We start from the raw sequence: 72,089 nt of genomic DNA on the forward strand, positions 1-72,089 counted from the left end.
CCTCTGTTGGTTTATGAATGTCCTTTTCATTGTATGTTAGTGGGGAGAGACTAAGAGATGGGCTCACTCGGCCATGAAGCTGACATCACTCCACCTATTTTCTGTTCTTTTGATAGTGGCCATCCTAATGGGTGTGAGCTTATTGTGATTTTAAAAACAAAAAGGAATTGTCATTTATTTTTTCACCTGTTTATCTGACCAAATCAACACTAATTTGTAACTAAGTCAACAAAACAAAACAAAATAACCCTAAATAAATACAAACTATTTTCTTTTAGAAATTTATTTTGGATCAAATAGTTGAAGACGAATTACATTGGTACTCTGTACAAAAAGACTAGAAAATAATTTAGCCCTGGCATTCCAACATATAAACTTGCATTTGCTCCTGTGTCTGCAGGACAGGAATAGCAGCTTTCTGCCCATGTCCACAAGTGGAGAAGTTTTCTTTGCAAAAAAAGACTATTCATGTGCAGTAAACCAAAGTTCCCTCTTGCAGAAGAAAAGATTTTTCTCCATCAAAAACAACATAATGCACAACTAGAAGGACCCGCAATTAAAACATACAGCTATGTAGTGGGTGGACGTCGGGAGAAAAAAAAACCACATAGTCAAATCAATACATCTTTCCAGTTCTGCAAATCTGAAGCAATCAAAACTCCATTAAATGCAGAAACCACTCTCTACTCAAAATGTAATATGCAGTGATAAAAATGTCCCACACCTGTATAGTTAAGGATTAACCATAGTTCTAAGCAAAGCAACAACTGCTATTGTTATTTTCAGTTTATAGATCATGACTCCAATTTTATGAAACCATACCATACCAAAACAAGAAACAAACAACAGTCTAGCTAAACTGTTTCAGCTGACAAGGACACTATCTCCTGTCCTTTTTACCGGCTTTCCTCTTTCCAGAGAGTAAGTGCTTGGGCTTCATATCAAATACATGTCTGTCTGCCTCGCCTTTCTTCCCCAAGCGATTCATCTTCTTCTGAGCATTCTTCATCATAGTCTTTGCTTTCTTCACCATCTATAAAGGAGAAGAAACCATAAAACACATTAGCTACCAAAACTAAATTTCCTCATGTATCTTTGTTACCTGTCTCAGTGGTCCAGGTCTATTCTGTGGAGAAGACCTGGTAAGTCTCACTCACTACTGTTTTCCCTCAGACTCTCCACAGTATCTGCAGGAATTCAACCAATATCTGTGTATAAAGATGGGGTAAAATTATATCTAGAGAAGTTTTGTACCTAGAAGGACCAGACACATTTTAGATCTGGAAGATTAGATACATCTAACTCCCCCTTAGACAGAGAAAGAAACTGAGATTCCGGCCCATGAAATTGTACTGCTCACATCTGACTGATAAGTGGCAATGCTGGTATTAAAATCCAGATTTCTAGACGGAGGTGCCATGGAGGAATGGAAAACACAGGCTTCTATAAAGAAGACTGCTGCAAGTTTACATACAGAATTTCTCCTATGTCTAAACTTTCAAAATGCTGAAACTAATACTGTTTGTGTTTTTTAAATAAAAAGAAGCTTCAGCAAAAAAGACTGTGTACATCCAAAATGTCTTTCCCAACAGACTGGCCAAAACAACTCCCTCTGGTCTGGTTACCTGCATGGGTTTGCGGCTCCCAGGCCTCTAGGTTCTGATCAGGGTCCATTTCCTATCACAACTGTAAATGGCTGGGACCTAGACTAGATCGCCTGGTGCCTTATGACGCCATGCTTCTGTCCACTCCTGAGAAAGGACACCACTCATGGATGCTGTACCTAGGGCAAAGATCCAGGGACACCCACTGTACCCTGGCCCAAGCTTACTTTTTGGGGTGCAGAATGCAGCTAATCCCCCATCTGCCGTCCCTGCCACTCCAAATGAAAGGTGTGGGTGTTTTGCCCTGAGTCTCATGTAATTAAAAGCAGAGGCTGTTGTTTTTTAATGACACATTACAGAGACTAACCTTGACGTCCCGAAGACCAGAGACATCACGTGGAGTTCGAGAGCAACTGCGACTCCGGGCTACAGAAGAGGGTGGAACAGAGTCTTCCCGGTTTCTTTTCCTAGTAACACTCCGAGATCTCCTGGCCTGGACTGCATAATGGGCCTGAAAAGCAAACTTCAGTGCCTCAGTACCCCAGCCTGGCTTCCAGACTTAGTGACAAACGTGAAATTACCCCGATGAGGGAAGAGAACAGTTAGGAGCTTTTAGAACCATTATAAAATAAGGTAAAGGTCTTTAAAATACGGTTAATTTCACATCAATTACTGGTCAAACATTCTTTTTCACTTAACACAACTACTTTATATTACAAAGCTGATTTTAACTCCATTTAACTAAGTTTACATAGAACTGCCCATTCAACAATGTTTTCCCTTACCCTAGGATCATCGGATTAGCATCAGAATTTCTGTTTTAGACATAAAGAGTCTCTCTCCTTCACCTCTCCATTTTGGGGTTATCTATATGAACACAGAGTGATAGCCATGAGAAAGTTCAGCCTTGAGGCTAAGCAAAGACATGCAGACTGCTAAGGACAGGCTCTGTGGTCAGTCCCTGGGCAAGTCAGCTCTGCTCATACTGGTCATAGGTGCGTTGTTCACCCTCGTTACTGAAATAACTATGTAAACTGATGTAAATAACAGGGAAATAATAATAATACAACTACCATGAAAGTCATGTAGGCAGTGAGCCTAGCAGTTAATAAACAACTGAAAGTCAGAAGCTATATATGTACATTAAAATAGTACTCCATGTGGGGGCTGGCCCTGTGGCCGAGTGGCTAAGTTCATGAACTCTGCTTCGGAGGCCCAGGGTTTCACTGGTTTGGATCCTGGGCACGGACCTAGCACCGTTCATCAAGCCATGCTGAGGCAGCATCCCACACAGCACCACCAGAAGGACCTACAACTAGAATGTATAACTACGTACTGGGAGACTTTGGGAAGAAGAAGAAGGAAAAAAAAAGATTGGCAACAGATGTTAGCTCAGGTGCCAATCTTCGAAAATAGTACTCCATGTGAGCAAGATACTCTCATACATTGCTGATTAAAACCCAAATTAGTCCACGCTTGTTGGAAAAAAACCTTAACACAATGTTATCCCTTTTAGTAACTGCACTTCTGGGGATCTGTTTTGAGAAAATAATCCAGAATATGAAAAAGTTCTCTATATGAAGATGTATATTATGCTCTGGCATAATTCATCAAGCAAAAACATTAGAATTCATAATAGGTATCTGAAATGCCTTCTAATCTTTGGGCTCCCAGGAAAATAGTTCTGAAGTATTTATAGCCTAAGTTCCTCTCACATTGAGAAGCTCAATAACATCTCATCTTTATTTGGTAACTGAACCGAAGCTAATGAAAGCACTGTGTAAAGACTAGTCACCAAAATCAAAGTCATAGTTTAAGTAAAAAAATTGTATAGAACAATATAAATTTATCTGTTTTGTTCTCTTTGACATTTTATTCCAATTCGTACTTTTCCCTATGCAAATTCTTCTATTTTCTTGTATACTTCTTACACATCATCCTACATTGTTTGTGGAGACACAATATGAATTTTTAAACTGCAAACAATCCAAAACGCCTAAATAAAGAAACTAAATGTTTTTACTCAATTAAAAAGGTGAGAAAATGAAAAATGCTTATACTACAATGAAAAGTAGATGCAAAAATGTACATGTCAACCTAGCTTATTTTTGTGTGCTGTAACCACAAGTGATCTTTTTTCTTTCTAAGAAGTTTTCAGTATATTCCAAATTTTCCATTAACCTGGAATGGAAGATAATGTAAATAGATATATAATAAAACACTGACATGAAGCAAAAAAACAAAAGAAAAAGAAAACGCACTGGGGCTGCCTCTTGTAACTGAGGTGAACTGAAGCAGAACATTGGAGTAACACCCAGGGGAACCTCCCCCAACCCCAGGGATGAATTTTAATTAAGGACGATGGAGCATGCAAGGTCTATCTACAACAAGAACTAAGTTTGGAAATACCATCCTGCACCAAGAGCACAGTCCCTTGAGCCAAATGCCCCTGAACCAGTCCCTGAGGGAAATGGACAAAACAGTGTGCATCCTTCAGTCCTTAACTAGCCACTACTAATCAAGATTCATGCTAATGAAGCTCCTCAATGGAAATACTAAAATTCTATTTTCCTTTTTAGTCAACTCTGTAATCCTATTGGTTTCTAGGACCCTAGTTTTTAAGAGAAAGCTGCATCCAACTTTGTAAGCATCTGAGACCATCTCTGCACACTCACATTGTCTTTATCATCCATGTCAACACCAAGGCTGCGCATCTCATTCTCCAAGACTTTCCGCTGAACCTAAAATGGTGTTAAAAAGGATATTTGTTTTAAGCAAAATTAGTTTGATGAAATGGGCTCATGTTCATGTTTTTGGACAACTCATTAAATCCCATGAAAATCCGTGAACATCCGGAACGTCATCATTATTCTTCCTCTCTCATTACACTTTGCCCTCCCTCTTTCTTCAGGGAGCTGCCCTTCCATTTTTGCCATGTCCTGTGGTTTGGGGCACCCACAGGACCTAGCCTTACCTGCCACCCTGACAAGAGCGTGCAGCAGGAGAGAAAGACACCTAATGAAAACAGAGCTGGGAAGTGGAAAGAATCTTGACATCATTTGATCCATTCGTGCCTAAAGTGCAATTCTCCCCACCCTAACCAGTCATAGGAGTCAATAAGTTGCCTTTGGATTTAAGTTAGATTGGGTGAGGTTTCTGTAAATTGCAAAAGATGAGTCCTGACTAATAAAGAAATTATAAAACAAGAACATGTGAATTGATGGCTTTACTTCTACATATCATGAATTAGGAAATTAATTTGTACAACTGCAAAGTACTTGAATCTAATAGTGCTGAACTTCAAAGTCACCAAGAAAGGGTATAATAATCAAGCAAGCTCAAAAATTAATATATACCAAGAAAACAAAGTACGAACAGGGGCTGGCACAGTGGTTAAGTTCGCATGTTCTGCTTTGGTGGCCCAGGGTTTGCTGATTCTGATCCCAGAGGCAGACCTATGCACCGCTTGGCAAGCCATACTGTGGCAGGCATACCGCATGTAAAGTAGAGGAAGATGGGCACAGATGTTAGCTCAGGGCCAATCTTCCTCAGCAAAAAGAGGAGGACTGGCAGTGGATGTTAGCTCAGGGTTAATCTTCCTCAAAAACAAAAAGTATGAACAATCTTAGGGACACACATGAGTTGAAATGCTGTATTTAGCAATGACTATACAAGAATCCAATCAGCAAAGAAACAGGCCATGCCTCTTTGAAGAGACATAAAACTTGCCTTCTTTGCAGTTCGAGGCATTCTGGGTCCCTGTGTATTCTTCTCTTTGGATTGCAAAATTTTCAACTTCTTTTTTTCTCTAATTTGTCTTGCCAGCTGTCGGATTTCCAACATTTCTTCATCTTCACTTTCAGATTCACTGTCGTACTCTCCAGCAGCTGTCCTTAGCTCTTCCTCTTTTTCCAACTCTTCCAATTTCTTTAAAAAGAGTTGTAATTAAACAAAAGCAATAATGAAAAACTGATACACCAGCATAGCAACGCTTATATGGGAACAAGGTTTCCACTAAGCCTTTCAGGATGCAGTGAATGCCAGGGTTGTCTCAGGTGGGCCTCGTCTTACATGCCAGGGCTTACCTCCCAGCTAACAGATTCTGTGAAGAAAATGAAGACGGCAGGAACGCTAAGCTGACAGCATATTGTTAACTCTTCTGTGTCATTTCTTTTTCTCATTTAAAAACAATTACTCCAAATACCAAGATTAAAACCATGCGGACGTCACCTCCCTCATTCTCCACCACTCCCAGCAGGTATACAAAGAACCTCATTTCTTGAAAAACTTACAACATCATTGTGAACTGGCGTTACACGACAACAGCCCATTTATCCATCCTGCCATCCCAAGATACCACCTCACTGCCTTTACAATTACAAAAACAAAAAAACTATGTGTATGTATATCACCACCTAACAAATAAACCTTTACAGAAATCTGACAGTCCAATGTGCCCATATCAATAATTATGTAACAAGTGCAGAGTAGGGGAGGCCGGGAAGAGGACAGGCCAGGCCAATCACAGGCTACGCTGAACCGAGACTAAGGAAACTGGACACTACACAACAAGAGAGAAAGCAAGAGGCGTACCCAAGAATTTAATGGAGAATAACATTTGAAGGAGATTTCTCACACATGGGAGTGTGGACAACAAAATGAAAAGCAAGAAGACCAATGAAAGCAAAGGCAGTGAGGTGAAGTAAGACGCCAGAACAAGGACTATTTCAGAAGCGGAGCAAACAGGAAGAGAAGACTGAAAGAGGCGTACATTAAGTTTACTCCTTGGATACCCAGATAAATCATGATGCTATCAACCAGGTTAGCTTCTGGAGCAGAAATGAGTCCGGAATGTAGGGTATGAAGAGCTTGCACAGATGTCGACAACCAGACTGAAATGTAAATTCAGGACAGCATTTGGGAATTGAGGATCGGAAAGTACTGAAACGTACACTGCAAATATTTTACAAAGTATCTTTTTAAAAAGCTTGAGTGAGGAGAGAAAGAACAGCAACTAAAAGAGGACACAGGGTTTAAGAAAGTTTTTGCTTTTCAGAAAAGATGAGACAAACTTGTGGACACTCACATGCTAAGAAACAGCAAATGGAGAGAGGAGTGAACAGGAGGAAGACATCGGTGATGGAGAAAACTCCAGAGAAGACGAGAGTGGGCCAGGTCAGAGAGCAAGCTGAGCCTGCACCCAGGGCTAAACCTCTGTGGTGAGAAGGCCCCATGGGGGAAAGGACAGAGTGAGAGATCAGGAAATTCACACCCTACAACTCTATTTTCTTTCCAAAGGGGCGCCATCTGCTAAGACTGGCAGAAGGAAGTACCAGCAGGTTTGAGGAGTCTGGAAGGGGCCCGGATGGAAGAATGCCAGCTGGGGGGAAGAGGATTAATGGTGCTGCGCCCATGGCAGCCTAGTTGGCAGAATCCTGGAGTCTCAGGACACCTGGCAGGAGCAGGCGGTCATGATCAGGGCCGGGAGGCTTGGTGGGGGTAGAAGGAGCGAGGGGAACAGACAGAGGTGAACCCAAGGTTATGCTCATACCTTCCAGTGGTTGCATTAAAAAGGACTAACAAAATAACATAATTTAACGAGTGACACAAACCTGCATGACATCAGGATCAATATAATCAGCTATATTATGGCCTTCCCAGATCTCGGGTATCTTATCATACTTTTCAGATGAATTCATTATATCCCAGTACTCTAAAGTTAAAAAAAAAGTTATTTATAGTTATTATTATCTTCAACTACTGTGTGACCAAAATGAACTGTTAACTTATGCAAGTCATGTCACTCTATAAAGACTACAAAGCATTTATATTCGACACCACATAAGCAAAGCGACATGCTTATGAAAGAATTACTCCAAACATTTCCCAGGGCCATTTGGTATCTTAGGAGCAAGTGACCAGAGAAGGAACACAAAAATAAAAAAGAAGATACGCTCAAAGGAAAACAAAAGGCACGAATAACAGATTACTAACAATATCAAATCGTTCAGCATTTATAAGCTATGAAAGCTACAAAAAAAATCCCGGTATCCTAAAATGACAGAAAACTACCTGGAAGAAATCTCACAGAGCCCTGTCAGTATGCAACCCTTCATCTTTAAGAAATTAAACAAAACGCTGGAAGACTTTCATTCATTAAAGTCCTTTCACAGTTTTCTTAAACACTTTACAAGCAATTAGCATTTTAAAATAACAGGGGCTGGCCCAGTGGCACAGCAGTTAAGTGCGCACATTCTGCTGTGGCATTCTGGGGTTCGCCAGTTCGGATCTCGGGTGCAGACCTGGCACCGCTTGGCAAGCCATGTTGTGGCAGGCATCCCACACATAAAGTGGAGGAAGATGGGCACGGATGTTAGCTCAGGGCCAGTCTTCCTCAGCAAAAGGAGGATTGGAGGCAGATGTTAGCTCAGGGCTAATCTTCTTCAAATAAAATAAAATAAAATAACGATTACATTCTAGCCCTTACTTTGAAGATCCAAAATATAATCATCTCCCATTTCTAGTTCAATATCTCGTTCCTGCAATGAAAAAACAAAACAGTTAAAATTAGCTCTATTTGACCTTTCAGTTCCAGAAATGCTGAGCTCCCTCCTTGTCCCTGTGAATCATCTCTTCTCCAATCTAAGAGCCAATGCTTTCAACACCTGCGAGGCTCAGCTCCTTTACCTGGCAGGAAAGCTGCCTGGACCATCCAGTGGACCCTATCTGTTATGTATATACTTTACTCACTGCCATCTCCCATCCGCGAGGGTAGGGACCTTCATCAGATTTCACGGCCATGTTCTCAGAGCCTGAGAGCACGGGCACCAGGTGCTCTCAGCATGTTCATGCTCTAAGTCTCCACCCCTCCTGCATGCACTGCCTTTCTGACCCTCTCTAAAAGGAAACCTATAGCAACTTACCCTTTTCCTCTTCGGCTCCCCAATTTCCATTCTCTTTTTGCGTGCCACCACTCCTTCTGGGATGAAAGGGGGCCTCTCCTGAGAAGATATTATTAGAAATATTTATGTGAAACGCCTTGCTAAATGCGAAAGAAACACAAAAATGAAAAAGTAGGAGCAAATTCTCCATCTGCAAGGAAAATGCAAAACCGTACTCAGACTAATTAAAAATCAACAGATGATCAAGGGGAGAGAACAGGACGCAGGGCCAGTTTGGGCAAGGAAGCCAGGAGGGCTTCACAAGCCAATTCTAAAGTTAATTTACAAAAAAAATAAACATCAAGATTTTCAAGAAAAATTATGGACAAGGAAAGTGATCAGGAGAAATAAAGCAGATGAATGAGAAATTTAGACATAATCCAAGTACATATGAGAAATTCAATGGAAAACACATTATCCAATCATTAGTTGTGAGACGAATGACTAGCCAGTTGAAAACAGAGCTGGGTAACTATCTCCGCTTGCTTTCTAAGAACAAAATAAACTCAAGACTGAGTGAAGAGTTCCATTCAAAATAGGCAAAATTTTTAAAAAACTAAACATCAAAATATAGAAGAAAAAATAATTCTTAAAGAGTATTTTTGGAATGGACAGTAGGCCTTTCTATACATGACACAAAACTCAGCAGCCACAAAGAAAATATTAATATACATGCTAATAGTTTAAAAACATGTGATTCCTTTGAGGTAAAAAAATCCCCCAAATCAAAAAGAAAAAAATACTTATAGAACATACAAGAGCCTGATTTCCTTAATATAAAAATTACAAATCAATGAGTAAAAACCAAATGACCAAAAGAACCGAAAAGACCAACAAGCACCTTAAAAATGCTCAACTGCACTAATCATTAAAGAAATACATCACAGGGGCCAGCCCCGTGGTGGAGTGGTTAAGTTCACAAGCTCCACTTCAGCAGCCCAGGGTTTTGCTGGTTCAGATCCTAGGGACGGACAGGGCCCCGCACATCAAGCCATACTGAGGTGGTGTCCAACACAGCACAACCACAGGCACTCACAACTAGAATATCTAAATATCTACTGGGGGACTTTGGGGAGAAGAAGCAAAAAAAAAAAAAAGATTGGCAACAGATGTTAGCTCTGATGCCGATCTTTAGAAAAAGAAAGAAAGAAATACGTCACAGTAAAACCATCTTTAACCATTTCAATCTATTAGACTGACAGAAGCTAACACCCATTAATGATGCAGAGAAATGTGCATTCTCCAACTGTTCACAGTGGAGAATAAACTAGTAAGGCATTTTTTGAGGACAATGTGATTTTCAATGCCATACCTTAAAATTTACTCCACAGACATATTTGCAGTTAAAAACAAACACGTATGTATAAAGATGTGCTCCTGAGCTCTGTTTGTAATGGCAAGAAAACGAAAATTTTAAAAGAACCTAATACAGTTCTGTTAATTTTTTAAAAAGTTATGCTTATATGCCAAAAATATTTCTGGAAGGACAAACAAGACAGAGTTAACAGAAACTGCCTCAGGTGGAGTGAGAAGGTGGTTTTAACTTGGCATTTTAGACTTTTTTTTTTAACTTTTCAATTCTTTATGATATACATGTCATACATTTCATTCTGAGAAAGAAACTAAAGACCACTCATGAAATCCATTTGGATCTGCGACTCCTGGACAAAGGCATGTGGTGCTGTCCACTGACCATATCAGTAACACTACACTATCTTATCTCAAAGGCTCTCTGGAAAGGCAACCTTACCTTATCATCTCTTTTGTTTGGTATAGCTAAATGCAATTTGTTCAGCACCTCATTCACTTTATTTCCTTTCATTTTGGTTTCAACTCGATGAGCCAAAAGCCTGTCACAAGCCTAAGGTGAGAAAACAAGGCACCGAGTCACAAGGCATCCTGTGGCAGCCTCCTGTCACATCTTCCCAGGAGGAACCGGGAACCAGCGCCCTGTTAACCAGCAGATTATGTCCCAAAGGTTTAGAGCATGCTGTGCAATGTTCCTCAGTAGTGACATCTGGTGGCTAAGTCCTTAGGACTACCCTGAGGTCCATGTAACTACTCTGGGGCAGACCATACTTCCAGGAGAAGGCATCTTTCTCCCTTTCCAGGCCAGGCCCAATCGGAGGCAGAACCCTAAGGCAGTGCTGCCACAAAGCTTGCCCCAAATGCTCCCACCTCCCATCTGGGGCCTGTATCCCACCAGTGGTGACCCTCACGCTAGCTAAGTAGTGTCCCGAACTAGATTCACGTCCCATCTCAGGACTCTGACTGGAGTAACTGAGCCCTGAGAAAAACCAACAGTATCAGAGCTGCCCTTTCTATTTCAGGTAAAAATAGCAATGAAGGAAAGGTAATTAGAATCACAGGTGAAATCCAACAGGCAATGCCTCCTTAGGCTGTTCTTGCTTTTCACACTATTTTATTGCCTTCCGGTTTTAAACAGGTTCCACAAAAACTCCATGTTTTCATGACAGCGCCCATGGAAGTACTGGCAGGTCAAAAGACACAGCAGACAGTGACCTAAGTTATAATTACCTATAGTGTGAATCTAAGTATCTCTTCAAATCCCTATATTCACCTGGGCAGTTGGGGACCTCGGGTTAAGTGAGGGCACTTACACTCATTTCTCTCGCCTAGTTATACTACTACCAGTGCTCAAGGTCAATACCACCTAGAAAGAAAACATTTCCCCCGCCAACTGACTTTTCTGAAACAAGAGAAAGACAATAAAGAGGTCAACACCTGCTTGTAAGGAAGCACTGACCTCTGTTTTCACTTTAATAACTCCCTCCTCCGTGAGGGTGCTGGTCTCCACCACAGGAAATCCTTCAGCCTGCAAATCTATAAATATTTTCTAGGAATACAAAGGAAAAATGAGAGATGCATTATTTCTAGTTCCCCATGAACAAATCTTACTGTTCCTCAACTGGGTGTTATAAATGCTAACGAGCACAACATCTGTGGTTTGTTTTTGAACTTCTGAAGAACAGACATCTCTCCTAAACAGTTATCTGATCTTTCCATATATTCTTCTCTAATTAGGAAAATATAAATTACTGGGAGGATTAAACCAGACTATAGCAGGCAAACTAGAGGCTCTCTGGAACATTCTGTGAGACTTCACCTTCCAAAAAGAAACTTGACAAGATCAATAAACGGATTTTTTCCCAGAATGTTTTCAACGCTATTTTTAATAAAATATTTGGTCTCCCCAGGCTAAGAGAATTCCTTAGAAAACACAAAAATGTTTATGAATCTAGCTACATATAAATCACTAAGACTCTAAGAGAAGGGACTTCAATTGTGTGTCCCTCCACCAATGCCATGTTGATACCTCACTGAAGATGCGGCCAGGTTCAGAGGCAGGTGACCACGCCCATGGTAGTTAAGCTTCTCATGAACAAGATCTACTTCCTTACTACACGGTCCAACTTACCACTTAGGACTCCCTCCTCCACTGGAAAGATCAATGGTCTTGGAGAATACCAGGGTCTGAGAGCCAATCCCACCAATGACTAGCACATGACCCTGCATAAGACACTACATCTGCGTGAGCTTATGGTGACAGCATCCACCACGTGCATTATGAGGCAATAACTTATGATGCTGCTCTAATGAAGTTAGAAGCATGGATAAATAGAGGGCAGGCTGCAATACCGTTACAGCGCCCACTACCCACCTGCTTTCTAATTCCATTAAATCTCCCTGACAACGTCATTGGTAAACAGCCCAATGATGCAGCTGTTACTATCACTGATTCCTGAAAGGCGACCTCGTCCATCACAGCTGGCAGGGAGTGAAGCAGAGACTGGAGCATGTCTAACCACTGAGCCTGAGCATCTGGCACAACATCCACTCTCAGCTTTCCCAGTGTTCCTGCCTTCCCCTCTTCCCCACCCTATAATGCTTGTAGCCTGGAAACCTGAGACTGCTCGATATATATTTAGGTCCTTTCAAAGACAAGCAAATTCTCTGATGTCAGTATTTATATAATTAGTAATTTAAAAAATACCCTGCAGTGCCCCAAGGAACCGAACTCTTACCAAGTATTAAACATCTAAATAGAACAAGACAGAGACACTGACTGAGAAGAGAGCAGCACACCCCTCCCTCAAGAGGGTCTCCTTTGATGTGGTAAACGACTACACTCTAGGAGATGTGGCCAGATGAGTTCATTATTCCAGTGCAGTGGTTCTCAAACTCAAGTGTGCATCCACTACCTGGGAGTACATTCAAATCCAGGTTGCTGGGAGCCTCCCCAGTTTGTGATTTTGTAGGCCTGGGGTATACCCAAGAATTTGCATTTATGACACATTACTATGGGAAAGCAATGCTGACGCTGCTGGCTGGGGACCATGATAGGAGAACCACCGTACTAGTGCAATGCTTCTCTAAGCACGTATCCTGAAATATGCCTATTAAAGAGGGCTGCAGGGTCAAATTATTTTGAAAAACTAGGGCTAACAATATTACTTGCCTCTTGGAAAATTATAGCAGACAATGCACACTCACGGTTCTGCAAAGTGTGCCCATGTTCCTTCTCCTCCATTCACTCACTCAATTCCCAAACTTATTTCACCACAGAACAGAAGTGGCAGGTATGTAAGTAACACACATGAAACCCTTCCTACCTAAAAACTTATTCTGCAAAGTGCTGCTCCAGTGCACTGGTAGCCTGAGGCCTGGAAGAGGCAAAGCACACCTTAAAGTGCTTTCTTTTAAGGCACCAATGTAAGAGAACAATCCCTTCCCAAGGAAGCACATCTTCCAAAGGTTAAATGCACCGACCTGTTGAATGCATGGATGTTTCCATAGCCTCTACAACAGAGTAGGAATCGGGAAATTTCGGTTTTAGTTCGCCACTAACTAGGTTTTTATAACATTATGTCAACTAAACCAGAGGATGTTATCTCAACTGTAAAATAAGAAAACAGGACTAGCACTGCTAACACTCCTCCTAAATTTTTGTTGCCTGAGATGAGATTCAGAATTGGTTAAGTAAGAAATATTCAAAATGTTAAGATGATTTACCTGATCGTCTTCAGGAAGTTCAGCTATCCTCTTTACATCACATTTGTTTGCCACAACTATAAGAGGCTAGAACAAGGGAAAAAAATAAATTATTACCTCTACACTGCAGGTTATAAATGAAAATACTGGTTATCACACTTACCTTGTTGATAAAGAGGGGTCTGATATTCTGGAAGAGCTCCAGCTGCTCCTTCAGCCCATGCCCACACTGCTCAGACAAATCCATCACATACAGAACTGCGGCACGCAGGTGGGCCAGGGCCGTGATGGCCTGCATTTCAATGGTGTTCCGATCCTCCAGAGGGTGGTCCAAAATCCCCGGAGTATCTACAACCTAATTGTTAGATTCATTACTCCAAAGCGTCCACATTCACAAACTTCTCGTCCAGCACATCCTAGAGGTCACTCACATACCCAAACAAGTCCTGAGAAAACTGGTAAATAAAATGTAGGTCTCCCAACCAACTCTACTAAAATAAAGCAGTGAGGAAAAAGTATATAATCTTTCAATATTTAAAGGAATGGTGGAGGGACCCTGAGAGCTCACTAAAGAACTAGCCAATGACCTTGAGAGAATGACTCCTCTTTTCATTAGTGACATCATAAAATAGAACTGGAATAACTGGCAAACACTCCCATGGTTTAGGAATTACTTCATCATCTATAAAATTCAAGTCAACTGTGGAAACAGATTGCTTCCCACTTTCAAATAGCTGGCAGATGCCATTTCTAATGACAGAGTCAGAACAATGACAAGGAGATTTTCATTTCATCAGAAGCACCATTGTTACACTGTTAACATAACACAGAAAGGCGTACTGGTAGCTGGATACTTCCCCTGAATTCTATCAGAGAAACAAGGACTGCCCTCATGCAACCTTAAAGCTCAAATGAGTTTTCTCCATGGGGATGTTCCTGGCAACCCTGAGAATCTATCCTACCTCCTCAGTCTTCTCATGAAAATCAAACTCCATTAACAAAACCACCAAGACATCTGTTTAAAGAACTCTCACCTGCCAACGCAGATACTTATAATCCATGTGCCCGACAAACAGAGACTTGGTTGTGAATGCATAAGGTTGGACATCCACATCTGCTCTTGTCACCTAAAACAAAACAAAACTCCCACAATCACAGAAGTTCTACAGCTTGTTTGCTCTTAAATAATGTAAATGTGGCACCTACATGGTATCAAGACTAATTTTTTTGGCAGGAAAAATAAAAGAGAGAGCCCTCACATGATTAAACTGCTGTGGACAGGAGCTACCACACTTTGACAGATGGACAGGCTCCATTTCCTCATACCACTGGGCCAGTGAAGGAAGGGTCTAAATCAGGGATTATGAGGCAAGGCCCAGTATTTAGAAGACATCCATCAGCTTCTCCTCTCATCCTCCCCAGACCCAGCAATGCCCAACAGAACTTTCTGTGACAATGGAAACATTCTACATCTGGACTGTCCAATACAGGGCCTGCTAGCCACGTGTCCTCATGAACTCTTGAAACATGCTCAGTGCAACTGAGGAACTGAATTTTTTTACTGTTTAATTTTAATTACTTAAGTGGCTGACACCCCACAGCACAGGCTTACAAGTGTTTGAGACATTAGCTAGGTCATTGCAGAACTTTGGCTTATCACCACGTCATGGCAATTTTTGGACTAAATAAAAACCTACAGATCTGCTTAAAAGTCAAAGTGGTTTTGGCAGCAAGTATCCACAACACACGTAACAATTGTTTTTTGGTATCTTTTGTTTTGTTGCTGGCTGCAAACTAACATTTTAAACAGTGTTTCTACTCTCTTCAGGTCCCTCAAGTTCAGCTAAATTGTTCTGAAGCACCAAGTTACTTACATAATACCTCTGAGCCCCAATTAATAAACTTAGCCAGTAAAGAAGACGCAGTCATTTACTGTTACCTGGACGAAATAGCTTATATGAAAGTTGATACAGCAACCAAAGTGACATTCACCCAAAAAATACCTTCAAAGACTAGGAAGTCCAATTCAGCAAGTGCAAGCTGCTATAGTCAACAGTATCTCCCATGACACTACCATTACCAAAATATGCGGAGACAACATATCCTGTGAGAAGCTCTCCATGTGTCAATAAAAATGTACTTAAATGTCTCAAATCCCTTACAAATCTGTAGGACACTTACAACAATCAAAAATAAAATGGTTTCTGTAAGAGCAATATAAATCTAGGTTCAGACAGAGCCAATTTTCCCTTCATGGAAACGGCGTTTTAAGCCTAGGGCAGTTGTCCTCCACCCAAGATCAGGACATGGCAGTGCTTTGGCCTCAGGTCCTCGGTCACTATGTTATCATCAGAGACAGACCAACCTTATTGATGAAGCTGGACTTGCCAACATTCGGGTACCCACACAGAAGCAAGGTCCTTGTATTCGGGTCAATAGTTGGCAGACGGGACAAATGCTGACGCACTATGAGAAGTTTAAATTAAATGTGTTTGATTATTCATAAGAAAAATTAAGAAACTCAAAAGTTTAAGATCTGCTTGACTTATACTCCAGGCCCATGGTTGTGTTAACCTCACTCCAACATTTATAACATAAGTGACAGAGAAAATACAAATGAAAGAAAAAAGTAGTAGTTGCAGATGCAGCATGGTACCAAACAGTATTTCCCAAATCTGGCTGTACCAAGAATCCTATTCCTAGGCCCTACCAACTTGGTATCCCATCCAACAGGTCAAAGGTGGGGCCAAAAACTTGTCTAAGAAGTGCCCAAATGATTCTTACTAAGTGAGATGATGTTTGGAAAAGCATTTTTGAAGGGGGCATGCGCATCATCACTTCCTGGCTAGGCAGTGGGCTATTTCCACGTAATGACCAATCCTCAGGTGCCTCGTCTGCAAGGCACACAGCTCCAGTGACACTACTGGGCTACCCTGAGGATCACACAGATCAGTTGAAGCACTGTCAAAGAAGTCAAGTACTACAATCTTGTCACAAATTATTTGTCAGATGCACAGTGAGAGGGAACAAAACCAACTGAATTAAAAAAAATTGTAATGTAGGGCCTGCCCGGTGGCTCAGCAGTTAAGTGCGCACGTTCTGCTTTGGCAGCCCAGGGTTCGCCGGTTTGGATCCTGGGTGCAGACACGGCACCACTTGGCAAGCCATGTTGTGGTAGGCGTCCCACATATAAAGTAGAGGAAGATGGGCACGGATTTTAGCTCAGGGCCAGTCTTCCTCAGCAGAAAGAGGAGGATTGGCAGCAGTTAGCTCAGGGCTAATCTTCCTCAAAAGAAAAAAAAATTGTAGTGTAAAAATACAAGCATGTAAAAAGGCAAATATCTGTTTCAATAAAAATCCTACTACATTAATTCAGAAATTGTCCTATTAAGCAAAACTATCAGGTGGCAAAACTGGAGTAGCAGTTTAACGCAAACACATATTACACAGAAAAGCATTTAAGAAAAAACTAGTGTCAATAATAGGTAAAGCTATGAGTCAGTTTTATATTTTTTTGGTATTGTCCTGTGATTGATAATGTATATGCCTTACTTACTAAATATGATAAAAAAATTTCCTAATAGTGCTATTAATTTATAAGCATTATAAGTGCTAGCTGCTTTTTTAATAACTAGCCTGGTAGAATTTCTTATAGGATAGTCTGGGAAAAATAATTTGACCCTGTCATCTCTAAAATAAGACATAAACAAGTATTTCAAAAATAAGTTTTCAACAAAGATCAGGTAGCTTAATCAAATACACTAAAAACCATTTTTGCTTATGCATAACGAGTACCTTGTTCCAAATATTCCAAACTCTGCTTCTGTCTCTTGATAATAGTACACATTCGCCCAAGGGCAGCACGCTTCAGCTGCTTGCAGCGGTAGAGAGAATCACCATATTTCATAAGCCGCACATAATCTTTAGCAACACTTAAAGAAATAAATAGAAATATCTAAGAATTTTTTCACTTTTGACAATAATTTAAAAGATACTACCTTAAGAAGATACCTTACTTGTCCACTAAATTTTTGGCAATGTTTACTTGTCCAAGAGCCAATTTGTAATGATCTTTGTCATAGAGAATGTTCATCAAATCAGCATAAAATGGATGGATATCCTATAACAAGAAAAACAACAGTCATTTTGATACAATAGTTTCTCATCCCTCCAAGTAAATAATACTTGAAGAGTTATTTTCTAGGGAAGTATGTCACACCTTTTCCTCTTCCCTCACACCCCTAGCATCTTCTCCCCAGTCCTCTCTCCTGGCTAATGACTGACTGTAGTTTTCTGAAAAAAAAGCAGCAGAAAGCAGGGAAGCAGGCGCAGCAGTTACTTCTGCCCACACATGCACCTGACCCATGCCCAAGAAAGCTTCCTTGATCCCCACTACTGTCCTTGGACCTGGCCAAAGCCAGATCTCCATTTCTACATTAGACCCATCCCCTTACTTCTCAAGAACTGAGCTCCAGAAATTCTCCCTTCTCTACCTGGCCATTCCCATCAGCTTGCAAACATACTGTTATTTCCCAGAAAAATTCTCTAAAAGTTTTAAAACTCCCTTGAACCCACAATCCTTCCATTTCTCGGCTTCTTTTTTTGGTAAATGACACGAAGAGAAATACTGTCTTTTCTTTCCTCCTACTCTTCATAAACCCAATCGAGTCAGGACTGTCTCTAATCCATCAAAACAGCTCATCAGATCACCAGTCACCTTCCAATCCTCGTTTATTTACTAGACCTCTTTGCAGCATTAGGCAGCTGGCCACTCATCCTTCTTGATACATTTTATTCAACGGCCTCGGGACCCACTGTGGCCACTCCTCAAACTCCCTTGCTGACTTGTGCTCCCACCCCAATGTTCAACTCGAGTTTCTGGAGCACATTTCTTTCCACACTCATTTCCTACGTGGTCTCATGGAGCTCCGAATATGTCTACATTTTCACAGGTCCCATTTTTACATCTCCAGGCCAGACTGCTCATGAGCCTCAGACTGCTCGGCACTTCTACCTTGACAACTTACCCACATCTCATGATCAACATGTACAAACTGCTCTCCCTGTCCTCAAATCTGCTCCCCTTCCGTGTCTCGGTGAATAGCAATAGCACTGCCCAAGGTGCTAAAGCCCACACCTGTCTTATGAGCAAATCCATTAGCTCCTCTTTCAAAGGATACCCTGAAGCCAGCCACTTTACTCCTTCACCACCACTAGTCATCTAAGTTGCTGCGTTCACCTCTGAACGGTCTCTTCCCACACGGGCCAGTCATCCTCTAAAGCTAAGTCAAAGCACAGCATGTCCCATGCTCAACTCCGACTGCTCCCTCAGGAACAGAATTTAAGTCCTACACAAGTCGCCTTGCTCCAGCCACTACTTCTTTGATCCATCTTCTAGTGCCCTCCCTCTCACACATCCTGCCCGGTCTTCCTGCTCTTCAGAGACATCAGATTGTAGACCTCATGGCCTTTGCACTTGCTGTTCCTGTGCCTACAGTACACTTTTCCCACATAGCTGCACGGCTCATGATCTCACTTCCTTCAAGTCTCTGCTACAAACTCCCTGCTCAGGCACTCCCTACTTTCCTTTCTCATCTGACACACTCTGTATTTTCATGTTTACTAGACAAGGATAGCGACCTTTCTTTAAAATTACCGTTGTATTCCTAGCACCTAGAAGAGTACTTGAGACATGAAAACCATTTGATGAATGGTAACATACTCTAACTCTCTCCTCTAAAATTGTCCTCAGACTACTCACTCTAACTAAAAACCAGGAACAGAATGTTTATAAATTTAAACCTCTAATGTAATAATAAAAAAGATACCAAGGATGAAAAAGGTAAAATTTCTTACAAAGAACCACAAAAACCTGGTACTAAGTAGATCAAGGTATTTTCTGTTTGCTCAAATCAGGTGCTTCCTAACACCAAATCAGTTTAGAATAATCTCATTCTTACATCTTTTTTCATCCCCAGGTACTTTCTATAACACCTGCCCTATCGCCAAAAATTATTCACTCATTCAACAAGCACCTATCAAGCACCTAAGTCCTAGAGATGCATATAAGTGCCTGTCTGCTAGCAGAATTTACTTTTTATTTTAAACACTTCGGTATTTTTTTAAACAGCCATCATTACCTTTTTCAATGCAAAAGAAATTCTGGTCACATAAACCAACCTCTTCTCTCTGCCTTAACCTACCTTCAGAGACTATTTCTGGGCAGTGGCAAATTTAGGCTCTTACACTGGCCTCCTGACCCCACATCTTTCATCACCTCAAATAACCCTGCAACCGTGTGACCCCCACAGGGACTTCCTAAGCAGTGTCTGCTCTTGCTCTCTATAGCTAAAGAAATAGGCCAACTGCACTATGCAGCAGAGTGAAGAATTCAACTTATTTGGCTTAACATGTAAGTCACAGCTCCCCACTCGACTTCCTCTTGGCAATGAAGAAAGCAGTCAGTGCTGAACTGATCATCATCAGCTGATGAAGCAGCAAGATCACAACAGTGGCGGACCTCAGGCCACTGACCCAGTGTGAGCCCACAAGAACAGGAGCCTTGGACAAGAGGGAGGAGAGGAAGCCGAGACAAGCCAGTGAGCCACCAGAACCCTAGACTTCCAGATTCAGTCCTCAGCTTTTAAACAGCTTGTGTTGACCCCTGCAAGCCCAGAGGTTACAAACAAAGCTTGAGGAGACAGCTTTGGGCCCCTTAGATGGGGTTTGGTTGGGGGAAAGGAAGAACACTAAGGAATCAAAAAACCTGTGTTCTGTTCCCAGCTTTGCCACTAACTCACTGAGGAAACTTCGACAAGTCAATTATTTTGTGTCCTTCATTATCTGTCAGATGAGCAGGCCAAACTGATTAAACACTGATTTTTCTGAAGCCTCATATTTATATAACCATGTTATCCCTTGGAGTCACTTACATCCAATTTGGGGAAATCGGTTAGAATCTGTGAGAGTCTGTCATGGTAATTCTGTTGAGTAAATTTGACTTTCCTCATGTAAAAATGTCTAATGCGATGAATTTTGTAATGTTTATGAATAACTGTCGGAGTCTTTCGTTGAGTCTTCGACAATGTCAGGTCAATAAAGTCCTGCAATTAAATAAAATAAGACACAGTTACACCAGAAACGTCTACTTTTCATACACTCATCTGAAACCCTCTTAAAACTAGTATCTAACAATAACACACATTTTAAACTACAAACACTCTTCTAACTAAATCTTTAGCCTTCTATATACGACTTTGTTCATCTTTTATAGTCTTTGCCTTTAACAAACACTTAGCAAACAGCTGCTGAATTAAATTTTATCCCAAACTTCCTTGATGTTATCTTATTTTTTTTTGATGAAGATTAGCCCTGAGCTAACATCTGCTGCCAGTCCTCCTCTTTTTGCTGAGGAAGACTGGCCCTGAGCTAACATCCATGCCCATCCTCCTCTATTTCATACGTGGGATGCCTACCACAGCATGGTTTGCCAAGCGGTGCCATGTCCGCACCCGGGATCTGAACTGGCAAACCCCAGGCCGCTGAAGCGGAATGTGCGCCCTTAACCACTGCGCCACCAGGCGGCCCTAGGTTATCTTATTTTCTAAATACCTAAGAACCTTTGAACTTAAGCAGTCAGATAACTCAAGCAAAAATCAGAAAACATTTTAAAGAAAAAGAAACAATCCTTCAGTTTTGATTTGCATATCCTTGACTTTGAAAGCATACAAGATAATCGATAAAACTAAAACCCACGGTTTATAATCTCCTAAAATACATACGGAGACTTTTGCAGGAAGTCCCCAGTGCAAACAGAAACAAAGCCAGGCGCCTACAACACTGTCAGCACTGGGAGGGGCAGATCACGCCTCGAGACCTCCTCTATCCCCGCTCCATCTCGCAGATTCGGTGAACCCTTAAGGCTCCAGCTACCTACTTCATAACGTTTTCCCTGACTCTCCCCCTACTCTCAGGAGTGACCCTGAACATCTGAGGAAAGACCCTAACCCCCGTGGGCCCTGATCTCTGAGGAAGGAACCTAATCTCAGAGGAAAGTCCCTCATCTCTGAAGAAGGACCCTAATCTCTGACAAAGAACCTAATCTCTGAGGAACGACCTAACCTCTGAGGAGGGACCCTAACGTCTGAGGAAGGACCATGACCTCCGAGGAAGGACCCTGACTTCTGAGGAAGAATCCTAATGTCCAAGTCTGAGGAGGGACCCTAACCTCTGAGGAAGGAGCCTGATCTCCGAGGAAGGACCTAATCTCTAAGGAAGGAGCCCCCCCCCGCTCCTTGAGGGGACCCCTAAGCCGGGCGACGTGGACTGGGAGGCGAGGCTGGCGCGGCGGCGACCCCTCTCCCAGCCCCGCCTTGCGGGCCCGGCCCTCGGCGACTTGCGGAGAAAGGCGGGGACGGAAGGCCCCTCGAGCCGCCTACCTTGGCTGACGGCACCACGGTGATCTTCTTGAAGTTGTAGTGCGCCATGCCGCCGGTCTGACACGAGGACCGCCGCGCGGGCGGGCGGGCCTTCCGCCGGATGCGCGTCACTTCCGAGCCCTCCCCGTGTGCCCGGTGCTCTGCCTCAGCCCGCACGGCGCCCCCGGGCGGCCCGGAGGTCCCGCGGCTCGGGCGAGGGCGCGGCCGGCTGGGGGCGCGCGGGGCGGAGCGGCGCGGAGCTCACTCCCTGCCGCGGACGGGGGTCCCGGCGGGCCGGCCCGGGGTCTGTGCCGCCCCGCCCGGTCCGGCTCAGGGGCTGCAGGAACTCTGGAGGCCCGTGGGCCTTGGGGGCCCGGGGGTCGTGGCCGGCGTGGGCGCGCGCGGCCGCGGGGTCAAGCGCGGGCGGAGCTCCCGGACGGCGCGTCGCTTCTGCGCGTGCGCGGCCGCCGCCGCCTCTGCGCTTGGAAACGCGCGCAAGTCCGGTTAAATACGGAGCGCGGCGGGGCGCTAGTCTGCGAGGAGACGCGTCTCTGCCGGCCCGGCCCTGACCCCGACTGCGACCCCGGACGGCGTCTCCACCGGCCCCGGCCCGGGAAGGCCTGACGGCCGCAGGGAGAGCCCCGGCCTGCGGGGCGCTTGCTCCCCCCGGCCTGGACCGCCGCCTTCCTGGGACCGCGTGCGTAGCCTGGCCTCTTCTCGGTCGTCGCCCTCGCTCCCTCCCGTCTCCTCAAAGCCGCCTCCGTTTCCGTGAGGGCTGGCCCTGCGCTGGTCTCTGTGTCTCGGCTCCCTCTTTCGCGGCTCGCTCGCCGGCTGCTGTCTCGCCCTGACTGGAGCTGGTCCGCGCCGGCGGCCTCCGCCTCTCCGGACTTCCCTGGAGCTCTCGCTCAGCCTGTCCAGACTCCCTCCTTGTGGGCGCGTCGCCGGTCGCCCTGCGTGGATGCCTCTGGTGAAGCAGACGTTTCCAGCCTGACGGTTCCGGTCAGCTCCGAACGGCCGCCCTGCGCGGCGGCGGAGGCGGCAGACGCAGCGCTTCTGAACATCACGGGCCCTGGCCTCTTCTCCGCGGAGGTCGGCCCCCCCTCGCCGCGGAGCGCGGTGGCGGGGCGCGGCCCTGACGCCCCTGAGACCCCGGGAGCAGGGCTGAGCTGCCGCGCAGACTGTGCACCAGCGCGATGGGCAAGGCATCCCGGGGCAAAGGTGAGGGCACGCCGAGGGAGACAGGTCAGAGGACGAGTTCGATCCCCAGAACGAGCGGCAGAGGAGAAGCCCGCGGACGGCAGGCCGTGGCGGCCGGCTCCTCTCAGCGCGGGAGGAGGCCGGCGGAGCGGGTGGGAGACGGCGCTCTGGAGTCCGACTGAGCGCGGAGCATTGGGACGCTTACCGTAAGCTGCCGTCAGCACGGCCACTCCCTCAGGTAGCCCCGGACCGCGGCCCAGGGTGAGCCGTGTGTGGGTGTGGCCGCGGGTCAAGCGCTCGTCAAAGCGGTTGAGCACATACCAACTCGTTTAATTCCCACAGCGATCCTGTGAAGTGGGTGGCGAAGCCAGGGCACAGCAGGGCTGGTAAGCAGCCGTGGTCACACAGCTAGTGGGCGGCGGGGTTGGAGTTTGCGCCTAGGGGGCCTGCCCAGCGTCTGGTCAACCGTTAGCTATTCTGCTTCTGAGTCATCTCGAACGCACCTTCAACTTCTCAAATCCTGTTAACGAGCCCGTTTGTGTCATCAGCAGGTCAGACAAGCATGCCTCCTGTGTCTTTGTGGCGTTCCTAAAGGAAGCCTCTGCGATCGTCAGGATTTCCTGGCTACGATCATTTGCCAAACGGCAGCACAGCTCTGCACTGTTCGGAGGTTCCCAAAGGTGTGCGCATGGTCACGGCTCTTCCTCGGGTACCTGTGCGCTCCTCAACCCCACCCACGTCCCCTCGCTCTTATGTGACCTGGTCCACCTCCTTTTTGTTCAGTCCAGTACTTAGACAAGTCCAGTCAATCCTTGGCTTGCGGCAGGCCACTATCCTTTCTTTAGCTCTTAGCTCTAGGGAGTAATTGAACAATTTCTTACATTTGTATAGGACTTTAACATTTACAAAGTGCTTTACTTTTTAGTGTCTCAGTAATATTCCCAACAACTTTCTGATGTGACACTAAACTGAGATTAGAGGCTTGCTTCTCCTTAAGGTCACACAGCACTACATGGCAAACAGGATTAGACCAAGCTGAGGACCAGGCCTCTTCAGCCATCCCATAAACATTTATATAAATGGTTTGTGGAGGAAACAGAATTTTTTTACATGCTAATAACAAATGTCAGTGTGTGATTTTCTTGATTTTATGCAGAACAGTGAAGTCTACTTGTTCATATAGAACAGAAGAGAAACCATTCATTTAAAGAAAACAGAAAGAGGACACTTGACAAAGAGAAAGTGTATTAACATTCATGTTGGAGAATACATGTGAGAGGATTTTATAAATCCTGTCAATGAAAAACTGACAGGTCTTTGATATTTTTACTATTCTCCCAAGAGTTTGAAATCCTATTTGCATAAAACACTTAATAAACACTTGCCACCATGAAGAGTTGAAGGCCCAGGTTCATGTTCCAGTTCTGCACCTTACAAGCCACGGCACGTGAGCTTCAGCAAGTGACTCAACTCCTATCCTTGCCTCCTCTTTTACAAAATGGGGGAAATAATGCTCGCTCTCAGAGGATTGTTTATGGCGGCTAATTATGCAAAAGCATAAGGCATACAGTAAGAGGTATTAATATAATGAGTATCATTAATAAAATTTTATTTGAAAACTTTATCAGGTCAGTTACAAGGTAATGATCTGAGCATTGCCATAAAGTATATCAAATCCCAAGTTTCTTATCAGGGATTCTCAGTTCCTAGGTGTGGCAATAAAATCATCCTTTAGAGAGCATGATGGTGTGGAACCTGAGTTATTGGCTAGCTTTTCAAGGGACAAGAAGCAGCACATGAGAAGAAGAGATGTATAACACCCTTCTCGTGAATCTAAGGGTGTGAAATTGGGAAGGGGGTCTGAGAAGACAAGACCACTTCTGGGAGCTATCTGCTTTTCAGTTGCTCAGCCACAAGACGTGTCTGTGAATGCACAAGCATTGTGACTCATTGTGGGCTCAGAGCTACACACCCACGATGGGGTACCAAGCATACCACACCACCTGCATGTTGATCAGAATCAACATTCTTCCCTCTCCCACTTGTGCTTTGCGTGGCTGAGTGCAGCTTCCTGGGGGCAGGTGTGTGTCCCCGACCACTAAGAGGAAGCAACTCATTCATGAACGTGCTGCTGGTCTCTGGGGGAACCAGACCCTTGTTGAGGAGAGTTGGAAAAGCCACCTGCAGCAGAAGGCAGGTCACCATTTCTCAAGCTGATTTTGGCCGTGTCGTGGAGGTGTCCAATTGCCAGGACTCCTCAGAGTGTGAGCCTTGTGACAGAGGAAGGGAAGCCTTGGCTATGGTGCAGGACACTCTCGAGGGTGCTGTGCAGTGCTTTCTGGTGACTTCTGACTGTGAGAGCACTGCACAGCAAAAAGGCTTGTTTTTCAGGCCTGTTTATTTTGTGGAATTGGTCTCCTCTGTTTTACTTTCCTATTGCTATAATTCTGATTGATGAAAAGTACACCTTGCAGTAGAAACTGTGCCTGGGGAATGTGACCAAACTTGCGTAGAAGGAGCCTTTGTGTGGGGATTAGTCACCTAGCCACAGGTAGCTGTCCGGTATTAGAAGATGTTGGAACCACTCCAGTGCATCTGTTGGTCATTTCCCTGAGTCCCCACTGAAACGGTGTTCTGGCTGACTCATTGAGCAGGAATCGTGCTGCTTTGGGCTGTTCCCTACATGTTCCTCCTGAGTCCATCTCATTTCCCAGAGAGACAGTCTCTTCAAGGGCAGAGACTGTGTCTCATCTTTTTGCTGTTCCTCACAGCAAGCAGCATTTCCCTGAGCATTCTAGAATGACTGTGGAACTCGACTGATTGAAAGCTGGCCTAAGTAAATTCCTGGTGCAGCTGACATTTGACATTTGAAATAAGGCTTCTGTCCTACTTAGTCCCACTTATTTCACAATTCCTGCTGTAACACAGAAGAAAGCTGCACTGAACCTGTAGCTTAATGACAGCCAGGGCAGATGCCTCAGGCCCAGGGCACTTGGACTCCGGTCCCCTGGAGTGATGAGAGACACAGAGGGCCTCAGGTTCTGAGGCTACATGCCCAGATTCTGAGAGGCAAACTCTCCCCAAAGGAGCCTGCAGCCAGCTCGTTCCTTATTGAAGTGAAAACTGCAGCTGAGGAGCCCAGGGAGCAGGCAGGACAACACCTCAGTGGGCTGCAAGGTGTGTACACCCCCACAGCCAAGTTCTGCCCATCAGCACTGCTCTCAACTCCTGGCGCTCGGTCTCCTGGCCCACAGCCTGCTGACCCACAGCCTCCTGAGCCACCATCTCCTGGCATGAATCAGTGGTGCCTCAACTGCTGAACAAGGGGATGTAAGCCGGGTCCACACAACAGAGGTCTGCATATGTGTGTCTTTCAGTTGTCAAAGGATTGGTTATGAAGACACCTCACTGAAGGATAAGGGGATGACAGGTTTACTCATAGTTTTCCTTTAATATGACACTGAAAACTCGAGAGAAGGGGAATTTCCCTTTGATGACATGACTTAGTGTCAGCGTGGGCTGCTATAACAGAACACCATAAACTGGGTAGCTTGAACAGCAGATGTTTATTTCTCATAGTTCTGGAGATGGGAAAGTCTGAGATCAGGGTGGCAGCATGGTCAGTTTCTAATGAGGACTCTTCCTGGCTTGCAGATGGCCACCTTCTTGTTGTGTCCTCACATGGTGGAGAGAGGAAACTTTGGCGTCTCTTCCTTTTTTTTTTAGGAAGATTGGCCCTGAGCTAACTACTGCCAATCCTCTTTTTGTTGAGGAAGACTGGCCCTGAGCTGACATCCATGCCCATCTTCCTCTATTTTATATGTGGGACCCCTACCATAGCATGGCTTTTGCCAAGTGGTGCCATGTCCACACCCAGAATCTGAACCAGCGAACCCTGGGCTGCTGAGAAGCAGAACATGCGGACTTAACCACTGTGCCACTGAGCCAGCCCCTCTTCCTTTTCTTATAGGGCCACTAATCCCATGATAGGGGCTCCACGGTCATGACCTCAGTTAATCCTCATCACCTCCCAAAGGCCCTACCTCCTAATACCATCATATTAGGGACTGCAGCTTCAACATATGAATTAAAGACATAATATTCACTTATCAGTCTGTATAGTCTAAGTCATGCTGTGGTAACAAACAGTTTTCAGATCTCAGCATCATGTTGTTTTTCTCATATGCTCCATGCCTACCTTAAGTCACAGGGGGCTGTTTTCTGGATGGTCACTGAGGGAACCAGGCTGCAAGAGCAAATGTTGCCAATTGCTGTGCCAGGGAAGAGAGAGAGTTTGACAATTAAATGTTTCAGCCTCAATTCATTGGCTGGAAATAGTCACATGGGACAGGGTGTACAAGGAAGGGGGAGAAACAGAGTTATTTGCAGACAGCACTAATGCCCACCACATTGGCATCGAAAGCAGTTGCTTTACAAGTGTATATCCAATCAATAATTCAAATATTGTACAACATGAAACATAAAAGGCATTGACAGAACCTCAAGCACTAAGCCACAGTAGGAGGGTCCTCAAGCAGGAGCTGCAGACACAGAAGCATGTGGTGATGCCAAAACCTCAGGCTGGGAGGGAGAGGTGAGACAAATAAATACCCAGGGCAATCTCTCCTTCTCACTTCTGCTGGGGTCTCCCTTTGACCTAACCCAATGGCCAGAATGCAAGAGAACCAGGGATCCTGTCTGTAGGAGTCAGCTTCCTGGGACACAGTGCAGGGCAGAGAGAGACACAGAGTGTGTCTGGGAGCAAATGGAAAACATACAACACAGAGATTCACAGATGTGAACACAGATTGAGAAGATCAGTAGGATTGAGAAGAGCAAACCTTTGTCTAATAAGAGTTCCAGAAGGACCTGAGAAGGAGTAAGGGGAGGAGGCAATATTTGAAGACATAACAACTATGATTTTCCCAGAGCCCTTGAAAGATGCCAACCCACAGATTCAAGAAAACCAACCAGTACCAGGAGGTTAAATAAGTCAGGGGCTGGCCTGGTGGTGCAGAGGTTAAGTTCGCATGTTCTGCTTTGGCAGCCTGGGGTTCACCAGTTCAGATCCTGGGTGCGGACATGGCACTGCTTGGCAAGCCATGCTGTGGTAGGCGTCCCACATATAAAGTGGAGGAAGATGGGCACGGATGTTAGCTCAGGGCCAGTCTTCCTCAGCTAAAAAAAGAGGATTGGTGGCAGATGTTAGCTCAGGGCTAATCTTCCTCAAAAAACAAAAAAAAAAAAAAAACAAAAAAAACCCCAAAATGTCAAAGATTGAAGAATACCAAAGACAAGAACGATATACTAAAGGCAACCAGAAGGAAAAAGCTGATAACCTTGAAAAAGCAACAATCGGTCAGGTGGTAACACGAAAAGACAGAAGACCCTGGGATGACATGTTCAACCTGAGGGGGGAAACCAATATGACCAAACTAGAATGCAGTGCCCAGAGAAAATATCTTTTAAGGACCAGACAAAAGAAAAACTGGTAATCGTACCATCAGTAGACCCTGTCTAACGGGAAGTCTAAAGAATTTACTTGAGGCAGAAGCAAAGTGATCAGAATGAAGAACAAAGAAAGTGTATAAACAATAATAATAATATTGCACTTTAACATTATAAAGCCTATGAATCAAAAAGAGAATAGAGTTAGAGTTCTAGATCCTTTTTCAGAATTAGGGTAAAAAAGTGCTAATGAGCTTCTTGATAAAGTAAGTATTCATCTTATAATTTCTAGGGTAACAATGGAAACTACAGAAATAGAATGTATAACTTCCAATTTAGTAGGAAAAAAACAATGCTTAATAAAAGCTAATAAAATGAGGAGGACAAGAAAGGAGGAAAAAGAAACAGAAAAACAAGACAAATGGAAAACCATAAATAGTAGTAAATATAAATCCAGATATGCCAATTACAGCAAGTGTTCAATTCACAAAGAACATAATTTTAGAGTATGAACCTAATAGCATAACCTTGAAATATAGAAAGTAAAATTGACAGAACTACAGAGAGAGAATCGTATCCTTCAGTAACTGACAGAGCACACAAGAGATAATTAAGGAACAGGAAATCTGAACAAAGCAACATTAGCTTAATGGAGATGCCTGTTTTACTGCATCCTAGATTTCGAGAATATGCATTCTTTCAAGCACACAGAAAATTTTTATGAAACTTGAGCACATGTAAATCAGGTCTCAACAAATCTCTACGGATTTGTATCATAAATCAGATTCTTTGAACACAGAAAATTTAAGTAGAAGTTAGAACAAGTAAAATGGTAGAAATATATATATGCTTGGAAATTATAAAAACACATTTCTAAATATATCATGGATCAAAGAAGAAATTTCAATAAGAATTAGGAAATACTTTTAACTGAATGATAAAAATTCTACATGAAAGACAAAATTGATGAGCTAGGCATCCATCTTAATGAGTTTTCAAAAACCGCAAAATAAAGTAAATGAACAAATAAAATGAATAAATGAGCAGAAATTAATGATGTATAAAACAAAACAACAGTTGGTAATGAAAAGATATAAATTGTCAAACCTGGGGCAAGACTGATCAAGAAAAGAAAGAAAGGTGCTAATAAAACAGTATTAGGATTGAAGACGTAATACTATCTATATTAGCACCAAAATTTGAAATATTTAGGTATAAATGTAACAAAATATGTACAAGATCTATATTAGGAAAAGTACAAAACTCTAATGAAGGAAATCAAAGAACCAAATAAATGGAGAGGTAGTCCATGTTCATGGATAGGAACGCTCAGTATTGTCAAGATGTCAGTTATTCCAAAATCTACAGATTCGATGCAATCCCAATCAAAATCCCAGCAAGTTATTTTGTGGGTATTGGCAAATTGATTCTAAAATTTATATGGAGAGACAAAAAATCCAGAATATCCAATACGATATTGAAGAAGAAGAACAAAGAGGTCTGACACTACCCTGCTAAAAAACTTACTATAAAGTTACAATTATCAAGACAGTGTGGTATTGGCAAAAGAATAGACAAATAGATGTCCAGAATAGAAAGCCCAGATACAGACCCACAGAAATATGATGAATATTTCACAATATATACATGTAGCAAATCATCACTTTGTAGACCGTAAACTTGCACAATGTTATATGGCAATTACATCTCAATAAAGCCGGGAAAAGAAGGGATGGAGCAAAATGGCAGGGTGAGCTGACCCAAGACTCTCTCCCCTCCAAAATACAACAAAGGATTGGAAAAACTGAATTTCACAGAAGAAATCTAATGCCAACATGTTAGAGACCTACAATACCAAGAAGGCAGAGGACAGAGACCTTGCTGCCGGCCTCAGAGGAGCTGGAACGGTAGGAGAGAACATCGCTCCCTCCCCTAGAGTGTGTGACGCTGCTGCGTGGGTCTGGGAAGGAGTGGGGGAGGGGCCGTGTGACCAGGGGATCATCCAGGACTCCCGCTGCTGGTACAGTGGAAACCCGCTGATGGGGAAAGCTTCCGTGCACGGGGACCCCCTAAACCCAGGGCCTTGGGAGACCAGAGAACAGAACTGATCTGAAACCAGATCGGTGGTGAGAATAGCAGCCCCTCCCTGACAGAAAAGCACACTGGGCGCCACCATCTTGCCCGAAGGTAGAGAGCTCAGAACACGTGGCTCTTGACCCCCATCTAGTAGGGACAGGCTGTAACTGCAACCGAATTCTACCACCATGAGAAAAAACCGCTCCTCTACCATCCAGCAATTTATAAAAGCCCCAGACCAGAAGGAAAACAATAAAAACATAGAATTAAGTCCTGAGGACTTAGAATTAGGTAAACTAAGTGAAAATGAGTTCAGAGCAGCTATAATCAAAAAACTCAATGAGGTAGAGAGAAAGATAGAGAAACAAGCCAATGAGTTCTGGAGTTACTTCACAAAAGAGATTGAAATTATAAAGAAGAATCAAACAGAATTACTAGAGATGAAAAACACAATGGACCAGATAAAACAGAATACGGATTCCCTGAATGTCCGTGTAGACACCATAGAAGGACAAATTAACATAATTGAAGATAGACAGGCTGAATGGCTCCAGACAGAGGAAGAAAGAGAACTAAGAATTAAAAAAAAAAACGAGGAAAATCTCCGAGAGATAGTGGATTCAATAAAGAGAAAGTACTTAAGGATCATCGGAATTCCTGAGAACGTGGAGAAGGAAAATGGAGCAGAAAGTGTGCTTAATGAAATTATAGAAGAGAACGTCCCAAATCTAGGGATTGATGGAGAAATGTGTGTAGAGGAAGATTTCAGATCTCCTAGATTTGTCAATGTAAAAAGACCTACTGCAAGGCACATAGTACAAATGGCAAAAAGGAAAGACAAAGAAAGAATACTCAGGGAAGCAAGACACAAGAGAATAACCTACAAAGGAGCTCCTATCAGACTTTCAGCGGATTTCTCTATGGAAACCCTACAAGCTAGGAGAGAATTGAGTGACATATTCAAAGCTTTAAAAGATAAAAATCTTCAGCCAAGAATACTCTATCCAGCAAGAATTTCCTTCAGATTTGAGGGAGAAATTAAATCTTTTCCAGACAAACAAAAGTTAAGGGAATTTGTAACTAAAAGCCCTCCACTACAAGAAATCCTCAAGAAGGCTCTCATACCTGAAAAAATAAAAAAGGGGGAAAGGGGTCACAAATCACAGAGTAGGGAGACCAGTGGATAGAACCAGAACAGGATAGCAAATATTCAACTATAGCATTAGGGTAAAGGTAAGGAAACTGCCAAAGCAAGGATGATCTTATCACTCTTAACTACAAATTCATAACACGAGTTGGAATAAGAAAGGAAAATAATTATTTAGGAGGGGAAGAGCAAAGGGTCTAAATCAGTCTAGGCCAAGTAAGTAAGAGACCACCAGAGAATAGACTATATTATACACGAGATTCTAAATACAAACTTCAGGGTAGCCACTAAACTGAAAAACAGAACAGAGCCACAAAACAGAAATAAGGAAAAATCTAAGAAACCCAGCATAAGAAATTGCAGTATTAAATGGGTAAGCTAAAGCACACAGGAAAAGAAATGCAGGAAAACAAGGTAATGAGCAACACATTGACAGCATTAAGTCCACATGCATCAATAATCACTCTCAATGTAAATGGATTGAACTCTCCAATAAAAAGACACAGAGTGGCAAAATGGATTAAAGAACAAGATCCAACAATTTGTTGCCTCCAGGAAACACACCACTGCCACAAGGACAAACACAAGCTCAGAGTGAAGGGGTGGAGGACAATACTTCAAGCTAATAGCAAGCAAAAAAAAGGCAGGTGTTTCAATTCTTATATCAGACAAAGTGGATTTCAAAATAAGACAGGTAAAGAGAGACACAGAGGAACAATATATAATGATCAAAGGGACACTTCATCGGGGGGCTGGCCCCGTGGCCGAGTGGTTAAGTTCGCGCACTCCATTGCAGGTGGCCCAGTGTTTTGTTGGTTCGAATCCTGGGCGTGGACATGGCACTGCTCATCAAACCACGCTGAGGCAGCATCCCACATGCCACAACTAGAAGGACCCACAACGAAGAATATACAACTATGTACCAGGGGGCTTTGGGGAGAAAAAGGGAAAAAATAAAATCTTTAAAAAAAAAAAAAAGGGACACTTCATCAAGAAGAAATAACGCTTATAAATATCTATGCACCCAACACAGGAGCACCAAGATTCATAAAGCAACTATTAACAGACCTAAAGGAAGATGTTAAAAACAACACAATAATACTAGGGGACCGCAACACCCCACTCACATCAATTGACAGATCATCCAGACAGAAAATCAACAAGGAAATAGTGGAGCTAAATGAAAAACTAAAACAATTGGACTTAATAGACATATATAGATCACTCCATCCTAAAACAGCAGATTACACATTCTTCTCAAGTGCACATGGAACATTCTCAAGGATAGACCATATATTGGGAAACAAGTCAAGCCTCTACAAATTTAAAAAAATTGAAGTAATAACAAGCATCTTCTCCGATCATAATGCTATAAGGCTAGAAATTAATTACAAGAAAAAAGCTGAGAAAGGCACAAAGATGTGGAGACTAAACAACACACTACCAAACAAGCAATGGATCATTGAAGAAATTAAAAAAGAAATCAAAAAATACCTGGAAACAAATGAAAATGATAACATGCCATACCAACTCATATGGGATGCAGCAAAAGCTGTATTAAGAGGAAAATTCATCGCGATACAGGCACATCTTAACAAACAAGAAAAATCCCAAATAAGCAATCTTAAACTACACCTAATTGAACTAGAGAAAAAAGAACAAATAAAGCCCAAAGTCAGCCGAAGGAGAGAAATAATAAAAATCAGAGCAGAAATAAATACTATTGAAACAAAAAAGGCAGTAGAAAGGATCAATGAAACAAAGAGCTGGTTCTTTGAGAAGATAAAATTGACAAACCCCTAGCCAGACTTACAAAGAAAAAAAGGGAGAAAGCTCAAATAAACAAAATCAGAAATGAAAGAGGAGAAATAACAACAGACTCTGCAGAAGTACAATGGATTATAAGAGAATACTACGAAAAACTATATGCCAACAGAATGGATAACCTAGAGGAAATGGATAAATTCTTGGACTCCTACAATCTCCCAAAGCTCACTCAAGAAGAAGCAGACAATTTGAACAGACCAAACACAAGGAAAGAGATTGAAACAGCAATCAAAAACATCCCAAAGAATAAAACCCCAGGACCAGATGGCTTTCCTGGGGAATTTTACCAAACTTTCAGAGAGGATTTAATACCTATCCTTTTCAAGCTATTCCAAAAAAATTAGGGAGGATGGAACACTTCTTAACCCATCCTATGAGGCCAACATCACGCTGATACCAAAACCTGACAAGGACACCATGAAAAAAGAGAACTACAGGCCAATATCACTGATGAACATAGATGCAAAAATTCTAAACAAAATTTTGGCAACCAGAATTCAGCAATTCATCAAAAGGATCATAGATCATGATCAGGTGGGATTCATACCAGGGACACAGGGATGGTTCAACATCCGCAAATCAATCAACCAGATACACCACATCAACAAACTGAGGAATAAAAACCACATGATCATCTCAATAGATGCAGAGAAAGCATTTGACAAGATCCAACAGCCATTTATGATGAAAACTCTGAACAAAATGGGCATAGAAGGAAACTACCTCAACATAATAAAGGCCATATATGACAAACCCATAGCCAACATCATACTCGATGGGCAAAAACTGAACACCATCCCCCTGAAAACAGGAACAAGACAAGGATGCCCTCTATCACCACTCTTATTTAACATAGTACTGGAGGTCCTGGACAGAGCAATCAGGCAAGAAAAAGGAATAAAAGGAATCCAAAGAGAGAGGGAAGAAGTGAAACTCTCGCTGCTTGCAGACGACTTGATGTTATATATAGAAAACCCCAAAGAATCCATTGGAAAACTCTTAGAAGTAATCAACAACTACAGCAAAGTTGCAGGGTACAAAATCAATTTGCGTAAGTCAGTAGCATTTCTATACTCCAATAATGAACTAACAGAAAAAGAACTCAAGAACACAATACCATTCACAATCGCAACAAAAAAATAAAATAATTTTTTTGGGGTAAATTTAACTAAGGAAGTGAAGGACCTATATAATGAAAATTACAAGGCCTGTCTGAGAGAAATGGATGACGACATAAGGAGATGGAAAGATGTTCCATGTACATGAATTGGAAGAATAAACATAGTGAAAATGTCTGTTCTACCTAAAGCAATCTACAGATTCAACACTATCCCATTCAGAATCCCAATGACATCCTTTACAGAATTAGAACAAAGAATCCTAAAATTCATATGGGGCAACAAAAGACCCCGAATTTCTAAAGCAATCCTGAGAAAAAAGAACAAAACAGGAGGCATCACAATCCCTGACTTCAAAACATACTACAAAGCTACAGTAATCAAAACAGCATGGTACTGGTACAAAAACAGATGCACAGATCAATGGAACAGAATTGAAAGCCCAGAAATAAAACCATGCATCTGTGGACAGCTTATCTTCGACAAAGGAGATGAGGGCATACAATGGAGAAAAGAAAGTCTTTTCAACAAATGGTGCTGGGAAAACTGGAAAGCCACATCTAAAAGAATGAAAATTGACCACTCTTTTTCACCATTCACCAAAATAAACTCAAAATGGATCAAAGACCTAAAGGTGAGACCTGAAACCATAAGACTTCTAGAATAAAACGTAGGCAGTACACTCTTTGACATCAGTATTAAAAGGATCTTTTCGGACACCATGTCTTCTCACAGAAGGGAAACAATAGAAAGAATAAACAAATGGGACTTCATCAGACTAAAGAGCTTCTTCAAGGCAAATGAAAACAGGATTGAAACAAAAAAAACAACCCACTAACTGGGAAAAAATATTTGCAAGTCATATATCTGACAAAGGCTTAATATCCATAATATATAAAGAACTCTCACAACTCAACAACAAAAAATCAAACAACCCGATCAAAAAATGGGCTGGAGACATGAACAGACATTTCTCCAAAGAAGATATACAGATGGCCAATAGGCACATGAAAAGATGCTCATCATCACTGATCATCAGGGAAATGCAAATCAAAACTACACTAAGATATCATCTTACACCCATTAGAATGACAAAAATATCTAAAACTAATAGTAACAAATGTGGGAGAGGTTGTGGAGAAAAAGAACCCTCATACACTGCTGGTGGGAATGCAAACTGGTGCAGCCACTATGGAAAACAGTATGGAGATCCTCAAAAAATTAAAAATAGAACTACCATACGATCCAGCCATCCCACTACTGGGTATTTATCCAAAGAGCTTGAAGTCAGCAATCCCAAAAGTCCTATGCACCCCAATGTTCATTGCAGCATTATTTACAATAGCCAAGATGTGGAAGCAACCTAAGTGCCCATCAACAGATGAATGGATAAAGAAGATGTGGTACACATATACAATGGAATACTACTCAGCTGCAAAACAGAACCAAATCATTCCATTTGCAATAACATGGATGGACCTTGAGGGAATTATGTTAAGTGAAATAAGCCAGCTAGAGAAGGATAATCTGTGTATGACTCCACTCATATGAGGAATTTAAAAATGTGGACTAAGAGAACAGTTTAGTGGATACCAGGGGAAAGGTGGGGTGAGGGGTGGGCACAAAAGGTGAAGTGGTGCACCTACAACACGAATGACAAACATTAATGTACAACTGAAATTTCACAAGATTGTAACCTATCATTAACTCAATGAAAAAAAAAATAAAGCCTGGAAAAAGGGAAAGAAATTCAATGTTATTCAAATGCCCTATCATTGATCAAAGTTTTTGACATTTAGTGTCAGCAGTAGGCCAAGTTCATATCTCAAAATCTATTCTTCAAGAATCTCAGCTTGCAGGTGAGAAAGTGAGTTCTGCAAACATTCGGTGACAGGCCTCAATTCAGCTCACTGCAGACACAAGTCCCAAGTTCCTGCCCGTCATCTGTGTCATACTTCACCAGCCAGCCTTGATTTCATTACTTCACCCCCAAGAGCTGCCATCTGTGTGCATTCAAACTCTTCACCATTTGATGGAATCCCTCTGAGTTTTTCCTTTATTATATATAAGAGAACAGCATTTCTTTCATTTCCTCAAACCCAAAGCTTTTGTATGTGACAATTTAGACAAGGCTGTGCCCCATGGCAGGGGGAGGAACAAGGTATGTGAAATTCCGGGAGTACACTCTTAGGAAATTTAGTACATTATCACTTCAATTCAACAGACGTTTATTAAATTCCAACCATGTGACAGACTGCGCTAAGCACTTGGAAGACATCGACATCCATAAATAAAGCAAGATGAAGGCGTTCCGCCACCAGAGCATCCATGCTAGTGGCAGCAGCAGGTGGATGCTGACAACTCATTTAAGTCAGGAGATTTAACTTAAATAAGCACGGACACAAATGAGCAACTCTATTGTAAACTTTTTCTGATTAATTAATTTGCTATTTTTTCCCTGACTGCTGGGAACCTAAAAATACATAAAAATAATTTGCATGTGTTTCCAGTTTAAATGTCACTGTTTTACATAAATGATTTCTTCTGACAAACAGACACTGTTGTGTGCTGGGTGGGTCACAGCTGCGCTCAAGACCATCACCACCAACAAAGGAGGGAACTGGCAGCAAGTTGAGTTGCTCAAGTTCCCACCCCATTTCCAGAAAGATGCTGAATCCCGAGTCCCCAAATTCCTGGTGTTGACCCCTCATGCGTTTGCGTAACAACAACAATAGCTAACATTTGTTGACTCTGCATGGCTGTGAGCAGAGTGTATTACTGCATTAACTCATTTAATCTTTACAACAACCGTTGAGGTGCCTGTTAATATGATATTTTACAGTTGAGGTAAACTGTATCTTTTTGTACTTTTGCAAACAGAAAATAGATTACCATTGTGGCCTAATGGCTGTGGGAGCACTAAGTGGTGACCTGGCCTTGTTCCCGCTTTCACACACGAGGAGAACAGGTAACAGTCTATGTGCCTGCACCTTGCTCTACATAAACTATGTCTGATCCTCACAGTGGTCCTTCAAGAGAGGTTTTATTATTCCCAGTTTGTAAACAAAGAAATGGAGTGTAATTCTCCCCCTCCACTGCTCCTTAGGAAGGTGCACTTCTGGAACTCTGTAAGGCCTGGAGGAACAGTCAATGGAGAAGAGGCAAACCCACACAGAAACACTTCAACCTGCATTTACTGTCCAGGGAAGGCCCAGTTTGGCAGGAGTGTGTGTGTGGTTACCAAGCGTCTGCTGAGTCACTCATCACAGGACCTTGACCAGCTGCCCCTCCCGTGTACACAGTGTTTGGTGATTTACCTGGTGTTTTCTCTTCCGAACCAGCTCGGCCAGAAAAGGTATCTATCTGATTAACCATGTGGAACCCCTTCCCCCTCCCCCCTCCCCCACCCCGGCACCTGGCACCTACCCACCTACCTGCACATGCTCGGACCTTTCTCCCATCTGGTTTGCCCTACAAGTCAGCTCTTTGAGCTGTTGGGAGTTTATGTGATGATGTGCCCGTTTAGGGTAGTCCTTTGGAGTTTTGAAGCTGTTACAGCACCAGTGGCTACTGGAAGCCTGGCTTAGTCCCAACAACCAAAGGACTATTTGGAGAAAATATTCACCCTTCTTACAGACATTCTGAGAACCTCTCATTCCATGCTATAATTTCCCAGCTAAAAGTTACTAATTTACAAAGTTCAGACACTGAAACTTTAAAAGTCAAGATGGCACACATTGCAATGTGCTGCAGTCACACTGTCAGTGGCCTGTTGTGTTGGAGTCTGATAAATGGCCACAGATATATTCTGGAGACATCCAGGAGTCCCCATCCTATGTGGGAGTCACATTCATAGACTTTTGGGAAAAGTGGCCTATGAGGAGCTCATCAAAGCCGCAAACAGTACAATGAATGCAGCAGAAAGTCAGAGTGCTTTGTAGCCTGTCTGATGGAAGTCTTGAGATTTGTTGCCCAGAAAGCTCTTTGTCATAACTATAAGGAAAACACAAATTCAAAATTTGGTAATCACACTAATCTGTTATTAGAAACAGTCCTTTTGCCGATAACACCAATCAAGTCACCAATCTACCCTACATATTACCAGCCCTGCTTTGTAATAAGCTGCATACATATTGTTATCTATCCTCTTGGTTTTGGCCACAGTCCGCCCCCATTATAATCATTAGAATTAAAGAAATGATGTGCTATGATGAGAATCTGGAGAAAAAAGTTGAACCCCACTAACTTTAAGCAATAGATCAGATTAAGGGGGACCGGAAATACTTTGCTATACCCCAATATGCATAATAGGACACAAATCATGGAGGATTGTATTTTTTTAGCTCCACAGTATCAATGCTTGCTTGAGATAACAGAAGATAATGTGCTATTTATGAGCGTTAAGCAGTTAAAATCTAGTCCATATAACTTCCAGGAGCTCTTAACTACAGTGTGCAAATAATAATATCTAGGAGTACAATTTTAGCTAATGAAAACCATTGTAGCTGAGGCTAGGGCAGGGGAAAAGTGTTAAATGTGAACCAAAAGCAAGTATGTCCATATATTTAAGTGAGGGCTGAACAAGCAAGGAAGGCCCTGGGCATTCACTCAGACTGCCCAGTTAACGCCATCCGCCTGACACCCAGCTGGTATGAGCTGTTCCCGCCCTGCACTCCCCAGCGCTGGGGGTCTGTTCCCACCTGAGCCCCCAGCAGATGAAGCTGTAACCAGCACATCTGACTCCTCACCAGACTATGGGTTTCTTGCAGTCAGGACCTCCTTCCACACAGTTGGGTGTTTGCCCTTTCAGCCTTTGCCATAAGTGTTCAATTACTGTCAGTGCTGCACGACCTCCTTCCATAACAGCAGAGTTATGGTAGATCCTGTCAGCCCGCCTCGTGTGAAATCCTGTGCTCATGGAATAAGAATGACAGGGCATGCTCTCAACAGCTTGTCGGTTGGGTCTCTGAAGACTGCATAAATACCAGGTGTGATGGGGCACACCCCAACAGAACATCGAAGGAGCAAAGCCAAGTGCTCTCTCCAACACCAGGGCGACATTTGTCGAGCAAGAAAAAGAAGGCAGCGATCAGTGACTGAACACTTGCTCTTCTGCCAGCTACTTTTCTTTCCTTTTGTCATCGACTTACTTACACAAGATCTGGGTGTAGAACATTTGACATTCTGAACAACTGATTCTTGGCACGTGTGTACTTCTTACAAGCCAAGGGCTTATACAGAAATAGAGTGTCTCATGATTATCTGGAAGTCTCTGAGCAAACCTGGGAATGCCTCTCCGAATCTACTAACGCTGACGACTAGTTTCACCCCTTAGTCTTCCCTGGGCTTCTAAAGTTAACATCTTTAGAATCACACATGCCCTTGAGAAGCCACAGATTCTGCCCGGGAGCAATGAATATACGCTAATTCCCATACATTTTTGCACCCAATCTCAAAAGGTTCATGGACTCCACCCTCCAGATTCAGTCCTTCCCCCAAAGAAAGAAACAGATAAAACCCTCGTCTTTGTGTACACAGGGTCCCGAGCGTTTCATGGCCTGCTTGCACAGTGACTATGCACAGAGTTGTCTCAAACACTGTTCTGTGGCCTCCCTTCAAATGCTAATGTAATCTCTAAATTCTCACACCCAGCCACAAGCAACAAGACCCTGAACTTCTGTGTCCAAGAATCTGGATAAAGTGACTTTGTTGATATTCATCATAAAGCAAGTAACAGCATTTCTCAGGGTGACATGAGGCCAATGAGTCAGACCTATTCTGGCAGCCGGCAGCCAATGGCAGGCATTCTCAGCCTCACCAATGGAATCTGGGTTGAGGAAGGAGCAGATCAAGGCAGGCAGTCAGGTAATAACCAATTCAGTGTCGAGTGACCTGATCTGGACATAAGCATCACCCTCCCCTCACATAGCCTTAGTGAGTTCCTTTGCTTTCCCTATGCTTTCCTGAAAAGAACATGAATAGAGGGAGATGCAGAGAGTAATGCATCACACATGTACCCACCGCCCATCATGGTGCCCAGGGTGTCAGGGCACAGCCTCAGGGCTGGGGAACCAGTGACTGTGACATGGTTCTGGCCTGCAAGGACTCTGTTTCTGCAAACCAATGACTCACAGATGCCCTCCTCCAGGCATGTCTGGGCATGTCTGCGCAACAGCAGGGAAGAGAAGCTGACTGCGCCATCAGGAAACCCCCTCCCCCATGAGCCAACCTAGGGGCCTCCTTGGAGGCGGAGGCAGAAGCGGACCAGAATAGCAAAGGGCAGACATCTGGGCAGGTGCACAGGTATACAGGCTGAGGCAGCGCCCCACGCTGAGGGGACTGCGGGTGATGCTCTAGTGCTGGCACAGGGCACACCTGGGTGTGCAGGCGACGAGGCCAGAAAGGCAGCTGGAGCAAGAGCGGATGGCTAGCCGCCAGGTGAGAGGAGGACCCCCTTCCGGTTAGAAAGCTGGTGAAGATATGCAACAGTGGAGGCACGATGACCCAACACGGAAAGGTTCTAGTGTGGAAGAGCACAAGACAGGGCTGCAGCCAGTGCAGCTGTCGCAGCGATGACCCCAGGGAGGGACCGAGAGCCTGCAGAGGGCGTTGACATCACAAGTGGAAGAGGGGGCAGCTTCAAAAATGACTTAGGAAAAGAACCAGGTCTTGTGTGATTGGAGCTGTGGCCCAGGGAGAGGGGTTGAATGGAGAACTCAGGTCGGAAAGTGGGTTTCCACAGTGAGTTTGGACATTTGGCTTAGAAACAGCAGTGGAACATCCAGGATGGGAAAGCCCGTGAGCAGCTGAAACCCAGCTCAGGCGCAAAGCTCAGAGGAGCGGTCAGGCTCCTGAGGCAGGTTTGAGAGTCAAGAGTGTGTAGGTGCAGTTTGTCGAATGAGGGGACAGGTGGACTGAACCGAGACCCTTGGAGACATGGGAGGGGTGAGGGGATGGACAGAGGAGAAGAAGAGAGAGCAGGACAGAAAAATATGTAGACGAAGGGAAGAGAGAGTGGCCCACAGTGCTGAGGGCTTCTAGAGGACTAAGTAGTAAAAGTGTCAATTAGTTATTTCAGTTACTTAGAAATCTGCATTGTGGGGAAGGCATGTCAGCTGTGAATCTCCCCACAGGCTGCACGCTCATCTTGGGGATGCATGTGACCACATGTTTGGGACCAGCTTGGAACCACAACACTGAACCACTCTGGGGGCCTCTTCCACCAGTCTTGGGGGGCGCCCTGGAGTAGAGCAGAGTACAGCCTGTGGGGTCATGAGCAGCGACTCTGAATGAATAAGAGGCTAAGGATGGAACACCAAACAGTGACTCCTGTTTCTCCTGATGCTGAGACAGTGAGTCTTGCCTCTGCGTCAGGACCAAGGGAGTTACAGGGACCAGCGTTCTCATGCGACCACACAGAATAGGGAGTTTCTGACATGCTTTATGGAGGACTTACCTCCTGGTCTTACAGAAAAAGTCCTCCTTGGTGTGAACTGAGTTCCACCCGTTACCAAATCCATGGTGAATGCCAAACAAGAGTGTACATGCTCCGTAGCAGCCCAAGCAGAAGGGCGCCTGGCCATGGCAGCTTTACGTTCTGGGTGCTGTAGATTCCTGAACACAATCTGTAGTGGGGTCTACTTGGGCCAGATGTAATCTATAAACATAACCAAACAGTTCTTTAATACAAGGATTGTTAGAGATTAGTTGAGAATTGCTGGACCTACTCTAAAAAATCAGGACCAGGAACAGCTTAATTCTAATTTGGAGAATTAATTCCAAGATGAGTATATCCAACAACCAATGATACTAATATGGTGACTTCTAATACTGATTCCAATTTTTCTTCCCTAAGTGACTGTTGAAAAACAGGGCAGTGATTAGGATAATAGGTTTTGCAATCAGGTGCCTGTATTTGAATTCAGTGTCCATCAGCTGTATGTCCTGGGGTAAGTTACTCAACGTCTCTGACCATCAGTCTCCTCAGTGCATTACAGTAATGCAATAAACTACGTCAAGCACTCACACAGTTCCTGGCACTTGGAAAATGCCCTGTAAGTGTTCAGCATGAGCATTCCGTCATGGCTCAGTGCTGACTGCTCATTTTCTCACATGATCACGGTTCAGCCAGCCCTGCTCCACGTGTCACACACTGTTCTTTTCCTGCGCCAGTTCTCTTCTGCTGCATGGAGAAAAGTTCTCTCTGTGCTTGCGCACCTGTTCAGAGTGCACTTTAAATGCGTCTTTGTTAATGGAAGTCCCAAAGCAGCTTTTCTTCCTTCCAGTACGCACTGCACAATACCTGCCATCCACTCCTGGTTATTGAAGGATGCTTTCTTTCTTTCTTTGTGTCGCTTTGAGGTTTTTTTCTCTCAGCAAGCACTCAGGGCCCCACAGTTCACATTCTGCCATGCTGTGGCAGCAGGAGGAATATTTTGAAGTCCACTTACTCTGGAGAGGAGCTACTTCTAGATTGGAGCTAAGAGAAAGCAGACCTCCTAGGCCGTGGCACCCCAACAGTGTCAGGGTACTGCCCAAGGCCGGTAAACATCATTCGGTTTTAACCGATTCAGGTTCAGCTTCATCTACCGAGCTGGGAATGGACTCACAATTGGTCAGCTGTAAGCGGAAGCAGACGCGAGCCCTCTGCATCTCATGGCGGTCAGTGCCTCCCAGCCCCTGACGCCCTGGCCCTCCGTCTGTTTGCTGAATTATCACGTTCAGACTCAGTGCATGTTGTTTTGTTCTTCTGCCAGGCTGCTGCTGAGGATACACAATGATCCCTATTGTACAGGAAGCAGTATATTTGGAAACTTTAGTAACTGTTACAGTGATTTAATTTAGAGGATGAGGAAAAAGTGATGGCTTGAACACAGATAGAAAATGACAATTGTTAAGAGGCAATATGGTAAAATTTAGGTCAATTCAATAGAGTTTGAATATAAAGGTATATTTGTTTACTTTATTTTGTTTAAGAAGTCTGCATTGCATGCCTACAATGGGCCAAGCATACTGGTGGATGTGGTTGGCAGAATAATGGCCCCCAAAGATATCCATGTCGTAATACCCAGAACTGGTGAATACATTGCCTTACCATGGCAAGGGGAATTAAGCTGAAGAAGGAATGAGGGTTGCTAACTAGCTGAGATGAAGGTAGGGAGATGATCCTGTATCAGTTGCATGGGACCAATTAATCATAAGGTCCTTGTAAGTGGAAGAGAGAGCCAGAAGGGTCAGCGTTAGAGCTACTCGCGTAGAACTACTCATGAGAAGGTCTTAACCTGCCACTGCTGGCTTTGAAGAAGGAGGGAGAGGCCATAAGCCAAGGGATATGGGCAGGCTCTAGAATCTGGAGAAGTCAAGGAAACACCTTCTTCCCATGACCCTCCAGAGGGAATGCAGCTGTACCAACATCTTGATGTTAGCCCAGTGAGGCCCTTTTCAGATTCACAGCCTAAAGAACTCCAAGGTAATAAACTTGTGTTGTTTTAAACTAAGTTTGTGGTCATTTGTCAAAGCAGCAATAGAAAGCTAGTGCACCAACTGACTTATCAATTTAGTCCAACTGTTATCTTGCTAAAGAAAAAACAGACATGACTCTTGACTTGAGGAGACAAACATATCAACAACCAATTACAATTAAATAAGTAGAAGTCTATACATGTTTATGTACATGTATAGGTTTACACATGTTGTGTGAGCAGAAGAGAAGAGGAATAAAAGGCACTGTCTGAGCATGGATTTTCTTTTTTCTTCATCCCAATCCTATTGGGACCCAAATGGTTGATGTCAAGTCCTTACAGATGGAGTAGATAGGAACTGCCTCTCCACCAGATGCTGGGCCTGCGTCTCCTCCTTCCCTCCTCTATTTACCCTGTAGTGGGATGGCTGCCCTGCATTCCTCTTCACAGAAGAACAGTATTCACATTCTCACTGACAATTAAAACAAGGGGACAGAGTTCTTGTTGCAAAAGCCACATGCACTCCGAGTGTAAGTGTGGCTCACTTGTCCAGGGACGTGGGAGTGAACAGCACCAGACACTTCCTGAGGCCCAGGGCCGCCTACTGAATCATACAGTGAAAGGAAATTCTTCTCAGGTTTGGTTGTCAGCTGGGGTTATGGTAGAATTCCACTTCTTCCCCACGTTTTTAATCGTTTCAAACTCTTTGCTAGATTAGGCAATGCCAGGCTGGGGCATTGTTGAAAATATCAAAGTTGTCACTGTTGACCTTAAACAAATAGGCAGTTATTTCTCTAGCAAAAAGGGTTTATTCTGGATGAGAAAGAATTGCAACTGGGGTCTGTGACCATGGCAAGCCACGTGCAAGTCCCAGCAACACGGGAGGAGAAGCCCTTTTGCGGGGGGAAGAGGAAGTGGGGGAGGCAATCGTAAACAAAGAGTCCATGGGAGGAGATGGGAGTTGGAAGTGTAGTGGCTTGTCATTGACTGAATGGTGACAGTCTCTCATTGGCTGAGCTGTTGCCAGGCGAGAAGAAGTCTTTTTTCTTCCCGTGGGTGTCTGCCTTCTTCCTAGGGCGTGAGAGCTCCCCCTCTGGTCTCCTGACTCCAATATCGTGAGGTTTCTGTTTATTAATTTTCATATCACCATGGAAATGTGCCTCGTTACATTTTACATTTTAAACAACCTGTTTTCAAATCTACTGTGAACTATGGGTGAATATGGACTCTTCGTCAGGACTCAGAATGCACAGGTCTGTCTTGATCGAGCCAGTTGCCAACTGGTTGGCAGTACTTCCAAATTCTGCTTGTGGCCTTTTCTTTGCTCTCTTGTCATGCCCTCCCCCAGCCACCTAGAATTCTGGCCAACAAGGTTTCCAGATACCAGATATTGTTGGACTGTCCCAGAAATGTATCATTGAGAAATGCTGGCAAGGCCCTGGCACCAAGAAAGACAGCTGCTCTCCGGCATGTCAGCCCCTAGTCTGCACCTGGAGAACCTAGTTGTTATAGGCTGTGTGCCCTAAAAGGCCTTCCAGACACCTTATCTTGCAGTTACTTCGAATCTCTGATTCCACTCAGTGCTCACTGCTGGGAAATCAGACTCTGAACCCACCAGGCCCCTCAGAGGCGCTCAGAACAAGGCTGAGTCTCAGTAGGGTTTGCCGCACGCAGTCTGACAGGTCAGGGTTTCCCGTTCTGTAGGGTCCCTTCGACCCACCCCTCGGGGCTAGCACGTGCCCTGCGGTCACGGGAGGGGAATGCAGAGCACACGCACCTGCATCCACCTAGTTGTGTGCCCTCCAGCATCTCTCCTCTATCTGTGGGAACGTTCTCTGGCCACACACTCCTGGAGGGCTGCTCTCCTCCTTCAGCACCTTTCTCTGTGAGAGGTGCTCATTGACAGAAGTGCAGTTGGAAGGAACACCCTCATGTGAGAGTGAATGCCTCACAATTGAAAAGAAGGAAAACTGCCAGCATCCAGGCAGCTCCTCCCAGGAGGTGAGAGGAATTACACTGCAACGTTCACAGACGCCTTTTCACGATGTGGACGGGGTGGAGGCCAGAGCAGAGGACAGAAATTCATGCGTCTGCCAAAGTGAACCTGACCTTTCCTGCTAGTTGACTTAGTAGCAAAGCCAGTCAATAAACAGTCTTGAGACGCCAGAGGGCGCCTCACCGCGCCAGCCTGGTACTGATCGAGCACTACTCTGCACTCACCTCCAACATTCTGTGCTGTCTGAAGTATCCCCACCAAGATCATATTTGTACCGCAGAGTGAAGACCCTTAGCAACTAAGTTCTCATTTTCCACATCTGATACCTGTTAAGACTTATGTTTTCAAAATGATAAATAGGGTTTTTTCCTCTTCTTCTCCCCAAAGCCCCCCAGCACATAGTTGTATGTTCTAGTTGTAGATCCTTCTAGTTAAGCTATGCAGGACGCCCCCCTCAGTATGGCCCAACGACTGGTGCCAGGTCCATGCCCAGGATCCGAACCATGAACCCTGGGCCGCCGACGTGGAGAGCGCGAACATAACCACTCGGCCACAGGGGCGGCCCCCAAAAATAATAAGTAGGTTTTTGAAGAGAAAACAAAAATGTTTTGTGGGGTAAGATAGACACCTAAATCCAAGAATACAGGAGAAAACACAATGAATTAAATAAGGAAGTTATGGGCAAAGCAGAATGGTGGTCTCGAGAAGGGGAGGTCCGGCGGGCAGAGCTGAGAGGACTCCCCAGATTGCTCCTGGTGCTGGATGCTCTGACACAGAGGCTCTCACACTCGGCTGTGTATAGTCATCATTAGGAGCATTTTAAACCCTGATGCCCAGGCCACATCCAGCACAATCAGATCAGATTTTCTGGGGGCAGATTAGGCAGTTTGGTAAAGCTCCTTCGGGGGTTCAACACACCCAGGTTGGGAACCTGCCACTGTCGAGGGGTTTGTACCCAGTGGAGGGCGGAAGGTTCGGGGTATGAATCTCATCTTCAGGACCCACCACCTACACAAAAAGACTGTCCATATGCCTCCTCAATCTCTCAGGTTGGGATCATGTCCCATTCCTCCCTTTCCATTACCCTCTGCATCCACCTCTTCAATCACGTAGTAGATAAGAATGTGCTCCTTCCTTCCTCTGCGGCCTCACTGGCCCCGTCCTGGTCTGGACCGCTGGCCCAGGGGCTGTTGAGCACCGGGCATGTGGCTAGTCCAAATCGCATGCTGTGAATGTGGGAACACACCTCATATGGAAGAGTTAGTATAAAGGGTGTACAAACCTCATTCATCATTTTTATCTTGATTACACACTGAAAACATAATATTTTAGTTAGTTGGGTTGCATAAAATGTGTTATTAAAATTAATTTACACCTGTTTCTTTTTTTTAACTTGGTTACCATGTCACTTAAAACTACAGCTGTGGCTCAAGTTACATTCCTATGGGACGGCACCAGTCCAGACGCTCATTCTTTCTGACCGGGACTAACACAACAGTCTCTGTTAGGCTTCTCCCACCCATCACCGCCTCTCTTGCCTCAGTTCCTCCTCCCCTGCAGTTCAAGTCCTGCCTAAGAAGCACGGGTGACCGCGCCTGCCCATCGCTCCCCCTTCGCAGCTCGCCCCTCCCAGCAGTGAGCACCCTGGCCCTCCGCTGGGGTGGCAGAGGAAGTTCCCGTTAGTCAGTCGGGATTCCAACAATCTGTCAACACCTCCTCCTCCTGGCCAGTGTTCTCTCCCGCACCTCAGAAGCCGGGCATATCTGCCACACTTGCACTGATGGCACACAGCATTGTGACGGTTTGGCATCGTCTTCCCCAACCCACATTTGCTCCTTGAAGGCAGGGACAGTAGCTGCTTCACAGCGTCGTGCTTTGGACTTTGTATCAATCCGGAAATGTCCATTGACGGAGCATGTGGTGAATAAGACAGAGAGTGTGGAGAGTTTACTTATTCTGATGTTATATATTTATGCCAGAGCTAATCAGCTGTTACGGTGCTGGACATCGGTCAGGCATAAATGGTGGCGGTCTCATGAGGGCTTTCCGAGGGCCCCCTCATGTGTCATGGAGCTGCCGGTCACCCACACGCTCTGGAGTGTTGGGAGGTAAAGTTGTCACAGGTGCTGGCGCTTACCACACAGGCCAGCTATGCAGCCTCAGGGCCTTGAAACACTTTTGGAGCAGAGAGTTTGGGAAACAAGCCTACGGGCCACACACTTGCTGGGGAGAGGCAGGAAGCTGAGTGTGCTTGCTCAGGGGAAAGAAAGGGAGCCAGAGGTCTTGGTATCTGTCCATAGGTTAGGGGATGCAGGGAGGGTACAGGGGAGAATCTGCCCTCTTCTCACCCTGCAGATGCTCCCAGATATCACGCTCTAAACCTGCCCCAAGGAGGTCAGCTCGAGGCCTAGAAGGCTATCACCTCCCATGGCCCTGTGCCCAGAGACGACTTTCTCATCATGAATAAAACACGTGCCATGAGCACCTCTGTCAGAGAATGAACATGGATCTCACAGGACACTGGAACCTTAAGCTTGCAGAGGTCGGGGTAGCAGCCAGGGGGCAGAGAGGGAGGCCGGGGACAGCACGGCAAAGGTGAAGACGTTCTGTGGATCCCTCAGACCCCTGTTCTTTCTCTTCCTTCTGCCTGCCTGTGACTGGTTAGCCTCTTACTATCCAGGAGTCGCTCAAGAAGACTCAACGCAAGTGACCCTCAGAGTTTGCTCTTTGTTTCATCTGTACCTTTCTTTGTCTGACGTCTGACTTCGTGAGCAGGAGCCCTTCTGGAGCCAGGGGGCTGGATTGGGACCCCGCGCCCCACTCAACAGCTGCAGAGCCTGAGACGGGTCCTTTGCTTCTCTGTACCTCAGTTTCCTCTTCATAAAATTGGAGACAAAAACAACACCCGCTTGGTAGGAAGTACTATGGTGCCCAAAGATGTCCACGTCCTGATACTCAGAAACTGGGAATGTCACCTTCCATTGCAAAACGGGCTCTGCAGATGTGATTAAAGTTATACAGAACCTTGAGATGGGGAGATTATTCTCGATTATCTGTGCCCAATCTAACTACGTGAGTCCTTAAAAGTTGGGAATCTTTCCCCACAGAGTTCAGAGAGAGATGTGACCACGGAAGAAGTGTCCAAGAAATGAGATGTTACTGTCTCTGAAGATGGAGGAAAGGCCACGAACCAAGGAATGCGGGAGATTCTAGAAGCTGGAAAAGGCAAGGAATGGATCCTTCCCTGCAGCCTGCAGAAGGAACCACCCTTCCTGACACCTCAGTTTTAGCCCAGTGAGACTTCAGACTTCTAACCTACAGAATGGTAAGATAATAAATTTGAGCTCTTTTAAGCCACAAGGTTCATGGTAGTTTTCTGCAGCAGCCACAGGCAGTTCATAGGCCTCCCTCACACGGCTATTGTATTAGATCAGGTTACATGTGCCAGTGCCTGGAGAAGTGCCTGGTAAACAGTCAGTGTTTAGATGCACACGTGCACACACATGTACACGTATGGGTTTCTCAACCTTGGCACTAATGACATTTGGGGCCGGACATTTCCTTGCTGTGGAGCGGTCCTGTGCATTGCAGGATGCTCAGCAGCATTCATAGCCTCTGCCCTCTGGATGCCAGTGGCTCTAAGCCCTCCACTCCATGTATGGCAACTGAAAATGTCTCCAGACATTGCCAGATGTCCCTGGCAAGGAAAATCACCCACGGCTGAAAGCCACTAATATGTATGTTAGCTATTGCTACCATTGTTGTTTACAACACCAACAACATGCAAGACGTTATCCTTGGTGATATAATTTGATTTCCTTTGCTAGCAATCATGATTTAAATAAGAATGTGTATGGGAGAGTTTGCAATTTTAAATGCCCAGAATTCAGTAATATCAACCATTGTCTGCTTGTAAACTAGATTGTGAGCTCCACGTCAGCTTTTAAACCCGGGGGCAATGTCCATGCTTTGTATTTCAGTATACCTCACAGTAGCCGAACAGTGCTGTGTCCATATAATAATAGAATACTAGAGCCAGAAAGGGTCTTTCTGATGATTTTTTTCTACCATGATAAACAATCACCAGATACTGATTGGATGGATGGATGGGTGAATGGATGGATGGATGGATGGACAGATGGATGGACAGATGAATGAGTGGATGGGTGAATGGATGGATGGATGAAATAGCTAACATCCTAAAATGAGGTATAGAGATATTTGTGTGATTTTTTAATCTATAATTTCAGTCCTTTCATTAGAGTTCAATCCCTTTTCCTCCTTTTGTACAAGCAATAGATAACAGAAAAGTTGGCTGTAATTCTGAAAATAACAGAGGTCCCACCAAGTTCAACATTGATATTTTAGAACCCTGTGTTGTATGAGACCAGAACATCCAAGTGGTCAATTATACATAAAACTCTGTGATGCCTTGTACACTCTGAGTTCATTAAATACCCAGGTATCTCACCAGCACAGCCTGGGATTGCACAGGTCCATCCAGACCCCCAAAAGGGAGGGTGAGGGGATTCTACAGGTTTCTGGTGCAGCACAGATTCACCCATCACTTGTCTGTTGAACTGAATGATGGTGACAGTAGGATGGAGGGATTGAGAAATTTGGGTGGTTCAGGACTAAGTCCCAGGCTGGACATTCTGGAAGGAACAGTGGTCAAAAACATTACCCTGGAGCTGGCCCAGTGGCACAGTGGTTAAGTTCACATGCCCTACTCTGGCAGTCTGGGGTTCACAGGTTTGGATCCCAGGTGCAGACCTGCACACTGCTCATGAAGCCATGCTGTGGCAGCGACCCACATATAAAATAGAGGAAAATTGCCACAGATGTTATCTCAGCGACAATCTTCCTTAAGCAAAAAGAGGAAGATTGGCAATGGATGTTAGCTCAGGGCCAATCTTCCTCACCAAAACCTCCCCCCAAAAAAACATTGCCCTAAAATATAAAATGGTGAGGGTTCTCAAAACAGCAGACATGGAATTGTTAACACTGAAGCACGAGAGAACCACAGTCTGGTTCTCCTAATTTCTGCTCCTTTTGTGTTGTTGTAACCACTCCTCTGGCCCCAAACTCCGTATTCCTAAGTTGAGTCTGTCATAACCCTCTGGTTGAGACAGTCGTTGCTATAACTCCCCTTGGGCATTGCTGTAGAGAGCACTCTCTCCAGAAAGCAGTAAGTGTTCTAAAGAACCCCACCTCCAGGCTGTGCCCTCCCAGGAGGCAGTAACCACTCCATGGACGAGGCTTCTTGCTACAGGCTCACATCATCCGTGGATGCAGCCACCTCCTAACGAATGTTTGCCAAGTTAACTAACTAATTAATCAGTGTTTACATTGTGGGAAGAGGACCTCAGCTACCGCCATTGTAGAAATGAAGGTGGAGAAATAAGAGGCTCGAACGTCAAGAATCAGAAAACATTTCTATTGAACACCTGTATTAAATTTGAGGCCACTGGTAGATATTCGTCAGAAATGCAAATGGAGCTGGTTAACAAAGGCACCCAAACCAAGTTAAAATAAATCCACAATGATGTTCACTCTTGACCTTTTATTTAAACATCCTTTAAAAGCAGGTATTGTTATTTGATGTTTCCATTTTTGCAGAAACCTGAAGCCCAGAGATTATATGTGACTTGCCACACAGCTAATTCGCAGCAAACTGCAACTGGAACTCATGTCTCTTCACAGCCAGGCCAGCCGTTTTCACCTTAAGATACTCCGACGTGGGTGCTTGTCTTTTCCTGGTTCAGGCGAGCCTGAGGAATGAGGTCAGGGGACAGTGCTGCCTCCTTGGGCCACAGTGCCTCCTGTCCCTGGGTGTCTGAGGAGTCTCTGGTTCATTAAAATCTTCTGAGTGAGTCAAGCTTCCTGTTCCATTTATAGTCCAGCCACCAGATGAGCTCACTGTGGCCCTATTCTCCCCAAGGCTCTGGGTGGTAGGGCCGGCTCTTTTGGAGTCGTGGAACAGGATTTTCATTCCTGACTTGTACAAGAGGGCCTCAAGGATGGGTGGGGCTGACATTAACACAACATGCCAGCACCGTCTTAGGCTCTGGGGATACAGGAGTGGGTGAAACAAGCAGAGCCCTCACCCACATGGAGCCACATTCTATTGGAGGGCATGCCAGACAGTAGTCACCACCATGGGGAAATAAATATAAAGCAAGAAGGGGGAGCAAGAGTGACATGGTCAAGGGGGACTCTGTGGGGGAATGATATTTGAGCAAAGATCTGAAAGGGAGGCCAGTTTAACCACGTGGACACCAAGGGGCTTGTTCCAGAAAGAGGGCACAAGTGTGGGACATGCCTGTCAGTTGGGGGGCCATAGGCGAGTCCTGAGGCTGGAGAGGGGCTCGCTGGAAGGATCACACAGGTCCCAGTGCGATGGGAATCCACTGCCAGGCTCAGATTTCACAGGGACACCTCTGGCTGTTGTGTTGAGAGGAGAGGCAGGTGGAGGCACAGAGGTCGACTAAGAGACAGCTGCAGCAACTGGCAGGAAGACAGATACATGTGATATGATGGATGCCATTCCGTTACATTCAAAACCCCGGAAAACAATTCTGTTGCACAGAGGGAGAAGGGCAGGTGAGGTCGGCCTGGCAGGCAAAGGGAAGGGAAAGAGTTTCAGTTCCTGCTGCTGTGTTTTAGTTCTTAAGGTGGGATGGCGAGTGCACAGGTGTTAATTCTATTTTAAAATGCTCAAATCTCTTTTAAAAATGAAAGGGAAAATAAGGAAACCAAAGCCTCAGAGGTAGGATGATTCTACCCTGGGTCTCACGCCAGAGAGTGTTGCGATGTTCTCCTAACTCCACCATGAGACTTCATCTATCCCCCTTATCCTAAAATTCTTGTATTTTAGGAAAATCTCTATAGTTTGCCTTTTTCAATCCAAGAGAATAAAGTGTGAGATGCTGTCACAGAGGGCCGGCCCTGCTCTGGGCAGACCTGGGTAATGGGAACTGAGGAGCATGGGGGCGTGGGGTGGGGGCCTCTTTCCTTAGAGTCAGGGTCCTCGAATCCTCCTTCCACCCCCAAAAAGCAAAGGTTCTCACGCTTGTGGGTCCCACCAAGAAGCCATCCTACTGTCTTGTTGGCATGACACATAACAAGGGATCACCATAAAATGCTGACGAGCTGTGGATGCTTCTTAAAAACCCAGGTTGGATTTCTCTCCTAGAGTCCCCTTTCTCCCTTTCTTCTGCTCATTAGCTAACTGGCCATCACATGCAGCCAAACCTCCAGTTCTGATCTCCCCCGGAGAGCCTGGACACAGCTCAGAACCCCGAGTCAATGGGAGCTCCATGGCCAGCCTGCCAAGCGCCCACATCCTGCTTGTTCTGTCTGCTCAGCTGCCCACAGCCTGTCCACTCCAGGCTGATCACAAGTCCAGAATCCTCACAGAAATTAACCACTCTTCACTCATCCGGCCACCCCATGGTGCCCCTACTCCACTTCAGGACCTGCCTCGGCACCAGGGATACAAATAGGTATTTTAAAAAACCCAGCAGTGGGCTTGGAGAGCTCCCAGTCTGATAGATCACTTCACAATGGGATTTCCTTTTTCTGAATATGAAATACATGCACTTACTATAGAAACACAGAAAAGAATTAAGAAGAAACAAAAATCACCCACACTGTCAACGCCTACAGGCATCTACCGCTAAAATCTTGCTCTGTCTTCCTCTCCATCTCTTGGCAATTCTAGTCATTTCTTTCTTTCTGACCTGTTCCCATTCTGCTCAGCAGAGTTTGCCATGGTTTTCAGCAGCGGAATCAAATGTGTCAATAGCATCGGTGGTCCCTCTCTTGGTCAGGGCCCTTACCCTCCAGTTTGTTGGGGTGGCTTATTTTTAACTGGACAGAGGGTACGAGTGAGAACTTAGCTGTGACAGGTCACAACATCTTAATGTACATTGGACTTACACGCATCCCTTCTGTCAGGTTCAATGCCCTCATGATGATAAATAGGGGCCCATTCATGAGAGTCTTCCCAGTACAACTAGAGACTAAAAAATACCTGTTTTCCACATGAGGCAAACTGACCACTGTCTTGAGCTGTTGGCGTGGTCCGTGACTCCAGACGCTGGTGGAGGAATGGAGCATGTCCTTCCCTGAAGGAGAGTGCAGTGTGGGCAGGAGAGCCATGCAGAAGACCCCCTTCTCAGGGGGTTAGATTTGCAAGGTCAAATGTTCGTTATTTTCTGAGAGAAATTTATATTTCAAATATACAAAATGTCTTTTGTATTACTAGAGTTTTGACATTGAGCTTGTCAAACTCATCTCCATATTTGCTTCTCAGGAAACTCTCATAATTTAGGACCAATTATGAAAACAAGCTATTTTATTAGCTGGTTTATTTTAACAATACCAGTGAGCCTAAACCACCTTAAAATTTTGGTCCTTCCTTCTCTTTAGTCAGTCAATTATGTAGCTATCAAGAAAACCACCAGCACCGAGGGAAGTGCCACGGCTTTTTGGCAATAATGAAGAAACAGGTCTTATGATCCCCGCTTTTGGGGACATGCTGACCCCTCCTTATTCTTCTATGTCAAAGGCTGCTTCTGCCTTATTTTGAACACTGGTGTCAGATCTCAACTTATAATCCAAAGTCAACATCCAAATCTTTAAGCAACAACGCTGCTCCAGCCACAGCGAGCGTTCCCAGTGCCCAGGCGAACATCGTCAGCCTGTGAGCCGCAAGGATCAGGTGTGTCATTGAACCCACAGCCAGCGTCACAGAAAGAAAACATGCTTTTCAGCAAAATTGCATGAAACAATCAACAGAAGACTAACCACGAACAAAGCCTGTCCTGATTTTCTGTGAGTGTGTGAATGTGTGTGGTTGTGCTGAGGCACTGATGGTGATTCAGGGGACCTCCACTGGGACTTGCTGTGGGATCACTCACGTGAGCGTTCCTGCAGGCTTCCTCTCCCCTAGGCAGTTTTTAAGCAGGCTTCCCCCACCTCCTGTAAACACCTGGTCTCTCGGGCTCTTTGCTCCTGCCCACCCTAAAAATGGCAGGAACTTAAGAGTCATCACCATGAGTCTGGGGACTTTTTTCAATTGGCACTAAAAGAAATCACAGAGCTGGAGACGCTGGTGTGGCCATTCGCAGGCGCTGTTCCTATCAAGATTAAATTTCTCTTCTTAAATGGTTGACTGGCATCTAGCCATTAGATAATTGGCTATCTAGTGTCGCTTAAACATTGACTCCTCTTTCAATACAGTAAATACGATACAGACTTTCACTGTCTTCTCCTTCTAAATGCCTGGAAGTATCTACTCAGGCTGTATCACACTACTATTTTACAGAGAGTTGTAATGATGACTAACATGTCCACAGGGCTCTGGGACAACAGCAGGGTTTTACGTGCTTCGCTGCACTTGCTCTTCACTGGCATAGTCCACAGGCAGCGAGTGGGAAGACAATGGTGATAACCCTCGAGGAACCAATAAGCATTTCTGTGTATTTTTATTTTGCCTGCCCCCTGGAGCAGGGAACCAACTGGCTTTCCCTGGCAGGCTCCCACTTTCTGTATTTCTGTGGTGTGAGGTTGGAGAGACCAGTGGTTCTTTGAGTCCAGCAGCCTCAGGATCACCTGGTGAACAGACGAAAATTCTTGGGCCTGACCCCAGATGCACTGCTTCCCTCCACCAAGGAGGGCTGAGGATAAATCCTTGCCTGCTGCTTACAGTTTCTAACCCTCACTTAACCACCGCAGCTCTGCCTGCCTATGGTGTCGGCCGGCTACGCGCTCAGTGAAATCCCCCTCCATGTGCTCAGGGACTTCCATCTCCTCCTCGCTCCCAGGCACATGCTGACTTGAATACCCGTCTGTTAAGTGTCTGTCTTGCTCCAAACTATCCATGGCACTAAGGATTTCCCCATCAAGTATAATCCACAGTATCCGCCAGCTCAGCTGTCACAGCAAATCATCACAGTTGGGGGGGCTGAAACAACAGACATTCATTGTCTCTCTGTCCTGGAGCCTGGCAGTCCAAGGTCAAGGTGTGGGCAGGGCTGGTTCCTCCTGAGGCACCTCTCCTTGGGTGTAGACGCTGTCTCCTCCCTGTGTCCTGACATGGTCTGTGCGCTGTGCTCTGGGCCTGTGGTGGGAGTGGCAGGTCTGCTGATCTCTGAGTTGCCTCGGGGTCACTCCGGCTTTTGTTAAGAATAATGCCTGCCACAGCCGGACATCTCCACTGTTCCGTCCTGTAAAATCCTAGAAGTCTGACAGCCTTCCTTCGTCTGTCCCATCTCTGTTGCCTTTAGTCCCAGCTGGCAGAGTCTTTGCTGGTGCAACCCCATCTCAATTCCTGGCTTCTGCTGAGATGGTGGAGAAGTGTCCAAATTCTCTCATTCTTTCTTGTTTGACAATTCCTTCTGCAATTTCTCTCTGTCCTCTCACATTTTACCATAAGCATGAAGGGAAAACCAGGCCACTCCTTCAGCACTTTGCTTAGAAATATCCTCTGCTAAATACCCAAGTCTGTCACTCAACAAGTTCTACCATCATGAAACACTAGAACACAGTCCAGCCGAGTCCTTCGCCACTTTGTAATGAGGATTGCTTTTCTCCAGATTCCAATAACCTCTTCCTCATTTCCACCTGAGACCTCGTCAGAATGTCCCTTAACATCCATATTTCCAACAACAGTCTCTTCAAGGCTTTGTCGACAAAAATAATCCATAACCAATCTATAAATGAAAATTTGGGTGAGTTTATTCTGAGCTGAAATCTGAGGACCATGGCCCAGGGCCTTTCTTTCTGAAGGAAGAAAGGGCACCAAAGAAGTGAGGTATGCAGACTGGTTATATACCCCCATACAGGACGTTTCGCATATGATTGAAATGTCCCTCCCACAATAGTCACAAGATTGCCCTGTCAGCACAGAGCTTCCTGGAGGGCGTAGCAGGAGGCAAGTCCATTGTCCCCAGCTGGGTGGTCACAGGTGAGCACAGCAATCAGTTTCTAGCCTAAGGAAAGATGCTTAATCCTTAAGGAGATGCCAACGTTGGGAGGGGGAGGGAAGTTGCACCTTTATCTCAAGGGCCTTTGTTCTTGCCATAGGGAATATCTAAAGCAGATATACAATGCATGCTCAACAGCCATGGTCAGGCCCTTTTGGAAAGACAAGGTCAGGCCGAATTAGGTTTATACCAAATGGCTTCCTCATATTCTCCAATATATGCTATTGCTTGCCATTTTTATTTGTCAGCTTTTTCTAATGAGGTCTCCAAAACTCTTCCAGCCTCTACCCATAGCCCAGTACCAAAAACTCTTCCACATTTTTAGATGTTTGTTACAGCAGCACCTGAAATCCTTGGTACAAAAATCTGTATTAGTCAGGGTTCTTCAGAGAAACAGAACCGATAGGATGTGTATGAATAAAGAGAGATTTTTAGGGAATTGGTTCACACAACTATAGAGGCTGGAAAGTCCAGAATCTGCAGTTTGAGTCTGAAGGCTGCCTGCTGGAGAATTCCCTCTTGGTCAGCAGAGGTCAGCCTCTGTTCTATTCAGGTCTTCAACGGACTTGATGAAGCCCACCCACATTATGGAGGGCAATCTGCCTTACCCAAAGGCCACCAATTTAAATGTTGATCTCATACAAAAACACACTCACAGAAACAACCAGAATGACGACCACATATCTTAGCACCATGGCCCAGACAAGGTGACACATGAAATCTACCATCACATCTGCCATGGTCCTTTCTTTCATTTCTTTATTTTCCTTTTCACCATTATCACAACCATTTTCTTAACACAGAAGAGAGGTAGAAAGCCAGCCAGAGGGACTGGCAGCACTCCACCCAAAATGAGGAAGCTCAAGCATAAGGACAGTAGGATGGCTACCAAGTAATGCTACAATGCCTCCTCCTTTGGGTTGCACATGTTTCTTCCCAGAGACAAAGGGTAGATTAAAGGAGTCTTCAGAGGCCACTTCCACTACTGAGATTTTGTGATATAGCAAAAAACAATTGCCTAAAACTCGTGAAATTTGTTTAGGTTTCCCAGAGGCAAAATTTGAGTGAAGCCAATAGCAGGATCAACTACTTTTTTTTAAGATTTGCTGTTAATTTACTAACCTCAAAGAAAGTTTGATCTTCTCTTTTTTGCTTTTGCATTACAGAAAATGTCGATGTAAGTATTTTTTTGATTTTACTGAGGTCATAATAATTTATAACATTGTGAAATTTCAGTTGTACATTATTATTTGTCAGTCACCATAAAGATGTGCCCCTTTACCACTTATGCCCACCCCCCAACCCCCTTCCCCTCTGGTAATCACTAATCTGTTCTCTTTATCCATGTCTTTATCTTCCACATATGAGTGGAATCATGCAGTGTTTGTCTTTCTCTGTCTATTTTCACTTAACATCCTAGCCTCAAGGTCCATCCATGTGGCTGTGAATGGGATGATTTCATCTTTTTTATGGCTGAGTAGTATTCCATTGTGTATATATACCACATCTTCTTTATTCATTCATCAGTCTGCGAGCACTTGAGTTGAGTCAAAGAGTGTACTGTCCATAATTTCTTCTAGGACTTTTATGGTTTCAGGTCTTACCTTCAAGTCTTTGGTCCATTTTGAGTTAGTTTTTGTGTATGGCAAAGCATAGTCATTGGGATTCTGATTGGGATTGCACTGAGTCTGTAGATGACTCTCAGGGTTAGCAGAGAGAAGCTTCTTTACCTGGGAAGACAGGCTTGGTTGTTGTGGACCATGGTCTCGGGCAAGCAGTCACCAGATGACAGGCTGCCCTGGGCCCTGCACTGGCATGCCACCTGGGCACGGGCTCATGGCTGCACCAGCAGTTTCCTGTAGGGATGAGGAGGACTAGGTGGTAGCAGCACTCAGCTTTCTTGCTGAAATATACAGGCCACACCCCTGTAAGAGGAGCCGGTGTCCACTTGCAGGAAAGCTCTCCCTGATCACATCATGCCCCACACTCATGATGCTCTCTGCTCAAACTGCCCCCCCCCCACACTCAGGGAAAGTCAGTAAGAAAGTGGTCAATGGGATAAAGAAGGACGTTTCCCAAGTGATGTAAAGTTGTTACAGACAGATCTACTCCTGAAGAGGCTCAGAGACAGGTAAGGAAGACACACACAGGGAGAATGAGAACTTCCGAGAGATCAGAGGTGATGTTAGAGACCCTGGAGGGAAATACGGCTGCCACCCTGGCGGAGAGCAGCGAGGAGCTTCTCATTAATCAGTGGTAAAGCCTCCGTATCTGGAGCCCTCCAGATATCAAATCTTTGATAATTCACACTTTACCTTTCCTTGTCCTGAACCTGGCTCTTGTCCTCAAGGAAAGGTACTCAATAACCATGGAAACCAGACTCTCAGCAAGAATCTGCCCTCATGCTTCCTAATGCGTATCCACTCCCAGCTAAACGCCCCTACTATTGTGGCTCTTTAAAAATCACATTTCAAAATAGAATGAGAATTAAAATACAATCACTTGAAATCACTAATTTTGACGGATACTTTTAAATAGCTCATAGACACATTTTAATATTTTTGATAGATAAACACTTTTTAAAGATACGAATCTTAAATAATCATCTCCAAATCCCATTGTTAACTATGACTTCCTTCTGTAAGTTTACATAAATCTGTATTTTCTTTGAGAGTAAATGGTTCTTTTAAATGACTTTATGGAGAAGCTCTTTATTTTATTCTTAAAACTTATCAAGGTGTTAGCTACCTGTTCTTCCAATATCCCCAAATAGGAAATGAGAAGAATTTAACCCGGAAAATGTACCAAGTCTCTTTTCTGGTCTCAAATAAGGAATTGGGCAGTCAAGGGAGAGGTGGAGACATCAGAGCCCATTGAAACTAACGGAGCCATCAGTGCACTTTGAAAGACCTGCCGATGACAGAAGCATGAAATTACCTGCATTCTCTCAATGAGCCAAACCTTGACGTTTTAGAAGATATTCTCACTCTGAGACCTGAACCAGGCCCTGGCAGAGGGTGCCTGCGGGCTTAGAAATGTGCAGTGGGGGCTTGGCAGTTTGAGTAGAGGAGGGATTCAAACCAGGTCAGGCTATGTGGGAGGTGCGGAGCCCGTGCTGGGATCAGACACAGTGAGGAGGCAGAGACGCAGGGAACCCAGCTGAAGCTGCTGTGCCCACCAGTCGAGGCAGTGTGGTGAGGGGCATGGAACTCCAGAGAGAGCTGGAGGCTGACCAGAAAGGCTTTGCTGAGGTCTGACTGGGGTGTCCAAGGAAAAGAGGAGTCGAGATGACTCTGCTTTTGGCATGAGCAACCAGAAGAATGTGTTGCAATTAACTGAGATGATCAGGAGGAGCTGGTTTGAAGAAAAATATCGGGAGTTCAGTGTTGGACTTGATGTTTGAGAAGCATATTAGATATCCAAGGGGAGATGTCAAGCAGGCTGTTGAACACAAAAGTCTGGCATTCAGTGAAAAGGCCTGGACTGAAGATATAAATGTGGGAATCAACAGCATACAGATGACATATGGAGCTGTGACTGGATGAGATAACCAGAAAGTGAATGTGGAAGGGGAGAGGGAGGGGGAGGGGAGGGAAGGAGAGCAAGAAGGGGATGACGTAAGGGAGAAGGGAGGAGTAGAAGTGTACCTGGACCCCACGCTCAGTGCTGGACCTCCCTCCCTGCCACACTGGCCTCCCCTGCAGGGTCTGGACCCCACACTCAATGCTGGATGCCCCTCCCTGCCACACTGGCCTGCTCTCAGAATGTGCAAACCTCTGCTCTGTTTTTCTTGCCCACTGCTCTGGTTCCTGCCCAGGATTGGCATCTGGCCTTGACTCCCAGACTGCTGGGCTGGAGTCCTGAGATCCGCCTTGGTCCAGCTTTGCCCCCAGGGGTCTGGAATCTGGCTAGCGGCACACTGAGGAAATGGATTCTCCAGAACTGGACAGCTGCCGATGCAGAGCACCTTGTGCTGGAAGCGCCCTCTCCCCACCTCACTGCTGAACCTCTGAGCTGGTCTCGGCCTTCGCACTACATTGAACAGACCTGCATGAACACCTTGGCTGCCCTGGAATCTTTCCTGCACTGATATTGTTGTATTGTGCATCTTTCCCACATTTTATTTGTGCACAAGGATGACCCTCTGGGTCTTCAGGACCAGGACCAATTTACAGCATCAATGTGATGAGATCTCTCTGCATCTCAATGTCTGTTGCTGTCTGCAAGGGCAAGACGTGTGGTCCAGCTGCTGGGGTCTAAGAATAAACCCAAATAATGCTTGTGATGGTAGGAGGGAAGGGAAAGGGGACACCATGACCAAGCACTCACTGTGCTCACCACTCTGCTAAATGCTTTTCTGGTCTTCTATAATTTTCTCCCCATAAAATCCCTTGAAATAAGCTGTATTCCTATTTAATAGATGAGGAAACTGGGACTCACAGAGGCTGAGCAACTCATACAGTTGCCCAGCTAGTACGCGGTGAGCTCAGATTCAAATCCACACCGACTGACTCAGGAGCCCATGTTTATACTGATAATGATAACAATGCTGCAATCTACCCTTCAGAAACCCTCTATCCCACCAGGCAGAACATCTGCACTTGACCTCCAGTCTCTCCTTTAATCTTCAGGTTGATCCTATGATTGATATCTCATTTAATCCTCATGTCAATCGTATAATTATTCCCTTTCATAAACTAGGGAATTGAGGCACAGAGAGATTAAGCAACTTGCCTGGGGTCCTCCATCTAACAGGTACAAGAGGAAGAATTTGAATCCACAAGATCTGACTCAAGAGTGACACCCCTTAAATAGTCTGCTATTTAATTTCTTATGTATATATATGTAGTCTGTCCCATTAGGAAAAGAACATGAGGAAAGTTACAGAAAATATACTTTACCACAAAATGAGGACTATATAAAATATTGAAAACCAGGACAAAGGCAAAGTAAGAAAAGAACAGGAGGCCAGAGAAGAGTTTCTGCTGGAAGCGTGTGCTGTGCAGTCTCACTGACCAACCAAAGGGGGGTCCTGCAGGATGAAGACTGTGTCAGATGAGTGAGTGCAGCTCAAATGCATCTTGACCACCCAAACCCACCTCCAGGTACCATCATTTGAACACTTGGCAAACCACGGACACACAGAACCCCCCTCTGTCCTGCTGAGCCCCCAGGCCAAAGGCAGAGCAGCTGAAGGTTGAAACTCTGCTTCTCTAGATGCCACACCCTCCAGAATCTGGACATGCCAGAAGGGCCCTTTCCCCTGGGGTCAAACCACTTCCTCAAGTCCAGGAAACAACAGTGACTTCAGAGAGAGTGTCCTGTTAACTGTCCCTTCTCCAGAAAGAATCGAGGACAGAATGGCTTCTGTGCAACTACCTGGACTGGGTCAAATTTCCAACGTTTCTACTATGAATCCATCAGTTCTCAGTGGCCGGGCTGGCAATGGAACCAACTCTATGATGGAAGAGACAAGAAATTTGCTGACAGTGCAGGTGGCCTCGGGTCTCTGGAAGGCTGGATACTTGAGTCTGAGTGAGCATCCTTGGGAAGGGCACCCACCCTGAACAGGCCCAATCATCCAGACACTCGTGCCCACTGGGACCACTGCCCCACTACCAGCCCCTCCACTCAGATGCAGCTCCTGTCTCACATTCTCAGCCAGAAGCATCTGCTGGGCCACGCCCGGGTATGGGCCTGCTGCAGCTGTGAGAGGGGCTGGGGAGGAGGGTACCTGGACCTTGACTCTAAAGCAGGAGGCAGGCTCCACCCCCACGGACACCTGCGTCACTGTTTCTATACCGTTTGAATCTAGATACCAGTTGGTGTACAGGGATCACAGTCAGATTTTTTTTTTTATGAAGATTATGATAGTTAACAACCTTGTGAAATTACAGTTGTACATCATTATTAGTCATGTTGTAGGTACACCACTTCACCCCTAGTGCCCTCCCCCCACCCCCCCTTTCCCCTGGTAACCACCGATCAGTTCTCTTTGTCTATATGTTAACTACTACCTATGAGTGGAGTCATACAGAGTTCGTCTTTCTCTGTCTGGCTTTTTTCACTCAACATAATACCCTCAAGGTCTATCCATGTTGCTGTGAATGGGATGACTTTGTCCTTTTTTATGGCTGAGTAGTATTCCATTGCATATATACACCATATCTTCTTTATTCAATCATTAGTTGCTGGGCACTTGGGTTGGTTCCATGACTTTGCTATTGTGAATAATGCTGCAATGAACATAGGGGTGCATGGGACTTTTGGAATTGCTGATTTCAGGTTCTTAGGATAGATACCCAGTAGTGGGATGGCTGGGTCATAAGGTATTTCTATTTTCAACTTTTTGAGAAATCTCCATACTGTTTTCCACAGTGGCTGCACCAGTTTGCATTCCCACCAACAGTGCATGAGGGTTCCTTTTTCTCCACAGCCTCTCCAACATTTGTCACTCTTGGTTTTGGATATTTTTGCCATTCTAACAGGTGTAAGGTAATATCTTAGTGTAGTTTTGATTTGCATTTCCCTGATGATTAGTGATGATGAGCATCTTTTCATGTGTCTATTGGCCATCCGTATATCTTCTTTGGAGAGATGTCTGTTCATGTCCCCTGCCCATTTCGTGATTGGGTTGTTTGATTTTTTGTTGTTGAGCTGTGTGAGTTCTTTATATATTATGGAGATTAACCCTTTGTCGGATAAATAACTTGTAAATATTTTTTCCCAGTTAGTGGGCTGTTTTTTTGTTTCAATCCTGTTTTCCCTTGCCTTGAAGAAGCCCTTTAGTCTGATGAAGTCCCATTTGTTTATTCTTTCTATTGTTTCCCTCGTCTGAGGGGTTATGGTGTCCTAAAAGATTCTTTTGAAGCTGATGTCAAAGAGTGTACTCCCTATATTCTCTTCTAGAAGGCTTATTGTTTCAGGCCTAATCTTTAGGTCTTTGATTCATTTTGAGTTTATTTTAGTGAATGGTGAAAAAGAATGGTCGATTTTCATTCTTTTACATGTGGCTGTCCAGTTTTCCCAGCACCATTTCTTGAAGAGACTTTCTTTTCTCCATTGTAGGCCCTCAGCTCCTTTGTCGAAGATCAGCTGTCCATAGATGTGGATCACAGTCAGCTTTCAACCCCATTTCCTTTCCTGTCACACACATCTCCAGTAGGGAAGTCATCTGCAGCTGATAACTCATCCAATGCTTTTCAAAATTTAATCTAAACCGGTATCAACATATTCTCCAAAAGTTTTCAAAACAAAATTATATTTAATTCAGCTTAAGTCCTTCATTGGGGTGTAATATTGCAAAAATTATACAATGAAGATAGATATCAAAATTTCCTTTTGATAAACATTGCTTTCCCTAAAACCTTTCCTTTCATGGTTTTTACGACCCATGTCATACATTTTGACACTTAAATCCGAAACTGAATATCTGGTTTACTTCACTAACCATTACGAAGAAGTATTCTTTTTCTAAAAGTAAACTGCTTCTATTATATAGTAGCAAAATATCTGGAGAAAAAGTAATTGCACCCCTATTCCTCTCTAGTGTTTATTCCTTTTCATGTCTATGTGCTTCATGTAAGTTTATAAAATTTTATGGTATTGATACAGCTACATCAGCTTTTTTGAAATTAGATTTCACATGGTATGCTTTTTTCTGTCCTTTTACCTTCAGTCTGTCTACGTGTTTATATTTTAAACTTGCTGATGTAAACAGCAGACAATTGGATAGTTGGATAGTTTCCCCCTAGACTGATGATCCTGTCTCTTCATTAGAACACTTACAGTCAATGCAATTCTTGGTACATGGGCTTAAGCCTACTATGCTGCTATCTGTTTTCTATTTGTCCCATCTGTTCTTTATTCCTCCTTTCCTACTTTCTTTTCAGTTAATAAGTAATTGTCAGTATTTCATTTTATTGCTTCTATTGGCATTTTAACTATACCTCTTTTTTTTAATCTTTTACTGGTAATTCTAGTGATTACAATATGTATCATTAGTTCATCACAGTCTACTTTAAATTAATGTTATAAAACTTCCTATTCAAAGTAAGAAACCCACAACAGTATTTACCCTTTAGCACGTTGTGTTATTGTTGTTTTAGTTCTGTATGTGTCATAAAGCCTGCAACACGTCATCATCATCATTATCATCATTACTGTTGCTTCAAACAGTCAATAGACTTTAAAGAAATTATGAAAAAAATCATCTTTTACATTTACCTATATGTTGAATTTCTGGTTCTCTTTGCTCCTTCTTGCAGACCCAGATTTCCATCTTGGATAATTTCCCTTAGGCTTTAAGAACTTCCGTTAGCATTTCTTGTAGTGCAGGTCCATTGGTGCCAAATTCTCTGAGCTTTTTTTTTTCTTCTGAAATGTCTTTATTTTTCCTTCATCTTGAGGAAATTTCACTGGGTATAGAATTTAGATTACTAGTACTTTTAGAACTTTAAAGGTGCTATTACATTGTTGTCTGGCTTTCATTTTTTCCTATGATAAATCAGCTATCATAGTTATTCCCCTGAATGTAATGTGCAGTTTTTCTCTAGCTATATTTAAAATTTACTCTTTATCTCTGGTTTTCATTAATCTAACTATCATATGCCTAGGAGTGGTTTCTTTGTGTTTATTCTGATTGGGATTCATTGAGTTTCTTAGATCTGTGAGTTTGTGTCTTCCATCAACTATAGAAAATCTTGGCCATTATCTCTTCAAATACAGACGAGACAGCTCTATATTTTATTATCTTCCTTAATTTTTCTCAATTTCTGCTCTCCTCTCCTTCTGGAGCTACACTAACATGGATTTTTAAGCATCTTTTATTCTACACATCTTGGATATTCCTTTATTATTTCATTCTTTCTTCTCTGTGTTTAATTTGGATGTTTTCTATTGAAGTATCATCAAATTAACTGATCCTTTCTCTTCTGTATCCATTATGCTGTTAAGTCTATCCATTGAATTTTTCACTTTAGATATTGTTATTTTTTTACTTCTAGGTTTTTTATTCCATTCTTTTTTATAGTTCTCATTTCTCTGGTGAGAATTTCCTTATGCTCACCCATTCTGTCCATCTTTTCATGTAAATTGTTTTTCGTATTTATAATAGTTGTTTTAAAGTCTTCATCTGCTAATTCCAGCATCCAGGCCATCTGTTGATCTGCTTCTATTGACTGATTCTTTTCTTGATTGTGACTCACATTTCTTGGCGTATCTAGTGGTTTTTCACTGTATATTTGACATTGTGGATGATACATTGTGGAGACTCTGGATCATGTTATCTTCTTTTACAAAGAATTGACATTTACTTGTTCATTTTTCTGGAAGGCAGTTAAATTAGTGGAAGATTACCTTGATCCTGTGGAAATTTGGCTTTAATCTTTGTTAGAGCAGGTCTGCTTTTGTTTTCTTCTTTGTTCTAGAGTATACCCTTTTGTATTGTTCATATTTTTTATTTTTTGTGTATTATGATGTTTTGACATCTTTAAAACCTTTCTGGCTGGTGCAAGGACTGTCTCTCCCAGGGCTAGTCAATTCTTGGAGGGACCAAAAAGTTCAACCAGAAGCATGCCTTCAATATGTAAACTAACCAATCCAGAGTAGACCTCCTTTATCTGACCCATGCACCCAGGAGGTAATATGCCTCTGCCTTCATCATCCCAGAGCCAGGTACCAACCCCAATAGTTTAGAGCCTGCTGGAATTATTCAAACTAGCCAGTCCTAAACTGTTTACCCTCCCTGTCTTGCTTTTCTTTCCCACAGAAATCCCTAGTCTTGGCTTTCCTCTCACCCCTGACCAGCCTGGTGTCTTTCCCATGTGGCCTACATGGTGTGCCCTACCTCTCATTTCTGGGACCTGTGAGTATAATAAATTTTGTTCTCTCCTGTGTCTCTTCTTTTGGTTGTATCTGATCATCACATAAAAGAACACAGAACATCCTTAGTCCTGAAATGTGACCAATATCCCCAGGGGTATCCCTTTTGGGAAAGCCAATGTCTACCATGCCCTTCTGACTTGATGGAACTTGATATTCAAGCTGTCTCCAGCACTGGGCAGGCCAGTGCCTCCTCAGCTCTTTAGCTTTCCAGCTTCTGATTTCTGGGGCTGGGAGGGGCGGGGGGCTTTGAGTCTCACCCACACCTGTGTAGTTAGGAACCAGCTTAGACTGTGAAACGTTTTTGCACAAATTCAAGAGATGCCTGATTCTATACATCCCTCCCTTATGAGATTTTCTCTTTAGTTTCCAGCCACTTTGGCAGCTTCAACCTCCAAATTCTGTCTCTTCATCTCAGTAAAACTGCCACTTTTTTGCTTGAACTCCATTGTCCTGTGTCCTGAGAGAACTTGGGAGTGCTGTCAGGGGAAAAGGCAGATGAATGTTGCTAAACTGTGTTCACTAGTTTGCTTCCCTTATTTCAAGGATTGCATCCTTCCAGTTTCTGTCTGCTTTTGTTTGACTTCTGATGCCTTCAAACTATTGTTCTTAATATTTAATACAGAGTTTATAATTGTTATTAGCAGGAGAGTTAATCCAACAAAAGCAACTCTGCCATGGCCTACACAGATTTTCCAAAATATTTTCCTGACGTGCAGGTATGTTCAGATTGTCAAACGATGTCAGATCAAGATAAGAAATCCTTACAAATTGAGAAAAAATTATTTTCCCACTGTTATTACAAAATAATTTTGTAATACTTCCTAGTATCTACTTCCTAGTATCCCTGAATTACTTAATACAAGCAGTTGTAATTTAGTGGACACATTTCATTTTTAAAGAGCAATAAATCAGAGTAATTTCTTCCTCATTTACACCTTCCCTTTCCCTGTGTTTTATACATGTGGCATTACACAGAACTTACTACTAGTTCACTTAAGAGTGACAAAAATAGTTTTTATGAGCTTGTCAAAAATAGGAAGGAGAGGCCAGCACAGTGGCGCAGCGGTTAAGTGCACACATGTCGCTTCGGCGGCCTGGGGTTCACCGGTTTGGATCCCGGCTGCGGACATGGCACTGCTTGGCAAGCCATGCTGTGGTAGGTGTCCCACATATAAAGTAGAGGAAGATGGGCACAGATGTCAGCTAAGGGCCAGTCTTCCTCACCAAAAAGAGGAGGATTGGCAGCAGTTAGCTCAGGGCTAGTCTTCCTCAAAAATAATTAATTAAAAAATAGGAAGGAAAAGTTACTTTTCCACACTTTGATATTTGAACGAATATTTGAACTGATGGAATTCTTGAAAGTTTCAATAAAATGAAAAAGAATTAAAATTAAAGAATAATTTCTTGTTCCAAAAGTTTACCCAAACCACCCTTTTCCAAAATGATAGCTGTGCTTGAATAACTGCCAAGGAACTGGGCATGAACACTGCACAGGTAGCTTAGCATGTGTCTGCGTGTACGTACACTAATGCCACTTTAATTGGTTTTTGCAAACACTGACAACTTCATCTGACACTCAGCAGAGTGATCACCGGAGGACAGTCAAGCCAAGCACAACACTTGGAGCGCTAACACATCCTGTAATAAAACTTTTAGCTTGGCTTGGAAATGCTGCTTGCAATGTTTCCACTCTTTCTTCTCAATCGCTGTCTTTCATTTCCTTTGCTGCTAATTCTTCCAGTTGTACTTCCAGTTTTTACTTCAAATTTCTTCTCTCTTGATGCTCAATACAGTCTTATAGCTATCATTAAAAAAAGAAAGGAAAAGAAAATGTGTTCTTTAGACATCAAGGAAGAAAAAAAAATATGCCCCGACTTTGGGAAAATCAAAGCTGACACAGCTGTCTTTCTGTCTTTGAAAACGAGCTCAGTCACTGGTTCTTGGAGCCAGAGTAAAATAAACACTTCACTTGTTATTCAGTGCAGTGTTATGATACAGAAGTCCCATCGTGGCTTCCAGAGGACTCCTGTGTAAATATTTACTGGCTTCTTAGAATCTCAATCCCACTCCCACTTTTGAGCCAAGAATTCCAATGATTCATAGAATCATGGAACCCCAGATTTGGAAGGGATGGAAGCGATCACTTAATCCAGTTTGTACCAGCCATCATGAGATTTTCCTTTAAAACACCCCTGAGGGATAGATAGCAAGTTTCCACCTGTCACCAGAGCTTGTGATTTCTCAAATCAGTCCATCCTATTGCTGGGCAGTGTCAATGGTTAGAAGTTTCTTTCTTGCATTAACTAAAATCTCCTTCCAGAACCTTCTACTCATTGGTCCTTGCTCTGTCATTGAGTTATACAAATGTATAACTATCTAATCTGTGAATACAGACATGCAAGAAATTGCAATTTCTTTAACTCAACCTACGTCTATATATCCGAGCCTCCTTCAGGCAGCGTTGGTGGTAATATTCAATCTCAGTCGTTACAAAGTTCCCAGACACTACCCAATAGCCCCAGAGCAATGAAAATGTCCCATGGGCCTATACAGAGCCAAATATTCAGGGACATTCCTATTTTAATCAGTCCAAGCTCCTTACCACTGGAATGCTGTGGTCCCTTACCTTCCATGTCCCTTTAGGGGCTGTTGTGGGGCATGCAGCCCGCTGACACACTGCTCAGTGTCTCTGAGGCCCTCCCACCTTCCAGGGGCACCTTCATAGAAAGGGAATCAGATGACTTCAAATCATGGGGCAAGTCACCCCACTTCCATTCTCTTCCTCCAGAATATCTCTTTCTCTCCTAATTCGTAAAAGTATCATTCCTCTCTCTATACTACCGTTTGGACCCCTTTGTTTAATTTCCTCCCAGCTTTTATAAGCGTCAGGAAGAGCCCTTGTTATCAAGCTTCCCTGCAGACACCAGGCAATGAAATCCAGCCTGTACGCTCTCCTGAAGTGGGTGGGGCAGCAGGCAAGATCAATAAGGAAGGAAATATAGGAAGACCAGACACAAGCTTTAACTGCCACACCTAGTAAAAATGAATCACCTTTGTAATGCTCTTCCAAATATTTGAAAATATCCATCATGTTTGCCCAAAATCCTATCCAATTCAGAAACTACTCCCGTTTCCTTCAATTATTCCCCATAAAAGATAGTTTCCAAGTTCATCCTCATCTCAACCTGCTATTGTTTGGCCAAGTCTTTCTTAAAATATGGTGCCAAGTCTTTCTTAAACACAGTGCCCGGATGTGGTCTGACCTTGGCAGAGATTCGTAGAGCCAACATAGTCCTTGCTCTGGGCAATACACAATTAATAAGCTTAAGATAATGTCAGTTTTCTCCCCAGACACATCATACTGTTGACCCATAGTGAATTTGCAGTCAAGATAGAAGGCATAGTCTTGTTCTAGCACTTTCTCCAGAATGTGTTTGCTGACTTAAGAATAGCCCATATGTACAGGAGCTCACTTCCATTGCTACCACAATTTCAGAGAGAAGATGCCATTTTCTCCCGATGATTCCATCACTTCTCTTCATCAATCGAGCTCTTCTTTGTGTTTCAAAGGAATCCAGCTTTTTGAGAGCTTGTCAAAAAGCAAATGAAATTGTCAGGTGCTGGGCTTGCAGGAGAATCAGATTTACAACAGCTAGCTGAGAAGTCAAAGTCTCCATCCCAGTGACTTGTCTTTATGTTCGTTTCATTACAGAAACTTCATTAAAATCTTCTTTCTGCATCTACAGTTAAGATACCCACATGGAGCAAAACCCTCTCAATTTAGGCTAATTGGAGGAAAAGCCAATGGAATTAGTGAAAAGTCAAGTACATTTAGTAACCAAAAACACACTAATAAAGGGTTGCTTAGTAGAAAAATATTCTTTGAAAACTATCTCTAAGAATTCTCATAATTAGTACACAAATTGTCCGTATGGTGCATCTATAAGGTTTGATCTCGATTTGCTCTCAAGCATCATGACTTGCTTTAGAAAGCCTTTTTATTAGCTCAGAGGTTTACTACAGCTTGAGCCCAGTGTGGTTACTACAAATCACCAGGTTCCCACTTAATGAGGTTTTCATGCCATAAGGATTAGAGGGTCTTGGAGACAGAGAGAATCTCAGTGGATATTGAATCTAAATTTCTATCCATTGTTAAAAGCCTCTGCTTGAATATTTCCCCTGAGCAACGACTATGTAATATAATATATTACATAATATATGGGGGGAGGGGGAGAGGAGGAGAGAAACGCATTTGTTTTAATGGAGCCCAATCCCGTCCCTGGTTAACTTCCACCTCCCTGTTCTAGATTTGTTTCTGAAACAATGGGCTAGAACACTGCAACACCTTCTTTTCTGATGATTTTTGGTCACAGGCTAAACAACATTGGTCACCTGGACGAGGAACAGGGTCCCAGACCTGCCCATCCACTCCCTCTCACTAACCGTTCTATCCACTCCCGTCCTCCTCCCAGTGGCACCCACACTGTGGCAAGAGGAGCATCTACTGAGAGTCAGGCAGCCAGAGCTCTGATTACCTGCCTTGAACCAGTCTCTCGGCACCCCCAACGCTTACTCTCCTTATCTGTGGGTCTCCTGAGTGTAGCACTGTGTGCAAAATACCTAACACAGTGCTTGGCACATCAAGGTGATCAGTAACTATTGATTCTCTCTGCCCCCTTCCTTTCCCGGTCAACACAAAGGACAGTGGGATGCCGACACCCAAGTCCAGATGTTCTGCTCCCCTGTGAAGAAGCGTAAGAGAGAAGCATAGAGCAGCCCTGAAAGGGTGGCCAGATTGACAATGGCCTTCTTCACAGGCGTCATGGGCCCACCAGAAATCTCTCCACAGGTTCTTAATCCCGGCTGCACAGTGAATCGTCTGGGAGCTTTAAAAATGGTGATATCCAGGCCATGCCCACACCAATGAATCCGGCTCATGCAGGATTTACCTCTGAAAAGAATGTTTAT

At 44.1% G+C, this 72,089-nt stretch overlaps 2 protein-coding genes across 2 annotated transcripts; one reads left to right on the plus strand and one right to left on the minus strand.

Moving 5' to 3' along the window:
- Nucleotides 1-267: 267 nt before the first annotated feature.
- Nucleotides 268-22,182, minus strand: GTPBP4 (GTP binding protein 4). The gene is made up of 17 exons (XM_046678494.1): nt 21,997-22,182; nt 20,491-20,661; nt 17,575-17,678; nt 17,354-17,490; nt 15,924-16,024; nt 14,593-14,685; nt 13,722-13,913; nt 13,580-13,645; nt 11,313-11,402; nt 10,296-10,406; nt 8,528-8,605; nt 8,092-8,143; nt 7,217-7,317; nt 5,334-5,531; nt 4,280-4,345; nt 1,972-2,115; nt 268-1,033 (listed from the first exon to the last, which is right to left on the minus strand). Exons 1-17 carry the CDS (start codon nt 22,042-22,044, stop codon nt 881-883), a joined length of 1,905 nt encoding a protein of 634 aa, XP_046534450.1. The 5' UTR covers nt 22,045-22,182; the 3' UTR covers nt 268-880.
- LOC124248147 (uncharacterized) lies at nt 22,097-24,913 on the plus strand. Its single transcript, XM_046677999.1, has 3 exons — nt 22,097-22,465; nt 22,681-23,378; nt 23,724-24,913. Exons 1-3 carry the CDS (start codon nt 22,097-22,099, stop codon nt 23,965-23,967), a joined length of 1,311 nt encoding a protein of 436 aa, XP_046533955.1. The 3' UTR covers nt 23,968-24,913.
- Nucleotides 24,914-72,089: the final 47,176 nt, after the last annotated feature.

The sequence above is a fragment of the Equus quagga genome, chromosome 12 (assembly GCF_021613505.1).
Source record: "Equus quagga isolate Etosha38 chromosome 12, UCLA_HA_Equagga_1.0, whole genome shotgun sequence".
Taxonomy (NCBI): Eukaryota; Metazoa; Chordata; class Mammalia; order Perissodactyla; family Equidae; genus Equus; species Equus quagga.

Coding starts and splice junctions, on each gene's coding strand:
- GTPBP4 (XM_046678494.1), bottom strand. CDS start 22,044: ATGGCGCACTACAACTTCAAGAAGATCACCGTGGTGCCGTCAGCCAAG. Junction 17,491..17,574: donor GCCAAAAATTTAGTGGACAA/GTAAGGTATCTT, acceptor TATTTCTTTAAG/TGTTGCTAAAGATTATGTGC. Junction 4,346..5,333: donor TGCCTCGAACTGCAAAGAAG/GCAAGTTTTATG, acceptor ACACCATTTTAG/GTTCAGCGGAAAGTCTTGGA.
- LOC124248147 (XM_046677999.1), top strand. CDS start 22,097: ATGCGCGTCACTTCCGAGCCCTCCCCGTGTGCCCGGTGCTCTGCCTCA. Junction 22,466..22,680: donor CCGCCTCTGCGCTTGGAAAC/GCGCGCAAGTCC, acceptor CCGCGTGCGTAG/CCTGGCCTCTTCTCGGTCGT. Junction 23,379..23,723: donor GGAGCATTGGGACGCTTACC/GTAAGCTGCCGT, acceptor TGTCATCAGCAG/GTCAGACAAGCATGCCTCCT.